General features: G+C 41.1%; 5 protein-coding genes and 1 pseudogene across 5 annotated transcripts in view; 5 read left to right on the forward strand and 1 right to left on the reverse strand.

Moving 5' to 3' along the window:
* Window positions 1-4345: 4345 nt before the first annotated feature.
* On the forward strand, window positions 4346-20648 carry LOC121441586 (melanoma-associated antigen B4-like). The gene is made up of 2 exons (XM_041642803.1): window positions 4346-4383; window positions 19658-20648. The coding sequence occupies exons 1-2, from the start codon at window positions 4346-4348 to the stop codon at window positions 20646-20648; spliced, it is 1029 nt and encodes a 342-aa protein (XP_041498737.1).
* Window positions 20649-37509: 16861 nt separating this feature from the next.
* Window positions 37510-38535, forward strand: LOC121441587 (melanoma-associated antigen B4-like). Its single transcript, XM_041642804.1, has one exon. The coding sequence runs from the start codon at window positions 37510-37512 to the stop codon at window positions 38533-38535; it is 1026 nt and encodes a 341-aa protein (XP_041498738.1).
* A 2349-nt stretch (window positions 38536-40884) lies between these two features.
* On the forward strand, window positions 40885-41373 carry LOC121441614 (60S ribosomal protein L27a-like). The gene has a single exon (XM_041642836.1). It carries the CDS (start codon window positions 40892-40894, stop codon window positions 41336-41338), a length of 447 nt encoding a protein of 148 aa, XP_041498770.1. The 5' UTR covers window positions 40885-40891; the 3' UTR covers window positions 41339-41373.
* A 12061-nt stretch (window positions 41374-53434) lies between these two features.
* On the forward strand, window positions 53435-54451 carry LOC121441588 (melanoma-associated antigen B4-like). Its single transcript, XM_041642805.1, has one exon. It carries the CDS (start codon window positions 53435-53437, stop codon window positions 54449-54451), a length of 1017 nt encoding a protein of 338 aa, XP_041498739.1.
* Window positions 54452-62581: 8130 nt separating this feature from the next.
* LOC121441625 lies at window positions 62582-63751 on the reverse strand (annotated as a pseudogene).
* A 4735-nt stretch (window positions 63752-68486) lies between these two features.
* Window positions 68487-72089, forward strand: part of LOC121441589 (melanoma-associated antigen B2-like) — a 4781-nt gene continuing 1178 nt past the window's right edge. Inside the window, exons 1-2 of the mRNA XM_041642806.1 lie at window positions 68487-68607; window positions 69201-69267. Of these exons, the coding sequence (XP_041498740.1) occupies window positions 68487-68607; window positions 69201-69267 (188 nt within the window). The remainder of the gene's footprint in view (window positions 68608-69200; window positions 69268-72089) is intronic.

Raw genomic sequence — 72089 nt, forward strand, 5'->3', positions numbered from 1 at the left:
ATTTTTTGGATTGATTTGAAATACAGTTTACAATTTGACATGTTCTAAGGATTTGATGATGTTCATAAGATACTATGGAATTACATTAAGAAAATGTTGTACAATATGAAAGAAAAACATTCAAAAGTGTTACGCTTTTCAATGAATATTTTCTTTTATTCCTTGTTTTCTTAGCATTGATGTCAGGGATGTATACTGACTTTTGTTTCTGATATTAAAATATATGTGAGAAATTAGCAGAAAATCAGATCTCTTGTTTTAAAGGTTCATGATTTAACCAAACACACACTGAATATCTACTCTTGCAATGTTATCAACCTGTGTATTTGAAATGTTTGGTAAAAGAAGCAGGAGGTCTGGGATATGCAATGATATTTTCTCTAAGAAGCTCATTATTGGACAGAATGGAATAAGATCTCTACTTCCTAAGGAGACAATACATAGAGTGATGTCTTGTTCAACAGAAAATATTTTTCTATATTCATTACTAGTTATCTTTAGGGATATAAAAGTTCTTGTTTTTCCTTCTTGTTCATGACCTGGAATACAGGACTTTCTGTAGAATCTTTTAGGCAAAATGTTAAGAAAAATAAGGATAAAAATTATTAGATTATAAGTTTGTAAGTGTTATCTAATATACCATAAGTCTACTGGGTTTTAGATATAACCACCTGTGCTTTATATTAAAATCACTTCATTAAATTTGTTTTCTGAACTTTGTAATTGAAATCACAGTGTTAAGATTAAAGTTTGATGTAAAAGATTGTTTATAAATATATTTGTACTAATTTAAAATTATATGTAGTTTAAAAATTTAAATGTTGATTCAATACCCTGGGATATGATGTTTGATTTTCTACAACAATATTTCTTTTCTTTTTTTGTTTTTTTTTCTGTTTTATTTTTGATACACCATTTCCCTGTGTAGCCTGGCTGTCTTGAAACTTTCTCTGTAGACTAAGTTAGGCTTAGACTCACAGAGATCCACCTGTGATCAAGTGCAGTGATTAAAGGTATTCACAACCACTGCCCAATTAACAATATTTTATTAAGTGCTGATGTGTTTTTTTGTTTTGTTTTGTTTTTGTTGTTGCTTTTTTTTTGTTTTGTTTTCCGAGACAGGGTTTCTCTGTAGCTTTGGTGCCTGTCCTGGAACTAGCTCTTGTAGTCCAGGCTGGCCTCAAACTCCCAGAGATCTGCCTCTGCCTCCCGAGTGCTAGGATAAAAGGCATGCACCACCACCGCCCGGCTGATATGTTCTTATTATTATTTTATTAGATCAACATTTAAAACCTAATCTTAAATTTTAATTTTTAAAAATGTTTTCCCATTGCAAAAGCTTTTGCTGTTTGGATTGACAGTCATTGCTTTAATCATAAGTATTTTGTTCAGAGAGTGATAGTTACTTAAAATATGCCTAATAAATTGCATAGTGTTGTAAAACTTGTTCTACTGGACACATATTTCCATGAAGAGAGCTACCTCAAAACCCTCAGCCATGCTTCTTCTGGCTTGAAATTTGAGGGATGGGAAACAGATCTCTATGATGAGACTTCCACTTTGGGTACTGAGGTGAGTGAATTGATGCAAATGGTCCAAAATTGGTAGAAGAGGAGATGCCAGGAACCCCAGAAGTCATGCGGTTGAGCCAGCAGGCAGTGTTTTTCGTGCATCTCATCTCTGCCTTCAGGGTCACTGCAAGCACCCTAATAGGCTTTAAGGGACAGGACCCCAGGTCTGCAAGGTAGAGATCCTGTTCAAAGCCTAAATCAAGCTGAGAGGGCCTCTGTGGATTGAGAGGAATTTTCTCCTAAGAGAAAGTATGGGTTCAGAACCCTGACCCTGCTGTCAGGCCCAAGAAACTCAAACCTTGAGAACCATGTGAGGAAGTTTGCCCAGATCATCTTTTCTGGGACTCAGAAAGGTGTGGCTTCCTACGGAGACTGGACGTGAACCTGAGGCATTACTTGGCTGTGGAAAAGAGTGGGACACAGCACTCTGAGATCCAGGACAAAGCTGTCAACCTGTGTAGTAAATCTAGACTTCCACGTAAAGGACTGAGGCAAGGAAGGGTTATGTGTGTAGCTGGCAGACTTGGATGCATACTGGGCAGGAGCTTGAGCTTCACTCTACCTAGTTGAAACTTGCTAGACAAATGTTGTGCCCTTGTGTCCTTTATTAGACCCCTCAACCCCATGGTGGTGGGGTTCCTGAAAGTAGAGAAGTGTATGTAAATGCTGAGAATTAAGCTGTAAATAGAAAAAGACTTTCATGCAACCTGGGGCAGGACATGTAAAATGGGGGAGAGGAGGAGGAAGGTTCAGGTAGTTTATGGTGGAGATGGATGCATTGCGGGGTGGATGGTGTTATTCTTTTGGTCTCTGGTCCCTTTAAGGGACAAGCCACAACCATTCCCAGTGACCTCTGACCCCTGTCCCACCATCTTGAATCTTTCTCGCTGTCCCGCCTTGGCGTATGCACACTTTTCTCTCTCTCTCTCTCTCTCTCTCTCTCTCTCTCTCTCTCTCTCTCTCTCTCTCTCTCTCTCTCTCTCCGTCTCTTTCTGTCTCTCTCTCTCTCCTCTAAATAATAAATGTTCAGCTTATGCCTATTTTCTGTGTCTATGTGCCTTTTACCCGTTGCTTGTTCACACCTGCCCACCTTCTGGGGATCCGCCGAGGCTAGCGGCTGCTCTGAGAACCCGTTGGGGGCACTCTGGGATTTTTAAAAAATCATAAACTTGGTGCTGTGACTCGAATATCCTGAACCAGGTTCTTTTTTTACTCCCACCACCAGCTTTCCAGATGGCTTCAATTGGTGAGTGTCTTCCCGTTCTGCTAAGGTTGCTCTTGTTCTGCTATGGTTGCTTTCCTTTACCAGAGTCGTGTTTGGATCAGTCCTGGGGGTCGGTCCACCGCATTAGCACTACACACTTCCCATGCAGTACATTTGACCAGGGTCCCTCATTTTCTTTGTCTTTTTTCATTTTTTCTCTTTCCTTTTTCTCTTCTTTGGTCAGTTAACTGCCATTCTGAATGGCCCTGGCCTCTCTGGGTTCTGGGTCACCAGAATCCAGCTAGGCTATAACACTCCACTCACGGTCCTCGTCCATGAGTCCTGAATGTTCACGCTGATTTGCATCACACCTATATCTCTTGGAAGACGTTCCAATATAGGCTTTGGATGCTATTTTTGCCGGTTTTCACAATTTTTGGCTCTGGATAGCAACCAGCTCCCTGGCTTTTAAAATTCCAGCCATCTTTTCAATTCCAGCCATGGCATGGTGTAGTTTTTTCAGTTCCAGCCTTTTGCCCCTCCCCTCTGTGGCTTCTGTTATGTCATGGCAGCTCAGCAACAGATCAGATCACGCCTTTAGGTCCCTCTCATTAAGCTTAAAATCATTACAGCTCAAAAATTATGACTTTTTTCATACAACACGTGGCTGTCGCCATCTTGGCCGAGGGCCAGGTGGGTCAGGTGACTTTATCATCATCTTGGCTGAGAGCCAGGTCAGGTGACCAAGCTCTCCCAGTTCTACTACTGCATACCCTGCATTTTGACCCAGTTTTCACTAAACTCCTCATGTTAACTCTCTAACATGTATCTAACATGTGTTTTGCGCCATGGCATGCCTTTGATAGGGCCCATCAAAGGCATCCACGTTGCCCAATTCCTGTTCACTCTTTCTGTGTATAATAATTGTTCATTACATCTCATTTCAGATTATAAAATCATAAGTCTCATATTTTAAACGGTATGTACTTTTAAGTCTCTTACAAAAATGCCTTATATTTGATATTAAGCTGTTCTCTACCATTGTCAGTTCTGCCATTATCCTTATATTACAAACAGTTTTTCTTCTTCTTTCTGTCTTTTTATGAGTGTAAATCTTACCTGTTAAGAACCAGAACAGTCAAGTTCAAACCCAACCTTCCAGGCAGATTCTATACTGCAGCTATACATAATAAATAGCCTCAACTGCTCAGAGGTCTGGGGAATGTGATATTTAAATATTTAATTATTAAAAAACTTTTCATAGCAAAAAACAGACAGGTTGGCTCCTTAGCAGCAACACTCTGCTTCCTCCAAAGAAGACAGACGACAAATGGGCACACAGAACAACACCCTTCTGCAGTTTGCTTTGACTGCCGAGAGCTGACCATTGGGAAAAAACTGCCTTTAGTCTAAAGACCTCTAGACGTGGATGGAATCGCTGGAATCGACAGCCTAGCTGCTCAGGTCAAGGTAGGCCTGTCTTCCTACAGATTTCTTAGCCCACAGGGTCTTCTGGAGCCTGGCAGGCCTGGTGCTAACCAGCAAAGGTCAAATGCTACCTTCAGCGACCATGGAGGACCCAAAAGAGGAGGTCTGGGTGCCAACCAAGTAAGTTCTCTGTCATTTTTCAATCGGTAACTCAAGTAAAATCTTATCCTTCTCAAAGATCTCTGACAGTTTGATAGCTGAGAGGTTTTGCAAGGTTACCTCACCAAATAAATTTCAAATCAAATTTATCTCTTATGCTGCCTTCCATAGTATTAAAAAACACTTTTCATTGTACGAAAATATGTCACAGTCATAAGTCATTATATATACTCTCTCTCTATATATGTGTGTGTATATATACATATATACATATGTGTATACACACACATACACACAATACATACATATATATATATATATATATATATATATATATATATATATATATATATATGTCTAAAACTTCTGTTTCACAAAACCAAGGAGTTCTTGTGAGTTCCCAGGAGCCGAATTAAGGAATCCATCTTAAACAGGTCAGATACCCCCTCAATTCCCTGGTCCAAATTTTTTTTCCTTAATTTATCTTTGTTCTTTGTTCTGCCAATACCTTAAACAGGATAAGGGACACCAGACATATCCATGCCACAGACACAGGTCAGAAGCAAAGAGACCAGCTATGCCAGGATGTGGCCAGCACACAGCCTTTCCATGTTTCCTCCTGCAAAGACAATGCCCACAATCAGCCAGAAGCAGTTTTGAGAATCAGCAGCCCCAATTCCTTCAAACTGTGGTGTCTAATCTCCTGCTTTTTATTGTAAGGAAGACATGGGAATGTTATTCTTTTGGTCTCTGGTCCCATTAAGGGACAAGCCACACCCACTCCCAGTGACCTCTGACCCCTGCCCTGCCATTTTGAATATTTCTGGCTGTCCCCTCTTGGCGTGCACACATGTCTCTCTGTCTCTCTCTCTCTCTGTCTCTCTCTCTCGCCTCTAAATAATAAATGTTCAGCTTTATGCCTATATTCTGTGTCTATGTGCCTTTCACCTGCCACCTGCTCACACCTTCCAGCCCTGCTGGGGATCTGCCAAAAGGGGTTAGTGGCTTCTCTCCAAGCCAGCCGGGGGCACACCAGGATTTTTAAAAAATCATAAAAGATGGGGCATGAGTTAAGTGGGGGCATCCGAGGCTCAGGTTTTAAGTACTGCATGAAATAGCCAAAGAAAAGTGTAGGCAGTGGGAAGGATTCGTCTCTTAGGGAAGTACAGTAAGGAAACCAGACTCTCCTCTAAATTTCCTCCACAGCAGTCTGGTTCCATAGTAACCTGTCCCTGCTGTCACTCTTCAGAACCCACCCCTAACGGGATATGGTTTACCTCACTTCCTGTGAAGGGGGAGGAGTTGTGTCTTAGTGCCCCTGGCAAGGAAGCCGCCTCTGCTGCTCAGGCCCCTCTGCTGGTGAGTTCTGAGAGAGGTCTGCAGTCAAGGTAGGGACCCTGAATGTGTACCATGGAACACATAGTAACCATTAACAACCCCACGGACAGGACTTGGTAGAACTTGTAAATCAACAGGCTTGTCCTGTGAAGATGTAAGTCACAAACAATCCCACACCAGTTTGGAATTATGATTAATAGCATGGTTATTTGTTTAAAGGGGAAAAAACTTACAGATCACCGTCCCAGACAACAGCCCTCTGCGCAATCAGGAAGCGAGTCTAGTTGCCAGATGCGGAGCAGGAAGCAAGAGAGAGAGGAGAGGGAAGTCGCTGCTTTTTTAAAGGGAAAGAGACCACACCCCAATGGGCTGGTATCTCAGCGGCTATTGGCTGAAGGAGCGGAAAGAGCTCCCGCAGCAGCTCCCCCTTTTGTTTAAGTAAGAGGATTCTAAACCTACTATGACATTATATACAATAAATACAAATATCCTATTCTAACTAGCTCAAGTCTTATCTAATAAATAGTTTGACCAAGCCATGAGAGAAAGTAACTACATTTATATAGTCTTCAACCGCATTCAAGATCTCAGAAGGGAAATAATGTTACCTGAGTAATTAGGAAGTTCAGTAAAACAACTTCCAAAACATGCAACAAATCACAGAGACTACTAGCTACCTAGGCAATCACCCAAAGTCACGTTAACAGCGTTGAAGCAACCAACTTTGGCTAAGGCCTAACATAACTGACATACCATTTTCAAAGGCAAGAAACTTGTCAAAACTATCTTACCCTGTCTTGGCAGGATATGATGGTCCTGTTTTTCCATTCACGGATACTCTGTATCTCTGTCAGTGGTTGAGGTATGGGCATTTCTTTGCCCAAAGGCCAGTTCAGCCAAGAAGAAAGGCTCCAGGTGGAGTGTCTTTGGTGCTCAACATTCTCTCGGGAATAGATTGGTGTTGCCAGGAGCAATTGTATCTCACTACCACGAAACTCTGAGTTAGATTAAAGGCCATTTTCTACAGCTCTTTGAAGAGGTTGAAGATTATCTATAGGTACTGATTTATAATCTCTATGTATCTAAAGAACCTGATTAGTCTAATTAGAATACTATTAATCTATATAATTCTCAATACCTATCTAACTTAAAGACTAAGACAATGAACAACTGTGAAACAAATGAGGATAATGACCTCCAAATATAAACAATGTACAAATATACATTGCAGTATGGTAAATATATATCAATACACAAACATTATATAAGTATCTTAATCGGAGGTAGAAATGTACAATGCAATATGGTAAATATACAATATCAATACAATGTATATATCAATACATAAAAAACATTTTAAACAGAGGTAGAAGCATGCATGCATACAATAGTCAATATAATTTAACTTTGTATCAATATATAAGAATCATAAAACCTGAGGGGACTTAAAAAGGAGAGAGAGATAATTTAAGACAGCTTTTTGCTGTTTGTGGGTTGCGTGCCACAAAGAAATTTTCCTGACTCAGCAGCAGGAAAAAACTGGCTGTTTTAAAATGCTGGCTTTCTGGGCTGTGCCGCCATCGCGATCTCTGTCTGGCTCCTGCAGGAGACAGAGCTTTTGAATGGAGCTTTTGGAGTAAAGCGCTACAGCTTGCTTGATGGCATTGTGGACCGCTGTGTGCTTGGAACTGTGAGTGGCTCAGGGGCACCAAATGGCTCTGAGGCTGGAGTGGCTCAGCTCTGCCATGCTGAACTGTGCTGGTCTCAGGCAGGAACTACCGTAATTACCATAAAAACAGCGCAGTTAAGGTTCAGACTGGGCAGGACACAGGCGGTATCGTATTACCTGTACATGGTGCAACTTAAGTTTTTAAGAAGTGCTTAACATTTTAAGAAATGCTCCTAGAGAGTAAAGAAATTGTAGATTCACAGTAGGACAGATTCAGACCATTAAATGGATCACAATGTTGGATGAGTGTACATAGGCTTGAGAGAGAGAAAAAATATATATAGAGAGAATAAAGTTAATGCCCTTAAAAAAAGGGGGTAAAGTCTTTAAAGAGACAGAGTACAGATAGTTATAGATTAAAATAAATAAAATAAATAAGCCACATAAAAATGGAAAATTCACAGAGAGTCTGGATTATGTACATTGTGTTTTCTCTAAAATTTTTGACTATGAAGGAGCTAAGTACAGAGAGACATTTCATTATATGGGCTGCCAAGCTAAACCAGAATGGATATCATAAGGCTATGACTTCAAAATTTGGGTCTAAAAATATGATGCTTTGGAGAGGGTCTTCTTTTGTTTTCACAGAGGATGAGACCCTGTGTATTGTGTCTATCCCAATATGGTATGATAGACCACGCCCTCCTGAAAGGTTGCTATGAACACCCTCAAAAAATCGCTTCGCTCAACTGCCAACTGAGATGAACATAGCAAACAGGTTATCCCATAAAAGACCTAATTAACGATGCCCCCATTCAGCAGGAAGCAGTTTGGAGAGAAATAACTGTGCCCATATTCCCAAATATTGTTGATAAATGTTCTTTTACATTTAAAGGGGGATATGATATAGATATGAATAATTTGCTTTGGTATGGATTTTAAGGTCAATTTTGTTATATGTATATGTATGTCTGATCTTGATTAAGGTATTGTGATTGTGTAGTTCATTTAAAATGTAATTTATAATTAGTAAATATAGGTTGTTAATGGATATTCAACAATAATAGTCAAGTTTATAGTCATGTTAGTTAGATTTTCTAGCTATATATAGATATATTTCAGTTAGATAGACATTCCTCATATCTCTCAAAGACTGTAGAATATGGCATTTAAAATATTTTAATAACTTAGGTTTTTCATGGCAATGAGACACGTCTGCTCCTGGCAGCCCCAGCTACTTCAAGAGAAAGATGGGCATTGAAGAGGCTCCTTATGGAGTTTGACAGCCATTTGGGCAAAAAACTGTTCTTGCCTGGACTGTTGCATAAACTGGACAGAAAGAACTCGCAGACAGAGGACTGCTGAACTTGCCTAAAGGTGAGATGATCTTTCGGGGTTCCTGACTCATGAAAGAGTCTGTGAGACATTCTGCAGGACACAGATAGTGACTGAACTGTCTTTGAAATTTTCTGCTTCATAGAAATGTCTGCTGGATACTATGGCCTGTAGGCTGAATATGGATGCCCCAATGGTACAGAGGAACTTTGGGTAACTGTCCAGGCAGCGAGATGTCTCTGTCATTTTTAGAGTTTTGGATTTCTTATTTGTTTAGGTAATATTATATCCTTCTGGAGTCTTTGACAGAGTTGAAGAATGGATAGTTATAGTTTTCCTTAGTTATGATAAAAGATGAAGTAGATATAAATATTGTAGCTGTAATTCTTGCTTGATAACTATTTTGTTATATGTAATTTTACTATGTTAAAGTGAACGCCTTTCTTTTTTGTTTAAACAGAAAAAGAGGAAATGATGGAGGTGGGTCTTGTATCTATCTGTTGCTTTCATTGGTTAATTAATAAAGAAACTGGTTGGCCTTTGATAGGACAGAAAATTAGGTTGGTGAAAAAAAAACAGAACAGAATGCTGGGAGAAAGAAGCTGAGTCAGGCAGTCGCCATGATTCTCCCACTCCAGACAGACGCAGGTTAAGATCTTTCCTGGGAAGCCAGCTCGTGGTGTTACACAGAATATTAGAAATGGGTTAGATCAATAAGTAAGAGCTAGCCAGTAAAGGGCTAGAGCTAATGGGCCAAGCAGTGATTAAAAGAATACAGTTTCCATGTAATTATTTCTGGGCATAAGCTAGCTGGCGGCCAGGAGCTGGGTGGCAGGAACGGGGCCCACAGCTCCTTCAACAGTCCTGGGAAAGTATGTGCTACAATTTAGTTTGCTATCTCAGAGAGAAGAGGGTACTATTTTCTTACAATGGAGCCCTGATTCTGAAGATGTCAGCATCATAGTCTACACTTAATTAAAACATTGGTTCCTCAGTGAAAATAATCAGAATTACAGCCAAATGTGTATCCATACCAAGCAGACAAGGCACGACACTCTAGAAAGTCCCAGGCAATGTATGCAAGCAAACCTGGGGAGACCTAACTTCATCCCTAGGAAATTAATTCATCAGCAGAGAGACTTAATATCGAGGTATGGAAACCTTTTACATAGGACCTAAATTAATATCCTTGAATCCATGTAAATCTGGATATAAGTATGTCTGTAATCCCAGTACTCCTATAAGTAGATGGCAGGTAGAAATAGGAAAATCCATAGAAGCCAGTGGGTGAAGTTACTCGTGGTGCAAATTCATTAACACACTCTCTCTCTCTCTCTCTCTCTCTCTCTCTCTCTCTCTCTCTCTCTCTCTCTCTCTCACACACACACACACACACACACACACACACACACACAAATACACTGTCTTAGTTAGGATTATTATTGTTGTTATGAAACACAGTAACCTCTGAAATTTTTATAAAGGAAAGTATTTAACTGGGGCTTGCTTACAGGTTCAGAAATTTAGTCCAATGCTGTCATGGTAGAGAACATTTTGGCATTTAGGCAGATATGATGTTGAAAAAGTAATTGAAAGTTCTACATCCAGATTGGCAGGCAACATGAAGAGAGAGACACCAGACTGTATTAAGAGGCCGCTAGTTAGTTCCTTGCTGCTCTGCCCCAAAATAATCAGACAGAAACCATATTATTTGCAATACTCTTTGGCTAATAGCTTAAGCATCTATCTGGCTAACACTTATACCCTAAACTAACCCATCTCCATTAACTTGTGTATTGCCACATGGCTGTGGCTTAAAAGCGTAGTTTCGGCATATCTGTCTCTGGTAGTGGCTCCATGGCTTCTCCCCAACTCCTCCTTTTTGTTTCTCCCAGCATTCAGTTTAGTTTTCCCCACCTAGCTCTGTTCTGCCCTTCTCTGCTATAGGCTCAAAACAGTTTCTTTATTCACCAATGGTATTCACAGCATACAGAGGGGAATCCCACATCACCAGGCCAGGCTTCAGCATTTAAAATTCCAAAGACAAGCCCCAGTGACACATTTTCTCCAACAAAGCCACACCTCTTTTATAGTGCCACTCTCTAATGACCAAGCATTCAAATACACGAGCCTATAGGGATCATTCCTATTCAAAACATTGCACACACTGTGGTTCAGAGATATAAAAACACATACACAAGCATGCACAGAGGGAGAGGGAAAGGGAGAGGTGATAGTAGGGATAGAAAAGTACCCTGCTCTGCCTATGAGGCTCTTCTATTATCTTTATATGAGATTTAAGGGAGGAAAGAATTTTTGACTGGAAGATACAGCCATCAAAAAGTCCTAGCATATGCTAGTTACTATACCAGTTACATTATTTCATTGCATGCTTTCCACAAGTTGTAGATAATAACTTGCTAAATTATGACATGATTGCATGTCATAGATTTGTAATCTCAAATTCAGAGAGTTTAATAACTTACACAGTGTGCAGTTGGATAAGTGACTGCACTGACCTATCATCCATATTGTGAAATAATCGAATGCCTCAATTTTCTACTATTCTCGACCTGAGACTTACCAATTAGCCCTTTTCATTTTTGTAAATGCATTATAATAGATAAGACTCCCATAGTAAAAATACTGTATATACTATGTGGTGAGAGCAATAAAACCACCAAAATTACTGTTACATAATATTATTTGTTTGTTTTCAACACTGGACATTAAACTATAGTCCAGGCCACTCTGTAATTCACCATGTAACTGAGGCTGGTCTTTGAGTCTTGGCAATCCTTATACCTTATTTGAGGCATAACTATGCTGAGTGCAGAGATTATTGTTGTGAACCGAATCTTCTGGATAAATTAAGGACAGAAGAAAGAAAACAAAAAAGAACATACATACACACCAAAAGAAACCCATTGAAACATTAGGGGATAAAAGAATCTGACTAAGGCATCCTTTCCATTTTGTAATTAATTAGTATTTGAAATGCAACCTGTTAAACCAGGCTGGAGAAAACTGAAGATATAAGTAGAGTTTCACTTAGATCTTACTTGTTCCCCCTCTGTCAATTCTTCCCAGACCCTCCTTACTTCCAAATCCACCAAAATCCACACTCTTTCTCTGTTTCTCTAACTAGAAAACCAATAGGCATCTAAGAATTTAATAAGATAAAATAAAAACAAACAAACCAGTGTAGGCCAAAACCAATGGGAGGAAAAAAGCCAAAGAAATAACATAAGAAACACATACAAATATTGAGACTGTGTGTGTGTGTGTGTGTGTGTGTGTGTGTGTGTATACATTATATATATATTATATATTTAATTTGGTGCTTTGGTTTAGACAGGGTGTCACTCTATATAGTTTTTGCGATTATAATATAATTACACCATTTCTTGCTTTCCTCTTCTCCTTCCAACCCCTCCATATACTCCTCCTTGTTCTTTTTCTGATTCATAGCCTCCTATTTCATTAATTGTTATTACATACATACATACACACACGTAGATACATATATGTTACTTGTATGTATGTTTTGACTACTGAACACTTGCTATTGGATAGCAATTGGTGTGTTCTTCCCTGAAGAAGACTTGTTTCCTACTTTCAGTATTTTTCAATTGCCTGTAATGCTTTGTTTAGGTTGAGGCCCCATGAAGTTTTCCTTCTCTTCTTTGGCATATCTATTGGTATCATTCTCTTGTTCAGTTTATGTTTAGGCAGACATATTGATGAGATTTTATGTGTGTAGCCTCTGACATCGCTAGGAGAAATAGTCTCACAGCAAACGCCTTGTTCCTTTTGTTCTTATAATATTTCTCTCCCCCATCTTCCACAATTGTCCCTGAGCCTTAGGTTCAGAACTTACATTGTAGATGTATCCACTGGGACTGGGCTCCATGCCTCTGTATTTTGATCAGTTGTGGTTTTCTGTAATGTTCTCCTTCTGCGGCAAAGATAAGTTTCCTTGATGTGGAAACTTGTCTTATATGTGGGTACAAGGGTAACTGTTTAGAATACAGTTAGGGATCATACTAGTTTGGTAAAGTGACAGGTGGAGTAGGTTCTTATGCTGGCAGTTTTATGTCAACTTAACACAAAGCTACTTATCTGAAAGGACAGAACTTGAATTGAGAAAATGCCTCCATAAGATTTTGCTGGAAGGTTATGAGTTTTTTTGCTGGAAGGTTGAGAGTTCTCCCCTCTACTCATCTTTTTTTTTTTCTTGATTGCTTCTCATCTTTCATGTGACACTATGGGCAAGGGAGAGATACCATCACCATCTCCTCATCAGTGCTTGAGGCAGGTGGGAGAGCTGGCACTGAGGTTAGGAGGGCCAGAGACCTGCCCCTGTCCACCACCAGCTGCAATACTCGGGAGACCAAGCCCGAAACCTGCCTGGGCAGCACAATAGAGCCCACCCCATTGGGAAAGATGAGGATAAGCCAGCCCTGTTGTTGAAAGCATGGGAGAACTGTCCCCGTTACTTACCTGTCAATGTCTGTGGCAGGTGGGAGAGCTGCCTCTGAGGTCAGCAATGGCGATGGGTTTCTGATCCTACTGCACACACTGACTTTGTGGGAGCCTAGGCAGTTTGGATACTCAACTTACTAGACCTGGATGGAGGTGGGGGTTCCTTGGACTTCCCACAGGACAGGGAACCCTGATTGCTTTTCGGGCCGAGGGGGGGGGGACTTAATTGGGGGAGGGGGAGGGAAATGGGAGGTGGTGGCGGGGAAGAGACAGAAATCTTTAATAAATAAATAAATTAAAAAAATTAAAAAAAAAGAAAGGCAGAAGAGCAGCCCTTCCCCACCACCAGCTGCAACACTCAGGAGAGCAGACTCTCCACCTTGCATGGGCAGCACAATAGAGTCAACCGCATTGGTAGAAGTGTGGGTGAGCCATCCCCAAAGTTATGAGCATGAGAGAGCTGTCCTACTACCCATCTGTCATATGGTGGCATGGGTGAGGGGCAGATGCCCTCCCACCCCATGTCCATTAACACCAGAGGCAGATGGGAGAGCTGACCCTGAAGTCATAAGAGGAGAACAGGCTTTGCCCCTCATGAGCTACATCACTTGGGAGACTGACCCATATTCCATACCTGGGCAACACAAGTAGAGCTGGCCCTGAAAGAGTAGGTATGCAAGATCTGACCCGAGGACATGAAAGCGGCCCTGCCACTTGCTCGCCACTGCAAGTGGTGAACTTGCCAGGGCAGTGCAGGAGAGCTCGCCTGGGTTGAGAGGACAAGGAAGGGCTAGGGGACTGACCAATCCTGTAACTATCCAGGCCCAGAACCAGGCTTATATGTTGCCCCATCCCATCTATGCTCTGCTGGACCATGTGAGGGGACTGGTCCTGCAGACTCAAAGCTGCAGGATCTCCACAACAGCAGGATAACCAAAAGGGGTTCCAATGAGGGCCCAAAATCAATAGTGTAGCAGAATCCAGAGGCCTTGAATCAGACCAATGACTCTGCAATGAACACTTGCAAGTACAAATTTATGGATTTTAAAAAAATCTGTCTGGAAGGCATTTTCTTAATTAGTGACTGGTGGGGAACAGCACGTCCTGTTTTAGGTGATGTCGTCCCTGGGCTGGTGGTTCTGGCTTCTATAAGAAAGCAGGCTGTGTAAGTCATCAGAAGCAAGCCAGTAAACTGCACCCCTCCATGGCTTCTGCATCAGCTCCTGTCTCTGGGTTCCTGCCCCCAGGTTCCTGCTCTGTTTGAATTCCTGTCCTGGCGTCCTTTGATAATGCCTGTTATATGAACTGTGAGTATAATAAACCCTTTCCTCTTCAAGTTGATTTTGGTCATGGTGACCCAAACTAATACAGTTTTCTTTTAAGAGCCGTGACTTTAAAGCTTGCAGAAGAGAGTTCCTTATCTACAGTGGCCACCATGACTGCCATGATTACATGGAATCGATATTATTTCTATGTCAGTTGGGGGGGCTGAGGAAGATACTTTACTGTGATTGCCAGATGTTCACTTTCTAAGTAACGAGGGCCTAATTTGATCAAGAGAATAACATTCTGATTTTTTCATTTTACTGAAATAGCTAGACTTTTCTCTTTAAAGTATAGTCAACTTATATAGAATTGTTTATTGAATTAGTAATTAAAATAGAATTAATTACTGAAGTATTTTTGATTTTTTTGGAGTATGGGTCATGTTTTGACTATTTTCTATTTACGATGTAATGTTATTATTTGCCTCCACAAACTGAGACTCTTTGGATATCTTTTTGTAGCCAAAAAAGAAAAACATTCTGTGAATAATTGTATTACTTCATGAGGGTGGGTGGGGATCACTCAGCAGGTGGGAGCACCTACTTCCAAGCCTGATAATCAGTTTGATCCCAAACATCTGTATGGGGTGTGTGTCATAAGTCTTATTGGTCATGCTCTGACCTCCAGAGGCCTACTACTGTACATGCAATAAGTAAATACATATTTACTAAATTTTTTATTTGTATTTAAGAAATATATTTTTAAATATTTAGTAAAAAACTAACTTAAAATTGGTAAAAAAAATTTAAAGAGTACTTCTGAGATGAACTCACTGGCCTCCCAAGCCTAGTAACCTGAATTCAAGCAGCAGAATCAATGAAAAGATGAAAATGGAGAGCTGACTGAAACGTTGTTCTGATTTCTATATTTGTGCGTGGCACATAGATGCACACACACACACACACACACACACATCATGCATCCACACATACTACATACATACACCATCAAAAATGAAAAAGAATAGGACTTGTAATTCGTAAATTTATTGTGTGTAGAATCATATTTTCGATAAATATATAGATAATAAAGGATTTCTATGGGTCAGCCACTTAAGGTATACATTTTTTACTTTTTTATGTGATTTTTTTGTGGTAAAAGCACACTAAAAATCTATTCTGTTAAGTGATACCCTGTACAAACTGCAAAATTATTAATAATAAAATGATCTTGATTCTTTAGAATCAGCAGGCTTGCTCCTAACTGGAGTAAACTGAGAAGAGCTGTCAGTACTCACTAAAGAATGAGTGCTGAAGAGAATAGCTCGTCAACACACACACAAGTGCACACACACACACCAAAAAAACTCACAATAAAACAAAAAGAAAAGCATGTTTCTTGTAAGGATCCCAAATTGATACTAAGAGAACAGTTGGACTGAGAACAGTGAGGGTGTGTTTATAACAGATAAGAACGGGTTCCGATCAGTGGAAGGAAGGATCTCGATACCCAAGAAGTCATTTTGTTAAGCCAGCAAACAAAGAGGTTGGGTTGCTCTCAGGTTCTGTCTGAAAAGGAACAGCAAGAAGCACAATAGACTGTAATAGGTGGAAATCCAGTTGTATTAGTGAAGGTCCTAATTCAAAAGGAGAGAGACCTGTGTGGGGATAGGAGGAATTGTCCCCCAAACAGGAAGGCTCACAGAGTCCTGGCCCTCCTGTCAGGCCTGAAATGTCAAGCTCTGAGGAACAAGTGAGGTTAGCTCATATTACCTCCCCTGGGACTATGATGCCTGTGGGAGTTTTATCAAAATCAGGAAGAGTCATTTTGCTTTATGAGTCCATTCTTGAAAAGATAGGAACATTAGAAGATCCAATGCAATTTCCAGCCATCTGAGGGCTAAGAGAAAACTGTCACAATGTATTGTAAATGTAGACTTCCTCTCCAAGGACTAATGAAGAAGTGGTTATGTTTATGGCTGTTACACATGTATTCTTAGAAGAAGGGATGCTAGGATACATAGAAACAATCCCTAGCTATGGGGGATCAGAGGAACCATTAAGACTGTGAAACCCTTGTTTTGCCCTGGAGAGTCTACGAGACCAGAATCCTACATCTGAAAGTTGATAGTTAAGCTTCAAAGTGTCTGGTGAGTATGTGTGGGGCGGAGGGCATGCATGCAACACCAGGGATGTGGTATACAAAATGAGAGGATGTGAGAGAGTGATAGGCAAATGGCAGGGTGGGCAGGGCCATACTGTCAGTCTTGAGAGGCTCCAACTGTGCAGTGGACTGAGGGAGGAGTTGCAATTGGGTAGGATAGGAAGATTTATACGAGTACAGTGAGGAGTTTGAGATTTTTCACTGTATTGGGCCCACAGCATTGGGATTCCATTAGCAGCGTGGCCCTGCTGTCAATCGTATGAGCCTGTGCACACCCCGGATGTCATTTATTCTTTCTTCCTGTGGAAAGAGGGGCAGGAGTTAGTACGCTCAAATAGATCAGCAGGCAGATTCCTCTAAAAGAGATTGGCTGTCAAGGTAAGGACCCGGGGTAAGAACATTCTAAGACCTGTAGAAAAGAACACTGATTAAAAAGATGGCAGAGCCCTAGACCACGAGTCAAAGTTTGGACTCAGAATTCAGCAGAGAACTTCTCACTAAATGGGCATCCATAGTGAGCCCTCGCAGAACCCTGGGCTCGAGTATTTCTTCAGGCTAAGAACATAAGGACAATTGAGGACCCAATTCATTCCTAGGGAAGCGGAGTTAAAGGGTCATAAAGACAGAGAAATAAAAATTAAAAAATGTGCCAGAAAAGTCAGAAAAAGGTCTCACTTGGCCAGCCCTTAGCCATGCCCTCCAATGACTCATGACAGGGCCCCACAGAGAACCTGCCTCAGAATTGGAACTAAAGGCACATTATACTGCAAAATTTGGGCGCCATCTTTCAAAAAAAAAAAAAGGAACCGGCGCCATCATTAAAAAGAAAGAAAAAAAGCTAAACAGTGGTGGCACCTGCCTTTAATCCAAGAACTCTGGGGAGGCAGAGGCAGGTGGATCTCTGTAAGGTTACAGTCAACCTGGTCTACAAAGCAAGTTCTAGGAGAAGCTCCAAAGCTACACTGAGAATCCCTGTCTTGAAAAATCAAAAAGGAAAAAAAAGGTTTCAGCACATTGTCTTGCAAAATACTACTACTAATAATAATAATTTATAAAATATTATATTTATATAATTTATAGTTATAATAATAATTTATATCATTATACTTTAATATAATAATTGATAATATAATATGTAGTTTACAAAATATAATAATTTATTATCATTATAAATAGGGTAGAGGCTGAAAAATTACCACAGTGATTGCTTAGCATTCCTGAAGACCTAGGTAAAGTGGCAAAGACTACAAAAGCAAACATCATTAAATAAATAAAATGAAAGAGTTAAAGCCTCCTGTCAATACTCTCCTGTACTATTAGGGAAAAGTAAGGAATACTGAGAATTCAAGAACAATTGCAGTGGGTTTTTGACCCTACTGCACGTACTGGCTTTGTGGGAGCCTAGGCAGTTTGAATGCACACCTTACGAGACCTGGATAGAGGTGGGCAGTCCTTGGGCTTCCCACAGGTCAGGGAACCCTGATTGCTCTTCGAGCAGATGAGGGAGGGGGACTTGATCGGGGGAGGGGGAGGGAAATGGGAAGCGGTTGTGGGGACGAGGCAGAAATCCTTAATAAATAAATAAATTTAAAAAAAAAGAAAAGAAAAGTAAGAAGATAATGAGAAATTGACCAGGATGAGCAGTAAAGAAAGCAAGGAAATACAGCAGTGGTTGAGGGAAGCAGGGAAGACTATGATACGAGGTGTGCATGTCAGGAACTTTACAGCAGTTTCCATAACTTCACCAAATGAGTGCAGACAAAAAAACAGGGTCAGCTTCAAATGTCTGAGCAGGATACCAACATGCTGGCTGAATGAAAACTGAAAACTAACACATAGCACAGGTATATTTAAAATGTCCTGAATTTGGAGCTGGTAGTGTGACAGCCCTTTGTGCTCCTTTGAGCCTGTTCTCTGAGAAGGGGCAGCCTTGGTCTCCTGTAGGCCCACTTTAGCCTTGGTCTCCAGTACCTAACATCAGTGAAGTTATATGGAGGTGAGGGAATCACTTCCAAAATAATGGGGCCACTGCAAGTCAGGCTCTATAGTGTGACTTGGACATGTACACCTGTCATAACTAGCCACTGGCTCTGTTCCCAGGGCACTGTCAGCACAAGAGGGCAAAGGTTAGCCTTGTGAGATTCAGCATCTCCATCACATCTTGTGTATATGTTTTCTCCCAGTACGCATCATGATTTTTGGTCTTTCTCTTTATTGAAAATTCAGTTTATTTTATATATAGCTAGAATTTCCCCAGAACTCACATTGTAGACAAGATGACTTTTGACTTCTGGAAGTCCTACTGCCTGTACCTCCTGAGTGCTGTGATTATTTTTGTTTTGAATTTTTATTTAATTTATGTGCACTATATTTATATCTTTTTCCTTCTCTTCTCTCCATCCCTACCCATTCCTCTCCATGTCATCTCAAATCCACAGACCATTTTATAATGATTATTGTTACATATGTGACAATCTATAAATATATACAGACATTATATATATTGTTTTATGTAACAATAATATCAATAGTGTAAGTAATAATAACAAAAAACACATGCATTCTTTACATAAAGATGTAAATAAAGCCTTATATGTCCATTTAGTGTTGCTTACATATGGTTTTACTACTGAACGATTATGCCTACAGGAGACTGAATCTCCCTTTTGTAACAGCCACTGTCTGTAATACTTCATTTAGGGGTATGGCCTCGTGAGACTTCACCATTCATGTTATGTGAATTGGTGTTGTCATTCAAGTTCAAGTCTCCTTTGGGCTTCCTTACTCATGGGTTCTGTGAAACATTACAGCAGCCTAGTACTAGATGTGAGTAGAATTGAGAGTGTTCAAACACCAGAGAAAGGCAGCCATCCTTTACCTCACAGTATATATAAGGTGACCAGAGGTGAGGAATACAGTGAGTGCTTAGAACACTGATGTCATTATACTGTGTGAGACAAGGAGGGGAAAGAATTGTTGAAAGCCTGAGTGTTCTCAACATGCTCAAAGTGCTCAAAGTACGTTATTTTCCTGATTCAGGTATCTCAGTTCCCTGTTCTACTACCAAGACTCTGTCCTGCTGTCCCTGACGCCAGCCATCATGCCAAGGGGACAGAAGAGTAAGGCCCGTGATCGAGAGAAACGGCGGGCACTCAAGGATGCTCAAGCAAAGGAGGCAGAGAAAGCAGAGTCACCTGCTGGCTCTGATCAAGCTTCAGGAGATGCTAAGCCAAGCACTTCTACTGCTGACTTCCCACATCAATCTGAAAGCTCAGCACCCAGCAGCACTGCCAGCCAGGGCGGGAGCCATGGAAGGTCTGATAAGGGTGACCAGGGCCAAGGGGATGGAAATGAGCATTCCTTCAGGGCTCTACTCTCCACTAGAAGCATGCAGATGGATCTTATGACAAGGAAGACAGGAATGCTGATGGAGTACATGCTCTACAAATACAAAGTGCAGCAGCCCCTGAAGAGGGGAGAGATGCTCAAAGTTATCAACAAAAGGTTCAAGAAACACTTCCCTGAGATCCTCAGGAAAGCCTCCCATCGGTTGTATGTGGTGTTTGGCCTTGAACTGAAAGAAATCCTACCACATGGTCAAGCATATGAGCTTGTGAGCAAGTTAGATTTCGAGGATGATGGAAGTAGGAGCAATGAGCTAGGTGTTCCTACTAGGGGCATTCTGATTGCTCTCCTCAGTGTAATCTACCTAAATAAGTACTGTGCTGCCGAGGAGGATGTCTGGTATTTCCTGAATGCCTTAGGATTCTATGATGCGATCATACACGTCTTCTTTGGGGATATCAGGAAGCTCATCACTGAGCAGCTAGTGTGGGAAGAATACCTAGAATACCGTCAGGTTCCTAACAGTGATCCTCCATCCTATCAGTTCCTGTGGGGCCGGAGAGCCTATGCTGAAACCACCAAGATGAAAGTGATGGACTTTTTAGCCATGATCAGTGAAGCCTTGCTTGGGGTTTGCTTATATCGTTCTGATCAGGCTTTGATTGAAGAGGAAGAGGAAGCCTAAGCTGCAGCTGCAGCCAAGTCTGGCACTAAAGGCAAGGCCAATGGACGTACGTTAAGTTGTCCTACTCACAAGTGAGATATAAGATAGCCTGTGATCTATTGTTGAGAAGGTCTTTTCGTCTTTTTGCAAATAAGCTGTTGATAATCTTTTGGGGGATTTTTAGCAAAGTTTTGACTTGGGGTTAGAATGTACACAGATAAATTTTGTAGCCTGTCTTTTCACTGTTGTTTACCAAGTTGGGAGCTCAAATTTTTTGGATTGATTTAAAATACAGTTTACAATTTGAAATGTTCTAAGGATTTGATGATGTTCATAAGATACTATGGAATTAGATTAAGAAAATGGTGTGTGAAATATTAAAGAAAAATATTCAAAAGTGTTAGGCTCTTCAGTGAATATTTTCTTTTAGTCCTTTTCCTGGCATTGATGTCAGGTATACATACTGACTTTTGTTTCCGACATTAAAATATGTGTGAGAAATTAGCAGATAATCAGATCTCTTGTTTTAAAGGTTCGTGCTTTAACCAAACACACTGCACATCTACACTTGCAAAGCTGTCTCCCTGTGTACTGGAAATGTTCGATAATAGAAGCAGGAGGTCTGGAATATGCAATGATATTTTCTCTAAGAAACTCTCATTATTGGACAGAATAGAATAAGACCTCTACTTTCTAAAGAAACAATAAGTGAGGTGATGTTGTTCAACAGAATATATCTATCTATATTCATTACAAGTTATCTTCAGGGAAGAAGGCCTTGTTTTACCTTTTTTTTCAGGGCTTGGCATACAGGACTTTGTAAAATTTTTAGGCAAACTGTTAAGAAAAATAAGGAAAATAATAAATTAGATTCAAATGCTCCCATTAATAAATGACATTTTCTGATAAGTCAGTACAATGGGTATTCAAGCACAGATCCTTTGCACTATACACATGTATCCCCATTATACAAGAAAGAACTTGTCAAAATCACTTCTCAATGGATAGCAAGACTTACAAATCTACTTCTTCCCATGTTTACATGGCTAGTTAAGTGAAAGAATTTAGATTAAGCATGTGATTTAGAGACAACACTGCTCTATTTCTCTTATGTTTTAGCGCACTGTGATTTTTATATCAGTTTTATTTTAAATATTATTAAACAATTTTTAATTGCTCATACTGCCTCCAGCTCTAGGAGATCTATGCCCTCTTCTGGTCTGTACAAGCACCTACACCTACAAGGCTTACTCTTAATCCCACAGAAATCCCAAGGGATATCAGAGTCCCAGGTGCTGTGGGATGATGCTCTTGTACCCACTAAAGATTTGTCACTTGCACTGGCTTCATAAAATGACGATTGGCCAGTAGCCAAGTGGGTAGTATAGGCAGGGTGAGCAGACTAGGAGAATTCTGGGAAGAGAAAAGGCCCGTTCTACAGTTCCACCCAGATGAAGAGGAAACAAGATGAAATGCTGCGTTAGATTAGGTATCAAGCCACGTGGCTGAACATAGAGAAGAATTGTGGGTTAATTTAAGTTAGAAGAGTTAGTTAAAAATAAAACTTGGGCTAATTCGGCCAAACAGTTTATAATTGATATAAACCTCTCTGTTTTGTTGGGACTTAGCAGCTGGGGACCGGGCACGACAATCTTCTTTCCACAAATGGTAAGCGTATGCATGCGGGGCTGGGGGCAAGCCACAGGACAGCAGGATCCACAGGAAACTGCAGGAGGACCACGGTAACCCCTTTGGGTGCCTGAGGGGTTCATAAAGATGGGCACATCAGGAGAGCAAGCTAGGCAAGCAAGGGCAGATGGGGCCTGGAAATCCTAGTGCTTCCTCTGAGTTCCTAGAGCTGGAATTCCAATCCAAATTCTTTCCTGGCATGGTGACTAAAAGTTTCAGGAAAATGGCTTGTTTGTCAATTACTGCCCCAAAAGTTGGGCACCAAATAAAGATTGTATAATTAAAGCTCAGAGGGAGACATTAGGGTTCAACCTGAACACCCAAAAGGAAAGCAGTCATCCACTAACTGTTAACATTGACCTCAGTCTGAAATGGCAATCCTGCCTCTAGGAATCTCAGAATGAGATGTAACTGAGAGCTGTCTCCACATTCTAGAATCCTCTCTAGTTCTGGGATGGAAGGTGTGAACCTCTGAGATTAAAGTCATGCACCACCCAGTTCCTATGGCAGCAAGAGTGGGATTAAAGTGTTATTGTGGCCTGGCCTGTAAGACTGGCAAGTGTGACTGTTTTACTCTCTGAACTTCAGGCACCTTAATTTATTAAAATACAAATGAAATGCTGCTACACCCAGGAGCAGCTTTCTCAGGTCAGGTAAGAAAGGAGTGGTGAATTCTGATAAGCACAAGATAATAAACTGAATGAGGATCATGCAAGACAGAAATGCTCAGAAAAGTCACATTCTGGACCTAAAGATAAACACACATGGAACGTAATCCAAGGAAAACCCTCATCGCTCAATCTCAGAGAGGCCATGAGAAATGTCAGGTTGAACTTATTCCTCTGTGTAGTAGAAGTTTTTCTCAGTGGTAGGATGTCCTTGGATTAATAGGGATGGGCTCAATTGAACAGACTGTGTGTGTGTTTGTGTGTAATATTGTCTTATTGAAAAGAGTGTGTTTGTGTGTGTGTGTGTGTGTATGTGTGAGTGTGCTCACATGTCTGTTATAATTCCTAATGGAACAGTGTGTTTCTGTGTGTATGTGTGTATAATACTGCCTATCTGAACAATGTGTGTGTGTGTGTGTGTGTGTGTGTGTGTGTGTGTGTGTGTGTGTATGTGTGTTTGTCTGGGCACGCCAGTAACTCTTGTCTGCCTAACAAGAGTCAACCTGATCCCAATTGAAAATGAGGGGAATAACAGAAAGAATTGTGAGAGTCATAAATATCATAACAGTGAATCATGCTCACTTCAGTCTGGAACATCACAAGACCTTAAAGAACAACGAAAACGTGTTCTGTCTCAGGTTAACAGAGGCTAGCTTTCCACTTTATACCAAAAACCTGACCACTCCACACACACACACATATTTCTTTCACTATGACTCACCTTGTGAAGTGTATCATAGTCAACAACAAGAAGGCAAATTTCACTTCTAACTAGAGATTATCTTAGACTTGAGGCTGTTGGAATGAGAATAAAGGTCTAAAATGAAGTCGGGATAGCAGACTATTATTAGAAGTCATTTCATTGATTTGTTTCCGGTGATGTTTGGTTATCTCCTAGGTCTCTGAGCTGTCCAGTTTCCAGTTCCTAGCCATACAGGTTCCCTCTCATAGTGTGTGCCTCAAGCTAAACCAAATATTAGTTGGTCACCAATGCCCAAGCACAACTTGCAGGCAGGATAGAGTGAAGGTCAAGGATTTTGTTGCTGGGTTTATGGCCAGGATTCTCTTTCTTTAACCTGCGGAGTAACTTCTCATGCCACTAACATGTCCAGAATCATCAGAGAGAATCAACAGATGGAAGCAGGTTAAGAGACCCACAGCCAGTTATTCTGCAGGGAGATTCTAATTTGCATAACGAAGCCTTTTCAACTTAAAGAAATAGAATAATCTTTGTAATATTTTTTGTGACTGGGTGCACCTAATTTCATATACTTGTGTCATATGCGATGATATTTGTTTTGTATATTTTTGGTTGTTTTCATATATTGTTGTGTCCAAGGTTTTAACACCCTCTGGTGACTTCAGTTCTCTTTTTAAATTAGGATTTGTTATGTGATAAAACTATCATTTTGGCATGTACATTTATAACACATAAGCAGATTCAAATTTAATTATTTTGATTATGTCTTAAGGTCTGATAAAGGCGTACAATCTTATAAATTTGAATACTCTAACATCTTATCACCTATGAAAATTATATCTTTGAGAATATTCAATGTTTCATAATCCTTTAATAATATATAGAGATTTTGATGAGGATTTCCCTCCAACACAAATTTCAATTATATAATAGGTAACATAAAATTCATTTGATTTCTTCAAAATAAAAATATAAAAATGCAAAGGGTAAGATTTTTATTAAGATTGGATGATATTAACTAATAGATTTATAAGTTTACTAAAGATATCTATATTAAGTTCCTTTTCACAGTGGTGATTATAGACAATATCACCCAAAGACTAATGCTCAAAATCTTGGTTTATTAAAATAAATTTTATGTTTTATTATGTATATTAACTGACTTTGTGTGGTTATGGTTTATTTTTACATAGTATAAATGCTTATGTAAACTAAAATTGTTAACTAGGTTTGTGACAGGGCAAGAGAGTGCAGAGTTTCTTCCATCTTGTATTCTTGCTGAAGCCTTTTTAGGTTTAAGGAGAACTCAGTTTCCTTGTTAAAGAATCCCATGGAAAATGTCCCAACTCTATTCTAGGACCCCAGCTAACTTACTGTAGCTTCTGCTAAACTGCCCGCTTGTGAGAACATCCTTCTCTAGCTAACAGCCTATCTTGGCTTCTGTTAAACTGCTCATTCTTTCAAAGCTTCCCCCGCAGCTGCACAACAAGATCCCAAGATGTGGGGTTTTCCCTTAAAAGCCTCTTGCATTAACTGTTCAGTTATACTTGGGTGTTGAATATCTGAATGTAGTCTGAGACAGTTGGAATACAGATTTTGAATTGGTTGTAAACTATGTCTGGGAGATCGTCCTTGGTATGCTTCCCCATATTATTTTGGAGAGTCCCAGTGAGATCCCGAGAGAGTGGACTTAGATATATAGGGGGTCTCAGGCTCCTCAGGAGTGGAAAACAGTGTACTGGCTGGAGAGGAATTTTAGTGGGTGTGCATCTTAAGATCTTATAGGGCTTCTCTCATGTGCCACTAAGAAGAGCTATGGATATTTCATATTGTTTGTATGGTTATCACAGACACACGCACACGCGCGCGCGCGCACACACACACACACACACACACACACACACATATATAGCGATATATATCATATTCCCCCCTACTATTATTCTATCAACTGAGCACCCATATATATGTGGATGGTAAGGAAGATTGTATCCACTTAAATATGTAATTCAGAAACATATAAATAATATTAGGATTTTTTATTATTCAGACAGACATATGAAAATAACAATATTTTCAGTCACAAAGATAGCTAATTTTAGACTTCAGAATAATTTCAAAACAAACTGGTTACCCCTAGAGACAAGTACACTGAAACAATTCCCCAAGTTTTTATTGGTGATTCAAGGTAAGGCACAGAACAACTTAGTAGAGATAACTTTTCAGCAATGGACTTTCTGCACATCCTCCCAATGTCGTTTAGCCAGCTATCTGCTTATTGTTTAACTACTGAATTTTACTGTTGCTTTCTGTCTTGGAACCGTGACCACTCAGAACTCCCTGATTACTTTACTCACCATGGCTCTTCTGTGAAACCAGACTAGCATGAGAGAAACTGTGTTATCAGTAGGACTCTGTTTCTTAATGTTTACTAAAGAAGGGCTGTGTGACCTGAAAATGTGATTCATACTTGTCCAAAGGTGGGAGAGAAATGTGAGGAGTGTTTGTGTGTGTGTGTGTGTGTGTGTGTGTGTGTGTCTGTGTCTGTGTCTGTGTCTGTGTATGTGTGTATGTGCTGAAAGGGAGCTGAATGTGCAGATAGAGAGAAGTGAGAAGAGATATATATATATAGCTGAGTGGGTAGAGCGATAGAAGATGTAGCTAAATAGAAGAGAGATGTGTATGTAGGAAGTGTAAAAGAACATGCACATGGGTGTATGCAGAATGTAACTGTAGAGAGAGGGATGTGGCTGTGTAAAGAAGTGTGAAAGTAGGTAGCTGTGTTGAGAAAATATGGAGACTATGTGGAGAATGTAACTGTGAAAATAGATAAAACTATGTATAGAGGTGCATGGCTGTGTTAAAGGGAGATGTATGTGTGTAAAGAGAAATGTAACTGTATGTAAGGAGACATAACTGTGCAGAGAGATTTTCAAGATTGAGAGATTCCTCAGGATGAAGTAAAAGAGAAGGTTACCATCAGCAAAGCATGTGCTTGTTACTTTGTTTCTTAAGTTACCATTAGAAATCAGGTGTATTTCTGTATTACACCTCAGACAGAAAAATGTAGCCCAAAGATAGAGAAGGAATTTTCTTAAGTCCAAACTGCTCTGAAGGCTTCCTTTTTTTCCAGCCCTGGGTGAAGTCACAGGGGCTGGCATCCCTGGCTGTGGTACCTATTACAAGCTATTTGCTTACCTAAGAAGGTAGCCATTGTTCATTGCAGAAGACATCCAAAAAGGGATTTCTTAGGAGTCAAAGGAAACTTAAAAGCTGAATTAATTGATCCCTTGAAAAATGGCTCTAGAATAAGTAAGGCCCTTTCCAAGTCTTGAAATCTCTGCCCCATTTATGGGCCACCCGAGAATGCAGGAATGTACCCTGGGGCAAGATTGACAGTAGAAAACAAAAAGTGGCTAACCTGGAGAGGGGTGGTGGATGGCAGGCAGCTGGTTATTAATCTCTACATAGCTGCCCACATTGGGGCCAGGAGGACTCTTGAATTTCTCAGACCTAGGTATTATGTTTCAAATATGGAAAGCTTGATTAATGATACCGCTTTTTGATGTGGCACTTGTGCTCAGGAAAATCCCAAAATGGGAAGGAAGACCCACCGGAGATTTCCACCCAAGGAAATGGGTCTGAGGCACATAAATAGAGTTGGACTTGCATGAAATCTGGCCTTCTATTCTTGACTATAAATATTTGCTGGAGTTTGGAAATGTCCTTTCAGGGCTGGTGGAAGCCTACTCCATTGGAACAGACTATTCCAATACTTACTCAGAAACTTTTTCAGGAAATGATTCTAGGTTTACACTTCCCTAGATTTAGAGTCTTACATGACCCAGCCTTCACTACCAAAGGTTATCAAAATCTGACAAATACATTAAAAGTTCATTAGAAAGTATATGTATAGACCACAGAGCTCAGATAAGGCAGAAAGGGTGACTAGAATTCTTAAGGAAATTTTGACCAATTTGGTCAGGGAAACTTGGACCAACTTCCTCCCATTTTCCCTGCTCAGGGCCTGATATAGTCTTTACCAAGAGTGACTTCATCTTTTAGAAGTTATGTTTGGAATACTACCTTCCATCCTTCCAAAACACCAAGGTATTCCCCACACAGAAATGTCTTAATCACTTTGTTCTCAAGTCTGTGCAGGCTTTGAAGGAAGGGTGCAAGGCTGTTGACAGGACAGTGAATGAATTCCTGCCATCTCCAATCTCAGAACCAGCCCTAATCAGGAGACAGACTTACTTAGTTTGGATAAAGAAGATCCCTGCCCAGATGAAAGGGACCCCACCCAGTCATCCTCTCCTCCCCAACTGCTGTCAAAGTAACTGGTGTTATCCCTTGAAAAGATGTCACTGAGGATGGTATCAGATGCACTGTCATATGGATCCCTTAGAGATAAGACTGACCAAAGTTTCCTAACCTAGGATATACAGTGTCCATCAACCCCAAACCTGGATGTGAGAAATTAGCCTGGAGAATCAGTTTGACTCACTCAGAGTGGTAGTCCTACAGAAATGAAAGAGGGTAGGCTTCCTTTTGTAAAAAAATGAAGATGCCTGAAGAGAAACTTGATATTTCTATGTCAACTAATTTGTGCTGATTAGGGAAAACATTGTCATGGTCAGAAAACTCCTCAAAGTAAGAAAAGAAATATTACAATGATAGGAGTAAATGGCTAACTTTATCAAGCTCTACATGCCTCATCTGACTTTTTGTGTTTCATAAACACCAGTAAAAATAAATGCTTTTCATCAAAAAAAGATTCAAGGTACCTGCTACAGTAACTTAAAACTTTAATAAGTAATTAAAAATGAAATAAGAAAACAAAATCTAGCAATGCACTTTGTAATGGCCTGCTGTGTCTCTCTAAAAGACAAGCCATGCCCAGTCCCTCCCCAATCTCCTGAGGCAAGCTGATCTTCAGCTTCCAGCCTGAGTCCTTTCCTTTTCCATTTCCCTCTCCAAGAGGCAGGTTCTGTCTCTCCCTTCTCCCCACTTCTCCACTTCCCACATTCTGTTTCTCTCTTTCTTACTCTCACTCTCCCTCTCTCTCTGCCTCTCTCCCTGCTCTTCTCCCCTTCTCCTCTTCTTCTCTATAACCTACTAAATAAATATCCAAACTTACTCCGCATGGCATGCCTGTCTGTCTCTTGCCTCTCGCTGGCTGCCTGTCCAGGATCAGCACCTTCAGAGGCTGTGGCATGGTTTCATGGTATGCCCATCTGTCTGTCTTACCTTGTGGCTTCCCTGTTGAGTTCTCTCACCCACCTTGTGGCTCCATACATGGGACTCGCTACCCCTCATGTCCCACTGCAGCCACTTGGGGACCTGCAGCATTTTTACATAAACCATAACAATAGTGATGTGACTTGGCCAGCTTCTTATTCTCTATGTTTCGTCCTGCCTGCGGGTGGCCAAGCTGAGGATTCATGGAACCCTGGGCTCGGGAACCAGTTTCTTTACCACAGCACTCCATTTCATCTGCTTAAACAAAATTACTACACACACCAAAGGCTTCACTTGGTACCTTTACCCATTCTGTTCACCGAACCTGAAAAATTGAACATTGAACTTCTGGCAGTCGTCTGGTGTTCCTAGAAACTGGGGTGGGGGACAGCTCGCAACAATGGTCTTTACAGCTATGGTTGAGCCCTTTGCTGACATTCATCTCTGGATCATATTTGGACGACCAGGGATCAGTCCTCCTGTGCTATCACTGCACATGCTGTGTGGTGCCTTTGCCTAGGGGCCCAGGGTCCCTCGGATTTTTCTTTTTCTTTTTCTTTTCCTTTTCGTTTCCCCTTTTCTTTTTCTTTTTTGTTTCTTTTCTTGCCCTGCTGCAAAAAGCCACTCGGAGTGGCCTCTGGCCTCTGTGGTTGCTGAGTCACCCTGATCAGAGCCAGGCAGTCTTGAAAACTGTGTCTATGGACAGAGGACACTCTCCTACAAGCCCTGTGCTGTTCATCATTGATTCACTACTCTCTTTTAGAGGGGAGACATTTTCCTATAGGATATAGGGTTTCCTCAAACTGTCTCTACCACTGCTACTGATGCCAACAAGATTGGTAAGATCTACAAGGCAGATTTTTTCAATTCTAGCCTTTTGCTCCCACTGCTACTTGTGGTATGGTGGCTCAGAGACAGGGTGGATCATGCATCTAAGTCTCTCTTATTATTAAACATAAAATCCCTGCATCTCGGAAATCTTGGCCTTTCTATACAACATGTGACCACTGCCATTTTGACTAAGATCAGGTAACCTTCCCATCATCTTAACTGAGGTCAGGTGACTTACTGCCATCTTAACTGAGTGACTTTTCCATACAACATATGACTGCTGCCATTTTGACTGAAATCAGGTGACCTTACCACCATCTTAACTGAGGGCAGGTGACTCACTGCCATCTTAACTGAGAGCTATGTCAATTGACCAGTTAGGCCATCTTTACTGATGTATTCCCTCTCTGCTTCCCTAGTGCTGACTCTGTAGCCTGTGTGTTTTGTGCATTGGCATGCCTTTGGTAGGGCCCACCAAGAGCATCTACTTCACACAATTAATGTTCACTCTATGTGTGTGTTTGAACATGTAACTTAAGTGCACCTCTGTTTACTGTTAAATGTTATAATAGTCTGTTCATTGCATCTCATTTCAGACAATAATAAGTCACATTTTTTAAACTGGTATGTACTTCTATGTCTCTTACAGAAATACTTTATATTTAATTGATCCCTCATTTAAAATATATTAAGATATTCTCTACTATTGTCAGTTCTGCCATTAACCTAATGCAAGCAGTTTTTTCTTCTTTCTGTCTTTTTTATGAGTGTAAATCTTACCTGTTAACTGAAGAGGCAGTGCAGTCAAGCTCAGACCCAGCTTTCCAGGCAGATTCTACAATGTAGTTAAACCTGATAAACAACCTTCAACTGCTGAGAGATCTGGGAACTATGACATTAAATATTTAATTATTAAAAAAATTTTCATAACAGAAAGAGACGGTTGTCCCCTAGTAGTAGCACTCTACTTTCTTCCAAGAAGACAGAAGACAAATGGCCAAAGAACAATGTCCATCTGAAATTTGCTTCAACTGCCACGTACTGACCACTGGGAGAAACTGCCTTTCAACTAAACGAAAATCTCCACATAGTGGACAAAATCATTAGAATCCGCAGCCAAGCTGCTCGGGTCAAGTTAGGCTTGTCTCCCTACAGATTTCTTAGCCCACAGGAATTTCTGGAGTTTGGCAGGCCCTGCACTAAACAGCAAATGTCAAATACTATGTTCAGTGACCATGGAGGATCCTGAGGAGTAGCCGTAGGTGCCAACCAAGTAAGTTCTCTAGCGTTTTTTTTTTTAATCAATTACTCAAGTAAAATTTCATCCTTCTCAAAGATCTCTGATGCAGTTTGACAGCTGAGAGGTTTTGTCAGTTTCAAAGGACAACTTCACCAAGAAAATTTCTGTAAAATACAAATACAAGTTATTAAGGAGTGTACCTGGAAGTTATAAAGGTGAGAGGACAAACACAAGTTATGAAATTTCTCTATCATGTTGCCTTCCATAGTCTTAAAAATATTTCTCATTGTGTGAAAATATCTGTCACAGTCATCTTGACATAAATGTGGTACTGTTTATACTATGTATATATCTAAAACTTCAAAGGCAGAGAATTCCTGTGAGTCCAGGGAACTGAATTGAAGGATCCACCTTAAGCAGTTCAGATAAAACTCTCTCAATTCCATGGTCCTGAATTTTGTTTTCTAAACTTAACTTTGTCCTCTGTTCTAACAATATTTTAAACAGGTGTAAGAAACAACAGACATTTCCATACCACATACACTGTACAGGAACAAAAGACCAGCTATGCCAGGATGTGACCAGTACCCACCATTCTCAGGTTCCCCCTTCAACAATGCCAACAAATAAGCAGAAAGCCATCTTGAGAATCCGCTGCCCAAATTTCTTTAATTTGTTGTTCCTAAACTCCTGCCTTCTTATTATAAAAAGATGGGAATGTAATGGTCTGCTCTGTCCATAAGAGACCAGCCATGCCCACATCCTTCCCTGTCCACCAAGGCAAACTGATCTTCAACTTCCAGGCTAAGTCTGTCCCTTTCGCTCTCTCTATCTCTACCTCTACTTCCATCTGTCCCTCCCTCCCTCACATACTCTCTCTTTCTTTCTCTTTCTCTCTATGTCGAAGGCAGCTTCTGTCTTTCTGTTCTTCCCTCTCCCATTATCCTGTTTCTCTCTCTCTCTCTCTCTCTCTCTCTCTCTCTCTCTCTCTCTCTCTCTCTCTCCCTCTCTCTCTCTCTCTCTGACTCTCTCTGCTCTTTTCCCCTACTCCCCTTTCCCTTCCATATCCGACTAAATAAATATACAACCTCACTCTACAAAGCATGCCTATTCATGTCTCTTTCTTCTGCCCACCATTTGGCTCCCTGCCAGCTGCCTGCTGTCACTTGGGGACCTGCAGTATGGTCTAGGGACCCATGGCCCACTACAACAACGTGGGGAATCATGGCAATTTACTTAATCCATATCACAATTTACCTAAGTTTATAAGTATTATCTAAGGTACCATATGTGTATTGTGTTTTAGATATAACCAACTGAGCTTTCTGTTACAATCACCTCATTAAGGTTGTTTCTGAACTTTGTAATAGCAATCATAATGTTAAGATTAAAGAATGATGTAAAAGTTGTTTACATATATATTTGTAACTAATTTAAAATTTTATGGGGGTTAAAAAATTTAACTGTTGATTCAATACCCTGAGATATAATGCTTGATTTTTCTACAATAATATTTCTTTTCTTTTTTTTTTTTGTTTTTGAACAGGATTTGTCTGTGTAGGGTGGTCGACCTGAAACTCACTCTATAGACTAGCTTAGGCTCAGACTCACAGAGATCCACGACCCTCTGCCTCTCAAGTGCGATAACTAAAGGTATGCACCACCACTTCTCAGTTCACAATATTTTATTAAGTATTAATATGTTCATAATATTCTTTCAATAGATCAACATTTAAAACCTATTATTACATTTTAATTTAAAAAAATGTTTTCCTATCGAAAAGCTTTTGCTGTTTGGATTGACAAACATATCTTTAATCATAAAAAGTATTCTCTTCAGAGAGTAACTGTCACTTAAAATATGCCTAATAAAGTGAATAGTTGTTGTAAAACTTGTAATACTGGGCAAATATTTCCACAATGAGAGCTACCTCAAAACCTGCAGCCATGCTTCTGGCTGGAAATTTGAGGGATGGGAAACAGATCCTGAAGGGGGCATGATGAGACTTCCACTTTGGGTACTGAGGGGAGTGAATTGATGAAAGTGGTTTAAAATCGGTAGAAAAGAAGATGCCAGGAACCCCGGAAGTCAGGCGGTTGAGCCAGCAGACAGTGTTTTTGGTGCATCTCATCTCTGCCTACAGGGTCACTGCAAGCACCCTAATAGGCTTTAAGGGACAGGACCCCAGGTCTGCAAGGTTGAATTCCTGTTCAAAGCAAAAATCAATCTGAAAGAGACTCTGTGGATTGAAAGGAATTTTCTCCTAAGAGAAAGTATGGGTTCAGAACCCTGACCCTGCTGTCAGGCCCAAGAAACATAAGCCTTGAGAACCATGTGAGAGTTTGCCCAGATCGTCTCCTCTGAGACTCAGAAAGGTGTGAATTCCTACGGAGACTGGACCTGAACCTGAGGCATTATTTGGCTGTGGAAAAGAGTGGGACACAGCACTCTGAGATCCAGGACAAAGCTGTCAACCTGTGTAGTAAATCTAGACTTCCACGTAAAGGACTGAGGCAAGGGAGGGTTATGTGTGTAGCTGGCAGTCATGGGTGCATATGGGGCAGGAGCTCGAGCTTCACTGTACCTAGCAGACTCTCCTCTAAATTTCCTCCACAGCAGTCAGCTTCCATAGTAACCTGTCCCTGCTGTCACTCTTCAGAGCCCGCCCCTGACCGGATATCGTTTACCCTCATTTCCTGTAAGGAGGGGAGGAGCTGGGTCTTAGTGCCCCTGGCACAGAAGCCTCTTCTGCTGCTCAGGCCGAACTGCTGCAAGTTCTGAGAGAGGTCTGCAGTCAAGGTAAGGACTCTGAATGTGTACCATGGGAGAATTATGTCTGGAATAATCACAGGAGCTGTGCTAGCTCTCACTTAATCTTGCCCTGGGAAAATATGAGGCGTCTTGTAACTTTGTATGTTTCTGGGACGAAATGGTACTTCCACTCTTAGAAGGTAACTCTTATTCTGAAAATGGTAGCTTCGTAGGTCACAATTAAAGGCAGCCTTTGACTTCTAAATGGTAAGGCAAGAATCTTGAATTCAATAATCATCCACCATGAGCTGTTCTGGCCCTGGGCTCTTAAAGTGCCCCATGGCGCAATACAGAAGCAATGGAAATCTATTGGACTTCATCACCAGGAAAATTGGTAGTTAGTGTTCACTGGAATGAAGAACCAACTCCTGTAACCTCTGTACTTATTCTTCTTTTTTTTCACCTTATAGACAGGGTTTCTCTGAAGCTTTGGAGGCTGTCCTGGATCTAGCTCTTGTAGACCACTTTGGCCTCTAACACACAGAGATCTGCCTGTACCTGCCACCCAATTGCTAGGATGAAATGCCTGCTACATTACCTCTAGGCTCTCTACTTAAACTTAAATGCCTGAGGTAGTGCTTAAACCCTTGTCTCAAAAAAAAAAAAAAACACGCGAAAGGCATGGGCTTGGTCCTGCCAAACACGGGAAGTAGGAGGTCTCAAGGAGCCAAAAGAGATTCATTGAGGTTTAAGATAGCTACGCCCATCTCGGGGTGGTCATAGGAAGTGTCATTGGCAGAAGATACTCAGAGGCTTTGGTTAGCCACTCCCATCCCGTGGGAGTCAGAGAAAAGCCTAACTCTTGTAGTTACTCCCATCCTTTGGGAGTCAGAGGAAAGTCTAATCTGGTAGCCACTCACATCCCATGGGTATCAGAAGAAAGAGTAACTCTGGTAACCATTCCCATCCCATGGGAATCAGAGGAAAGTCTGTCTCTGGTAGCCAAGACTCCCATCCCATAGGAGTCAGAGGAACTCCTAACTAGGCTAGGAATGCCCACCCTTGGTACTCAGGGGGAAGCCTAACTTGGGTGAGCAAGCACATCCCCTGGGAGTCAGAGGAATCCTAACCTGTGCAGTCATGCATAGTATATGGCAGTTATAAGGAACACTATACCAGAGATAACTAGAGGATATTTTTTCCTTTGGTTTTTTGAGATAGGTTTTCTCTGTAGCTTTGAAACCTCTCCTGGAACTCACTTTGTTTTCCACCCAGGACTGGAACACAGAGAGATCCAAGTGCCACTTTCTCCAGGGAGCTGGGAGACACCAAAGGGTGCTCAGCCACCACCCAGCTACCTGGTTCTTTCTAGACAAGGTTTCTCTAGTTAGCAGCCCTACCTGTCCTGAAACAAGCTGTTGTAGAGCAGGCTGACCTCGAATTCACAGAGATACACCTCAATTTTGTATTCTCCCAAACTACTCTTCAGAACCAGAAGTGAAGCCCAGCAGTGATGGCACAAATCCCGGCATTTAGAAGGCAGAGGCAGAGGCATCTCTGTGAGTTCAAAGCCAGCCTCGTTCTACAAAGCATGTTCCAGGTTCCAGGAGTACTAGGGCTATTACATGGAGAAACCCTGTCTTTTTTTAAAAAAGGAAAACATCAGAAATGGAAGGATAGACAGAGAGCACAGCTGGTGTATAGTGTTTGCTTAGCATTCGTGAGACCCTAGGTAAAGTGGCAAAGAGGGCAAAAGCAGACGTTATTAAATATAAATTGCATTGAAGAGTTAAAGCCTCCTGCAATACTCTCCTGTACTGTTAGGAAGAAGTAAGAGGATAATGGGAAATTGACAAGGATGAGCAGTAAGGAAGAGAGGAAATACAGCAGTGGTTGCGGGAAGCTGGGAAGAGTATGATCCGTTTTCAAGGTGTGCATGTCGGGAAATTTACAGCAGTTCCCATAACTGCACCAAATGAGTGCACACAAAGAAATAGGGTCAGCTTCAAATGTCTGGGCAGGATGCTAACATTCTGGCTGAATAAAAACTGAAAACTAACATATAGCACAGGTATATTTAAAATGTCCTGAATTAGGAGCTAGAAGTGTGACAGCCCTCTGTGCTCCTCTGAGCATGTTCTCTGAGAAGCTAGAGCCTTGGTCTCCTATAGGCCCACTTTAGCCTTGGTCTCCAGTACCTAACATCAGTGAAAATATATGGAGGTGAGGGAATCACTTCCAAAATAATGGGGCCACTGAAACATAGGTGCTAAAGTGTGACTTGGACATGTACACCTGTCTTAACTAGCCATGGGCTCTGTTCCCAGGGCATTGTAAGCACAAGAGGGCAAAGGTTAGCCTTATGAGATTCAGCATCTTCATCACATCTTGTGTGTGTGTGTGTTTTCTCTCAGTGCGTATCATGCTTTCTTGACTTTTTCTTTATTTAAAGTGAGGGTTTTTTTTTTTGTATCTAGCACTGGTTTCCTCAGAATTCACAATGTAGACCAGGATGACTTTTAACTTATTGAAGTCCTCCTGCCTGTCACTCTGAAATGCAGTGATTCTTTTTGCTTTTTACTTTTTATTGAATTTGTGTATACTATTATAAAACATTTCCTGTCTTCTCTCTCCATCCCCGATCATTCCTCTCCATGTAGAAGGAGCTGCAGGCTGTGTTCCTGCCACCCGGCTGACTGGCTAGCTTATGCCCCAAAATAACAACACACAAACTGTATTCATTTAAACACTGCTTGGCCCATTAGCTCTAGCACTTACTGGCTAATTCTAGTATCCTGATCAACCCATCTCTAACAATCTGTGTGGCAGAAGTCTTACCGGGAAAGATTCAGCATGTCTGACCTGGCGGCTTGCTTCATCGCATCTGCCCTGGAGAGAGGCATGGCGTCTTACCTCACTTCCTCTTCCTCCCAGCATTCTGTTCTGTTTACTCCAAACACCTATGGTATAACTTATGAGGCTAAGCAGTTTCTTTAATAATTAACCAATGACCTTCCCATATCATCTCCATGTCGCCTCAAATCCACAGCCCATTTTATAATAATTACTGTTACATATGTGACAATATATAAATACATATATGTATTTGATATATTGATTTATGTAACAATAGTATCCATAGTATAAGTAATAAATATAATAAACATGTGTATTTATTATATAAAGGTGTAAATACAGCCTAATATGTCCATTTAGTGTTGCTTATATGTATATGGTTTTAGGACTGAGCAATTATGGCTACAGAAGGCTAAATCTCCCTCTTGTAACAGCCGATGTCAACAGTGCTTCATCTAGAGGTATGGCCATGTGAGACATCACCATTCATGTTGTGTGAATTGGTGGTGTCATTCAAGTTTAAGTCTCCTTTGGGCTTCCTTACTCCTGGATTCTGTAAAACATTACAGAAGCCTAGTACTAGATGTGAGTAGAATTGAGTGTGTTAAAACACCAGAGAAAAGCAGCCATTCTTTACCTCACAATATATATATATATATATATATATATATATATATATATATATATATATATATATGAGATGACCAGAGGTGAGGAATACAGGGAGTGCTTACAACACTGATGTCATTATACTGTGTGAGACAAGGAGGGGAAAGAATTGTTGAAAGCCTGAGTGTTCTCAACATGCTCAAAGTGCTCATAGTACGTTATTTTCCTGATTCAGGTATCTCAGTTCCCTGTTCTACTACCAAGACTCTGTCCTGCTGTCCCTGACGCCAGCCATCATGCCAAGGGGACAGAAGAGTAAGGCCGGTGCTCGAGAGAAACAGCGGGCACTCAAGGATGCTCAATCAAAGGAGGCAGAGAAAGCAGAGTCACCTGCTGGCTCTGATCAAGCTTCGGGAGATGCTAAGCCAAGCACTTCTACTGCTGACTTCCCACAGCAATCTGAAATCTCAGCACCCAGCAGCACTGCCAGCCAGGGAGTGACCCATGGAAGGTCTGATAATGGTGACCAGGGCCACGGGGATGGAAATGAGCATTCCTCCAGGGTTCTACTTTCCACCAGAAGCATGCAGATGGATCTTATGACAAGGAAGACAGGAATGCTGATGGAGTACATGCTCCTCAAATACAAAATGCAGCAGTCCATGAGGAGGGGAGAGATGCTCAAAGTTATCCATAAAAGGTTCAAGGAACACTTCCCCGAGATCCTCAAGAAAGCCTCCTATCGATTGGATGTGGTGTTTGGCCTTGAGCTGAAAGAAATACTGCCACATGGTCAAGCATGTGAGCTTGTGAGTAAGCTAGATTTCGAGGATGATGGAAGTAGGATCAATGAGCTAGGTGTTCCTACCAGGGGCATTCTAATTGCTCTCCTCAGTGTGATCTACCTAAATAAGTACTGTGCTGCCGAGGAGGATGTCTGGTATTTCCTGAATGCATTAGGAGTCTATGATGGGGTCCCACATCTCGTCTTTGGAGATGTCAGGAAGCTCATCACTGAAGATCTGGTACAGGAAAAGTACCTGGTATACCGTCAGGTTCCTAACAGTGATCCTCCGTCCTATCAGTTCCTGTGGGGCCCGAGAGCCTATGGTGAAACCAGCAAGATGAAAGTGATAGAATTTTTAGCCAAGATCAATGAAGTCATTCCTGAGGATTTCTCATCTCATTATGAGCGGGCTTTGATTGAAGAGGAAGAGAAAGCCCAAGCTGCAGCTGCAGCCAAGTCTGGCACTAAAGGCAAGGGCAAGGGACGTACTAAGACCAAGTTAAGTCATCCTACTCACAAGGGAGGTATAAGGTAGCCTCTGTTTTATGATTGAAAAGGTCTGTTAATATTTTTGCAGATAAGCTGTTCATAATCTTTTGGAGGACTTTTAGCATGGTTTTAACTTGAGGTTAAATGTACTCAAATAAATTTTGAAGCCCGTTCCTTCACTGCTGTTTACCAAGTTGGGAGCTTAAATTTTTTGGATTGATTTAAAATACAGTTTGCAAATTGAAATGTTCTAAGGATTTGATGATGTTCATATGATAATATGGAATTAGATTAAGAAAATGTGAAGTATGAAAGAAAAATATTTAAAAGTGTTAGGTTTTTCAGTGAAATTTTCTTTTAGTCCTCGTTTTCTTGGCATTGATGTCAGGTAAACATACTGATTTTTTGATATTAAAATATGTGTGAGAAATCAGCCGAGAAGCAGATCTTTTTTTTACAAGGTTCATGCTTTAACCAAACACGCACTTCACATCTACACTTGCAGAGTTGTTTCCCTGTGTACTGGGCATGTTTGATAATAGAAGCAGGAGGTCTGGAATATGCAGTGATATTTTCTCTAAGAAACTTTCATCATTGGACAGAATGGAATAAGATCTCTACTTCCTAAAGACACAATAAATGGGTGATGTCTTCTTCAACAAAACATATTTTTTATATACATTCTTAGTAATTTTGAGGGATGAAAGTATTGTTTTTCCTTCTTGTTCATGGCCTGGCATACAACACTTTCTGTAGAATCTTTTAGGGAAAACGTTAAGAGAAATAAGGATAATAATGAATTAGATTAAAATGTTCACATTAATAAATGACACTTTCTGATATGTAAATATAAGGGTTATTTATGCACAGATTCTTTTTACCATATACATGCATCCCCATTATATGAGAAAGAACTTGTCAAAATCACTTCTCAATGGTTACCAAGACTTACAAATCTACCTGTTCCCATATTTACATGGAAGTAAGAGAAAGAATTTAGATTAAGCATGAGATTTAGAGACCAACACTTCTGCATTCCTCTTATGTATAAGCACAATGTGACTCATATCAGTTTTATTTTAATATTATTAAATGTGTCTTAATTGGTTGCACTGCCTACAGCTCTAGGAGATCTATGTCCTTTTCTGGCCTGTTCAAGCACCTTCGCACACAAGGCATACACGTATACCCACACAAATCACATGGAAAATTAGAGCCCATGTACTGTGGGATATAGTTCTTCTGTCCACTAAAGATTTGTTACTTGCACAGGTTTAATAAATCGCTGATTGGCCAGTAGCCAGGGGACAGCGTGAGCAAACAAGAATTATTCTGGGAAGAGAAAAGGTCTCCTCTGCATTTCCACCCAGATGGAGAGGAAGCATGATGAAATGTTGCATTGGAAATGGTACCAAGCCATGTCCCTTAATAAGAATTATAGATTAATTTAAGGTATAAGAGCTAATTAGAAACAAGACTGAGCTAATGAGGCCAAATAGTTTACACCTGACATGAGCTCGGTGTTTTGTTGGGACTGAGCAGCTATGGGAACTGGTAAGAGAGAAACTACTGTCTATGAAAGGTAGCCTTAAGCATGCAGGGCTAAGGGCAAGACACAGGTCTTTAGGACCCACAGGAAACTTCAGGAGGAACAGGGGAACGCCTGTGCGTTCCTGAGAGTGGCATAAAAGATGTGATTTGCAGGAGCAGAGGCTAAGCCAACTCAGATGGGACCTGAAAATTCTGTTGCTTCCTCTGAATTCCTAGAGCTGGAATTCCAATCCAAGCTCTGTCCTGGCATGGGGGCTACAAGTCTCAGGCAAATGTCTTGTTTGTGAATTCATGCCCCCAAAAGTTGAGCACCAAATAAAGCATGTATAATTAAAGCTCAGAGGGAGACATTAGGGTTCAACCTGAACACCCAAAAGGAAAGCAGTCATCCCCTGATTCTTACCGTCACATCAGTCTGAAATGACAATCCTGCCTCTAGGAATCTCAGAATGAGATGTAACTGAGAGCTGTCTCCACATTCTAGAATCCTCTCTAGTTCTGGGATGGAAGATGTGAACCTCTGGGATTAAAGTCATGCACCACCCAGTTCCTATGGCAGCAAGAGTGGGATTAAAGTGTTATTGTGGCCTGGTCTGTAAGACTGGCCAGTGTGATCGTTTTACTCTCTGAACTTCAGGCACCTTAATTTATTAAAATACAAATGAAAAGCTGCTACACCCAGGAGCAGCTTTCTCAGGTCAGGTAAGAAAGGAGTGGTTAATTCTGATAAGAAGAAGATAATAAACTGAGAGAGGATCATGCAAGACAAAAATGCTCAGAAAAGACACATTCTGGACCTAAAGGTAAACACAGATGGAAAGTATTCTATAAAAAACCCTTCTGCCACCGCCATGCCATCCAGACTGAGGAAGACCCGGAAACTCCGGGGCCACGTGAGCCACGGCCATGGCCGCATCGGTAAACACCGCAAGCATCCGGGAGGACGCGGGAACGCTGGAGGCATGCATCATCACAGGATCAACTTCGACAAATATCATCCAGGTTACTTCGGGAAAGTTGGGATGAGGCATTACCACTTAAAGAGGAACCAGAGCTTCTGCCCGACTGTCAACCTGGATAAACTGTGGACGCTGGTCAGTGAGCAGACCCGGGTCAACGCTGCCAAGAACAAGACTGGAGTTGCTCCCATCATTGATGTCGTGCGATTGGGCTACTACAAAGTTCTGGGGAAGGGAAAGCTCCCTAAGCAGCCTGTCATCGTGAAAGCTAAATTTTTCAGCAGAAGAGCTGAAGAGAAGATAAAGGGTGTTGGAGGTGCCTGTGTTCTGGTGGCTTGAAGCCACTCAGGGAGGCCAATTAAATGCTAACACTTAAAAAAAAAAAACCCTCATCTCTCAATCTCAGAGAAGCCATGAGAAATGTCAGGTTGAACTTATTCTTCTGTATAGAAGTTTTTTTACCTCACTCAGGATAGTGTTTTCTATTTCCATCCATTTGTATGCAAAATTCAAGAAGTCCTTGTTTTTTACTGCTGAGTAATACTCTAATATGTATATATTCCATACTTTCTTCATCCATTCTTCCGTTGAAGGGCATCTAGGTTGTTTCCAGGTTCTGGCTATTACAAACAATGCTGCCATGAACATAGTTGAGCATATGCTTTTGCTGTATGATAGGGCCTCTCTTGGGTATATTCCCAAGAGTGGTATTGCTGGATCCAGGGGTAGGTTGATCCCGAATTTCCTGAGAAACCGAAACACTGCTTTCCAGAGTGGTTGCACAAGTTTGCATTCCCACCAGCAATGAAAACACTATCCTGAGTGAGGTAAGCCAGACCCAAAAAGAGGAACATGGGATGTACTCACTCATATTTGGTTTCTAGCCATAAATAAAGGACATTGAGCTTATAATTCATGTTCCTAGAGAAACTAAATAAGAAGGTGAATCCAAAGACAAACACATAGGCATCCTCATGAATATTAACCTTCATCAGGCGATGAAAGGAGACAGAGACAGAGACCCACATGGGAGCACCGGACAGAAATCTCAAGGTCCAAATCAGGAGCAGAAGGAGACGGAGCACGAGCAAGGAACTCAGGACCACGAGGGGTGCACCCACACACTAAGACAATGGGGATGTTCTATTGGGAACTCAACAAGGCCAGCTGGCCTAGGTCTGAAAAAGCATGGGATAAATCCGGACTAGCTGAACATAGCGGACAATGAGGAATACTGAGAATTCAAGAACAATTGCAGTGGGTTTTTGATCCTACTGCACGTACTGGCTTTGTGGGAGCCTAGGCAGTTTGGATGCTCACCTTACTAGACCTGGATAGAGGTGTGCAGTCCTTGGGCTTCCCACAGGTCAGGGAACCCTGATTGCTCTTCGAGCAGATGAGGGAGGGGGACTTGATCGGGGGAGGGGGAGGGAAATGGGAAGCGGTTGCGGGGACGAGGCAGAAATCCTTAATAAATAAATAAATTTAAAAAAAAAGAAGTTTTTTTAGTGGTAGGATCTTCCTGGATTGATAGGAATTGGCTCAATTGAGTAAACTGTCTGTGTGTCTGTACGTGTGTGTGTTTGTGTGGTGTATGTTGTATATGCATGATGTGTGTGTAATACTACCTTATTGAACAGAGTGTGTTTGTGTGTGTCTGTACATAAAACTGCCTAACTGACCAGAGTGTGTTTGTGAGTATATATACTGCCTAACTGAACCGTGTGTATATGTTTATGTGTGTGTGGGTGAGCACACCTGTAGTACTGCCTAAAAAGAGTCAACAAGTGTAAATGACGAGTCTCAAGTCTCAAGTGTAAATGAGGGGAATAACGGAAAGAATTGTGAGAGTCATAACATGGTAATAGTGAATCATGTTCACTTCAGACTGGAGCATCACAAGGCCTTGAGGAACACCGGGAACATGTTCTGACTCAGGTTCACATGGGCTAGCTTTCTACTTTATACCAGAAATCTGAAAACTCCCACCCACATACTTCTTCCACTAAATCTCACCCTGGGAACTCTTGGCAGGTGAACTACAACAAGGCAAATTTCACTTCTAACTAGAGAGTTTCTTAGATTTGAGGCTGTTGCAATGACACCAAAGGTCTCAGATAAAGTCAGGGTATAGAAGAATATTATTAGAAATCATTTCATTGTGTTTTGTTTCAGTCATGTTTCATTCTACCACAGGTCTCTGGGCTGTCCAGTTTCCAGTTCCTACCCATACAGGCTCCACTCATAGTGTGTGCCTCATGCTAAACCAAAGAGTAGTTGGCCACCATTGCCCAAGCACAACTTGCAGACAGGGATAGAGTGTAGGTCTGGGATTTGTGTCTGGGTTGATGGCCAGGTTTCTATTTCTGGAGCCTGCGGAGTAAAGTCTCATACCACTTTCATGTCCAGTATCATCAGAGAGGACTCCTTTGTCACCAGATGGGAGCAGGTTCAGAGACCCACAGCCAGATATTTGCAGAATGACTAATTTAGAGGTCTGTGTAGTAATTGGGGCGGCGGGGCTGCATTCCCAGCACCCCGGCCACCTGCTCGGCTAGCTTATGCCCCAAAATAATTACACAGACACTGTATTCTTTTAAGCACTGCTTGGCCCTTTAGCTCTAACACTTACAGGCTAATTCTCACATCCCGATCAACCCATCTCTAATAATCTGTGAGAACCGGTCTTACAGGGAAGATTCTAGCCTAGTCCATCCTGGGTTGGAGCTTAATGCCGTGTGTCTGCCCGGGAGCGGGGCATGGCGTCTCTCTCAGGCGTCTGCTCCGGAGAGGAGAGATGTCGAGACTCTGACCTCACTTCCTCTTCCTCCCAGCATTTTGTTCTGTTTACTCCACCCACAGGGCCAAGCAGTTTCTTTATTGGTCAATGACCTTCCTCCATCAGGTCTGCATAGGGTTTCACCCCTAAGAGACTGGGGAACTCCGGGAATTGGAGGAAAGATTATAGCATTCAAAGAGGATGGAGGACAACAGGAGAACATGACCCAGCAAATCAGCTAAGCAGGGCTCATATGGGCCAACAAAGACTGGAGTAGCAAGCACAGAATCTGTATAGATATGTGTGACGTCCTTTGCATATATGTAATGACTGTTTGCTTGATGTTATTATATCCTGTTTTGTCCTTTTTGGCTGTCATCCCTTGGAATCCGTCTCTTTTCTGAAGAGGAAACAGAGGGGAGTGGATCTGTGGGAGAATGGAGGATACAGCTGGGAGGAGTGAAGGGAAGGAAAACTGTAGTCAGGATGTATTGTATGAGAGAAGAATATTTTTAGTAAATGAAAGAGACGGGGGAGCTTCCAATACAGTTGTGCCAGAATTTTCTTCCAAGGAAAAAATAGAAGAGAATAATTGAGCAAATAAATTAGTATACAAATCCCTTGTAAGCACAAATAAGAATGGAGATATGTAAAGATACTTCATATGAAAAGAAAAAGGGAAGCTTGCCAGATTATGTCAGCGATTGCGTTGGTAAAAAGAAAGAGTGAACATGTATCTGATATTGGTGAGTGAAACACCGAATCCTCTCTGTTGTCACCATCTGGGACACACAGGTTGTTTCAGGAAGAGATCTCAGTCAGTTTCCACTTTAGGTGAACTGCACAGTTCAAGGCTTGGTTCTAGGCTTGCATGTCATGGCAACACAATTAAGAATGCCGATTCTTTTAATGGAGAACTTTCCTTTCTTTCCTGTCATGAACAACCAATTGTGAAGTCTTGATTTTTTTCACAGATTTATTTCTGGTATGTAGCCAGGAAATACCTTTTCTTCCTTTTTCCTAGTGAGTGTGTGGGAGACACAAGGCTCATGCAGAGGATGTACCTTAGCATAAGGATGGGACCATGGCTACTGAGATGTCTTAGTTAGTACATATCATGTGGCCCAAGAATGAGGACCTGATTTCAATCCATAAGCAGTATTAAAATCCAGGTGCTGCAATAGAATCTTGAAGCTCAATGCTTCATAGTTGTGGGATATGCTTTTGTAAGTTGAATATGTTTTGTTACCTTTATTTAGGAAATGGACTGACTGACCAATATCCTGACAAAATAGAGCCAGGCAGGAAATCCAAGCAATTAGACAGAAAGAAGGAAGATGGAGTTAGGAGGGCACCAACAGCACTGGACAAGCAAGATGTGAGGTAATGAACCACAATACTTTTGTTAAAATATCAAATAGTAGAAATGGGTTCATTTCTAAGTAAGAACTAGTTTGTAATAAGCCTGGGACACAGGGCAAAGTTTTATAATTACTGTAAGTCTTTGAGTGTTTGTTTGGGAACTGGTGGGCAGAAGAGAAATCTCCATTGACACATACCCTTTGGCTTAGCTGGCCATCCTGACTAACCAAACTAGTGAGAGATAACATAGTGGTATACTCTGTCTCAACAAAGAAGCTAGGAAGTACTTATTAAGGCATCAAGTTCAAGTCTATCCTCTACACATGTGTATGAAGACAGTCAAGCATCCTTAACATTTAACATACACTCAAAGAAGAAAGAAGTAGAGTTTCACCAGGAGGCAAGTCAGGGATACCTGGGCAGGGCCTGAAAGGACAATAACATTTAGTATCACAGGGACAGAAAAGTCTATCTGTTTTTCATTATCCAAGCATGAAACTGTAGAGCACAGGAGTCAAATGTCTCTTGTCTTATCTTCTTTATGTCTAGAACAAGGACATAAAAATACTGATTGTAAATGGCAGCCATGAGACAGCAGAAGGGGAATATCTTATATACATGGCAGTCAGAGTTTCAGGTTCTCTCCATTCATTACACAACCTCTGTCACTTGAGGAGAACAGGGCTGGAGAAACCAAGTGTAAATGTAGAGACTGCAGTCCAGACAGTTGGGAAACTTGTGCATGTGGGGGACGCTGTTGCTACCTGAGAGAGCAGACAATACTTCATAGTGTGAGGTAATCTGAAGCCATAGTATTCCAGTCCAGCTGTAGACTTACTCCATGTCCATTTCCAGTTTATTTTAAATCATTCCTGTGACCATACCAAGCCTTTAGCTTAGGAATTTTAGGAGCATCTGATGATTAAAACACTAAAGAGAAAAGAGATTTGTTTTCTCCCTCCCATCCAAATGAACAGAGGTAAAACATCACACACTGTGCAATGGCTGCACAGATAATCCAAACATACCCCATTACTGGGTCAGAAGGAACATTATTGGCTTGCCCAGGAATGCATATTTGAAGAATTGGTCACCAGTGTCTTAGGGCCCCTCATGTTTAGGTAAGCAAACAGGATAATCCCAAATCCCAGTGAGAAAAGGAGATTGCAACATAAGATCTGACAAAGTTAATTCAACAAGCAGCACACAAAACTGACCCCCAAAACATTCCTTAGCTGTTATGTACAGGTAACTTTTCTGGTTAGAAGCAAAATATGCATGCATATGTTCATACATATATGTATACATACATGCATGTGTATATGAACCAAATGTCCAAAAATGGGGAAGTGTTTGGATGTTTGAAGACAAATTCCCACCAGAATCTAGGATAGTTTTAAGCGTTATAATTATTAACATGCAGGTATTTGTGGGGATGAAAGATATAAAATAACTATCTATAAAGGGGTTTAATCGTGCACACTTTGGAAAGGCCTAGGCAAAGGATTAAAAAATAAATTACAAAGAACACCCTGCTTTAATTAAAGTGTGAAATATCTGTTCACAAATTAACTAATAAAATGTTTAATTTATTCTAAAAATGAGTCCTTTAACACACATAAAAATATATGTGTTAAATGATAATGCTAAAATAAATAGATAAATAAAATCTTATCAATTTGATACACTAAGGATAAATTGTGAAATACCTCCTTACTCATCTCTTTCTCTTTCCTTGTTTCTTTATGTCTCTTGTGTCTTACTGTTTCCCTTGAGCAACTTTTTTCTTTTTTTACCTCTCTTACATATATTACAGTGTCTTTACAATTCAACCAGTCCTAAATTTATTTTCTGCCTTAAAGAACCAAATCTGTTTGGCCTGAGTCAAAGCTTAGGAGGATACTTCAAACTATGAAAGATAGCCAAGTGAATCTAGGTCTGTGTCCCCACCACATCATTCCTGAGGATTTATGCCGAAACCCATCTTCAAGCATTGCTGGGTAGTTTCCCTTTCTGCCATTTGAAGGAACAATCCTTCTAGGCTTCAGTTCTATTTTCCTTTGCTCTGTCATTTGAGGGACCAATCCTTCTAGACCTCAGTTCTATTTTCCTTTGATTCTGCTTTTCCGAACACAAAACACATTGAATGTCTTTGTGTCACTAATATCAAAATAGACGTTACCTAGATCCATTCATGGTCTACTACTCGATATGTGTATTAGCACACTGCTTTTCTGGGGAATATCTTCATAAAACCTAATTCCCGCTGCCTCATGTAACAGGTCTGGCAGATATAAAAATTCCTAAAAGGTATATACAAAATTGGTCTATAAGGCTAATGGGGTTTTTCCAAGTATTCCATTCTGGGGAAAGGAAGGGAACCAGTCAGAGGGGTTATTTTCCCTCCGTGAAAGAGATTTCAAACAGTTCTAGCAACTACTTCTCAAGACACCTTACATAGTTAGATTAAAACCCAGATACACTGTGACGCATTTAGAGGTCTTTTGTGTCTGAATCTCTCCTATTGTGAATCTGTAATTCTTTACTGCCGAGGAGCTCTTCTTAAAATGCTGAGCACTTCTTAAAAACTTTAGCTTGTGCCACATAGGGGTAATATGGTACCACCTATTTGCTGCCCAGTCTAAACCTTAACTGTGCTGTTGTTATGGTAATTACGATAGATCCTGCCTGAGATCAGCACAGTTAAGCATAGTGGAACCAGAGGAGTGCCCTCAGAACAATTTGGTGCTCCTGAGCTGCACTTAGTTCCAGGCACACATCAGTACACATTGCCATCGAGCAAGCCATATCGCTTTAATCACAACCCCATTCAAAAGCTCTGTCTCACGCAGGAGTCAAACAGAGATCGCAATCCCAGGACAGGGAAGAAAGCTGGCATTTTAAAACGGCCAGTTTTAGCTGGGCGGTGGTGGCGCACGCCTTTAATCCCAGCACTCGGGAGGCAGAGGCAGGTGGGTCTCTGTGAGTTCGAGGCCAGCCTGGTCTACAAAAGCTAGTTCCAGGACAGGAACCAAAAGCTACGGAGAAACCCTGTCTCGAAAAATAAAAAAAATAAAATAAATAAAAAAAAAAAAACGGCCAGTTTTTTCCTGCTGCTGAGTCAGGAAAATTTCTTTGTGGCATGCCACCCACAAACAGCAAAAAGCTGTGTTAAATTCTCTTTTCCTTTTAAGCCCTCTCAGGTTTTTAAGTGCCGTTAGTTACCGCATTGAGCAGCCTCTCTGTTGTAATGGGAGTGGCGGGCTGCTTGTCGTCCTGTCCACCCAGCTAGCTTATGCCTTAAATAATCACACAGAGATCTGTATTAATTAAATTTCTGCCTGGTCTGTTAGTTCTAGCCTCTTATTGGCTAACTCTCACATATTAGATTAACCCATGACCATTAATGTGTATCATCACTTGACTGTGGCTTACCGGCACATGGCTCTCGGTCTATCTCGGAGAAGTGAGCCATGGTGTCTGCCTCACTCTGCTTTCTTTCTCCCGCCATTCTGTTCAGTCTACTTCACCTGTCTAAATTCTGCCCTATCAAAAAGCCAAAGCAGTTTCTTTATTTAACCAATGAAAGTAACACATAGACAGATGACCCTGGTACACCAGGTAAGGGTGGGGTGGAGTTCCCGGAGAGCAGAGGAGTGTGGCTGAAAACTGAGAATTGAGCTCTAAATAGAAGAAGACTTTCGTACAACCAGGGGCAGGACATGTAAAATGGGGAAGAGGAGAAGGTGGGTTCAGGTAGTGTGTGGCAGAGATGGAAAGCCTGGCAAGGGGAATGGGGCATAAGTTAAGTGGGGCTTCTGAGGTTCAGATTTTAAGCTCTCCACGAAATAGCCCAAGAAAAGTGTAGGCAGTGGGAAGGCTTAGTGTCTTAGGAAGTACAGAAAGGAAATCAGACTTTCCTCTAAATTTCCTCCACAGCAGTCTGGTTCCACATTAACCCGTCCCTGCTGTCACTCTTCAGAGCCCGCCCCTGACCGGATATGGTTTACCTCACTTCCTGTGAGGAGGGGAGGAGCTGGGTCTTAGTGTCCCTGGCACGGAGGCCACTTCTGCTGCTCAGGCCTTGCTGCCGGAGATTTCTCAGAGAGGTCTGCAGTCAAGGTGAGGACCCTGAATATGTACCAAGGGGGAATATGTCTGGGATAATCACAGGAGCTGTGCTAGCGCTCAATCGAGCTTGCCCTGGGAAAATATGAGGCGTCTTATAGCTTTGTATGTTTCTGGGAGGAAACGGGGACTTCCCCTATTAGAAGGTAACTCTGATTCTGAAAATGGTGGCTTCGTAGGTCACAATTAAAGCCAGCGTTTGACTTCTAAATGGTAAGGCAAAACGCTTGAAATGAATTTTAGTCCACCATGAGTTGTTTTGTCCTTGGGCTCTAAAGTGCCCCGTGGCGGAGTACAGAAGCAAAGGAATTCTATCTGACTTCATCACCAGCAAAATCAGTAGGTAATGTTCAGTGGAATGAAGAACCAACTCCTGCGAGCTGTGTACTTTTTCTTTTTTTGCCCTTAGAGCCAGTGTTTCTCTGTAGCTTTGGAGGGTGATTCTGGAACGAGATCTTGTAGACCAGGCTGGTCTCAAACTCACGGAGATCTGCCTGCCCCTGCCTCCTGAGTGCTGGAATTAACGGCTTGCAACATCACTGCCTGGCTCTCTACTAATTTTAAATGCTAGAGGTAGCTCTTAAAAACACATATCTCCGAAAACCACGCAAAACTCACGGGATTGGTCATGCCCAACACGGGCTGGTAGGAGGTCTCCAGTAGCCAAAAGAAAGAGACACATTGAGGTTTCAGATAGCCACGCCCATCTCGGGGTGTTGTGAGGAAGTGCCATGTTCAGAAGATATCCAGAGGCTTTGGTTAGGCACTCCCATCCCGCGAGAGTCAGAGAACAGTCTAACTGTGGTAACCATTCCCATCCCATGGGAGGCAGAGAAAAACCAAACTCTGGTAGCTAAGCCCATCCTGTGAGAGTCAAAGGAAAGCATAACTCTGGTAGCCCCCCCCCCCCATCCAGAGGGTATCAGAGAAAAGTCCATCTCTGATAGCCACTCCCACCCAATGGGAATCAGGGAAAAGGCTAAATCTGGTAGCCTCTCCCATCCCGTGGGAGTCAGAATAGGGCATAAGTCTGGTAGAACTTCCATACCATCAAGTCAGAGGAAAGCCTAACTCTGGTAGCCACTCCCATCCTGTGGAGCCAAAGAAGCCCTTTGTCTGGTAGGCACTCTCATCCCCTGGAGTGAGAGAAAAGCCTAAGTCTGGTAACCACTCCCATCCAGTGGAGGCAGAGGAAAGTCTAATTCTGGTACCCAATCCCAACCTGTGGAATCAGAGAAAAGCTAACTCCAGTAGCCACTCTCATCCTCTGGGTGTCAGAAGAAATCCTATGGCAGGTAACCACTCTCATCCTGTGGGAGTCAGAAGAAATCTTACCCTTGGTAGCCACTCCCATCCTGTGGGAGTCAGAAGAAATCTTACCCTTGGTAGCCACTCCCATCCTGTGGGAGTCAGAAGAAATCTAACCCTTGGTAGCCACTCCCATCCTGTGGGAGTCAGAAGAAATCCTACCCTTGGTAGCCACTCCCATCCTGTGGGAGTCAGAAGAAATCTTACCCTTGGTAGTCACTCCCATCCTGTGGGAGTCAGAAGAAATCCTACCCTTGGTAGCCACTCCCATCCTGTGGGAGTCAGAAGAAATCTTACCCTTGGTAGCCACTCCCATCCTGTGGGAGTCAGAAGAAATCCTACCCTTGGTAGCCACTCCCATCCTGTGGGAGTCAGAAGAAATCTTACCCTTGGTAGCCACTCCCATCCTGTGGGAGTCAGAAGAAATCCTACCTCTGGTAGCCACTCCAATCCAGAGGGTATCAGAGAAAATTCTACCTCTAGTAGCCACTCCCATCCCACAGGATTCAGAGGAAAGTCTGTCCCTGGTAGCCACTCCCATCCCATGGGAGTCAGAGGAACTCCTAACTATGCTAGGCATGCCCATCCCTTGGTACTCAGGGGGAAGCCTAACTTGGGTTAGTAAGCACATCCCCTGGGTGTCAGAGGAATCCTAACCTGGGCAGTCATGCCAAGTGTATGACAGTCATAAGGAACACTATACCAAAGATAACTAGATGCTTTTTTTTTTCTTTCGTTTTTTGAGATAGGTTTTCTCTGTAGCTTTGAAGCCACATATGAAACTCACTCTGTTGTCCACACAAGACTGGAACACACAGAGATCCGTGTGCCTCTGCCTCCAGACAGCTGGGATGGACCAAAGGTGCATAGCCACCTCCCAGCTATCTGGAAGCCTTTTCTATTTTAGGATCTTTCTAGACAAAGTTTCTCTGGTTAACAGTCCTAGCTTTTCCTGCTGGAACTAGCTCTTGTAGAGCAGGATGACCTCGAACTCACAGAGATCCAGGTCCCTTTTATATTGCCCCAAACTACTCTTAAGAACCAGAAATGGAGCACAGCAGTGATGGCACAAATCCCAGCATTTAGAAGTCAGAGGCAGGCAGATCTTTGTGAGTTTGAAGCCAACCTGGTTCTTTAAAACAGTACTAGTGATATTACACAGAGATACCCTGTCTTTTTAAAAGAGGAAAACATCAGAAATGGAAGGATAGACAGAGAGCACAGCTGCTGTACAGTGTTTGCTTAGAATTCCTGAAAGCATAGGTAACGTGACAAATACGGCTAAAGCAGATGTTATTAAACATAAATAAATAATGTGGAAGTGTTAAAGTCTCCTGCCAATACTCTCCTGTACTGTTAGCGAGAAGTAAGAGGGTAATAGGAAATTGACCAGGATGAGCAAAATAGGAAGACAGGAAATACAGCAGTGGTTGAGGGAAGCGGGGAAGAGTATGATACTAGGTGTGCATGTCAGGAACTTTTACAACAGTACCCATAACTTCACCAAATTAGTGCGGACAAAGAAACAGGGTCAGTTTCGAATGTCTGGGGAGGATACTAACATTCTGCCTGAATGAAAACTGAAAGTTAACACATAGCAAAGGGATATTTAAAATGTCCTGAATTTGGAGCTGATGGTGTGACAGCCCTCTGTGCTCCTCTGAGCCTGTTCTCTGAGAAGGGGCAGCCTTGGTCTCCTGTAGGCCCACTTTAGCCTTGTTCTCCAGTACCTAATATCAGTGAAGATATATGGAGGTGAGGGAATCACTTCCAAAACAATGGGGCCACTGCAAGTCAGGCTCTATAGTGTGACTTGGACATGACACCTGTCATAACTAGCCACAGTTTCTGTTCCCAGGGCATTGTCAGCACAAGAGGGCAAAGGTTAGCATTGTTATTTTCTACATCTACATCGTATCTTGTGTATGCGTATTCTCCCAGTGCCTATCATGCTTTTTTGTCTTTCTCTTATTTTTTAAAGTCAGTTTATTTGTATATACCTCTGGTTTTCCCAGAATTCACAATGTAGACCAGGATGACTTTGAACTCCCGAAGTTTTCCTGCCTGCCACTCTGCAATACTTTTATTCTTTTTGTTTTTGATGTTTTATTTAATTTGTGTGTACTGTATTAAATCATTTCCTGTCTTCTCTCTCCATCCCGAGTCATTCCTCACCATGTGGTCTCAAATCCACAGCCCAATTTATAATTATTACTGTTACATATGTGACAATATATCAATACATACATGTATTTTATATATTTTTTCATGTAACAATAATATTAATAATGTAAGAAATAATATAAACGCATGCATTTATTATATAAAGCCGTAAATACAGACTAATATGTCCATTTAGTGTTGCTTACATGTATATGGTTTTAGGACTGAGCGATTATGCCTACAGAAGACTGAATCACCCTCTTTAAACAGCCGATGTCTACAGTGCTTCATCTAAGGGTATGGCCTTGTGAGACTTCACCATTCATGTTATGTGAATTGGTGTTGTCATTCAAGTTCAAGTCTCCTTTGGGCTTCCTTACTCCTGGGTTCTGTGAAACATTGCCACAGCCTAGTACTAGATGTGAGTAGAATTGAGAGTGTTCAAACACCAGAGAAAGGCAGCCATCCTTTACCTCACAGTATATATAAGGTGACCAGAGGTGAGGAATACAGGGAGTGCTTAGAACACTGATGTCATTATAATGTGTGAGACAAGGAGGGGAAAGAATTGCTGAAAGCCTGAGTGTTCTCAACATGCTCAAAGTGCTCATAGCACGTTATTTTCCTGATTCAGGTATCTCAGTTCCCTGTTCTACTACCAAGACTCTGTCCTGCTGTCCCTGACGCCAGCCATCATGCCAAGGGGACAGAAGAGTAAGGCCCGTGCTCGAGAGAAAAGGCGCCAGGGGCTCAGGGATGCTCAAGCAAAGGAGGCAGAGAAAGCAGAGTCACCGGCTGGCTCTGATCAAGCTTCAGGAGATGCTAAGCCAAGCACTTCTACTGCTGACTTCCCACAGCAGTCTGAAAGCTCAGCACCCAGCAGCACTGCCAGCCAGGGAAGGAGCCATGGAAGGTCTGATAAGGGTGACCAGGGCCACGGGGATGGAAATGAGCGTCCCTCCGGGGCTCTACTCTCCACTAGAAGCATGCAGATGGATCTTATGACAAGGAAGACGGGAATGCTGATGGAGTACATGCTCCTCAAATACAAAATACAGCAGCCCATGAGGAGGGGAGAGATGCTCAAAGTTATCCATAAAAGGTTCAAGGAACACTTCCCCGAGATCCTCAAGAAAGCCTCCTATCGATTGGATGTGGTGTTTGGCCTTGAGCTGAAAGAAATACTGCCACGTGGTCAAGCATATGAACTTGTGAGCAAGTTAGATTTCGAGGATGATGGAAGTAGGATCAATGAGCTAGGTGTTCCTACCAGGGGCATTCTGATTGCTCTCCTCAGTGTGATCTACCTAAATAATTACTGTGCTGCCGAGGAAGATGTCTGGCATTTCCTGAATGCATTAGGAGTCTATGATGGGGTCCCACATCTCATCTTTGGAGATGTCAGGAAGCTCATCACTGAAGATCTGGTACAGGAAAAGTACCTGGTATACCGTCAGGTTCCTAACAGTGATCCTCCATCCTATCAGTTCCTGTGGGGCCCGAGAGCCTATGGTGAAACCAACAAGATAAAGGTGATGGACTTTTTAGCCAAGATGAGTGAAACCACGACTGAGGATTACTCATCTCGTTATGAGCAGGCTTTGATTGAAGAGGAAGAGGAAGCCCAAGCTGCAGCTGCAGCCAAGTCTGGCACTAAAGGCAAGGGCAAGGGACGTACTAAGACCAAGTTAAGTCATCCTACTCACAAGTGAGGTATAAGGTAGCCTCTGTTTTATGATTGAAAAGGTCTGTTAATATTTTTGCAGATAAGCTGTTCATAATCTTTTGGAGGACTTTTAGCATAGTTTTAACTTGGGGTTAAATGTACTCAGAAAAATTTTGAAGCCCGTTCCTTCACTACTGTTTACCAAGTTGGGAGCTCATTTTTTTTGGATTGATTTAAAATACAGTTTGCAAATCGAAATGTTCTAAGGATTTGATGATATTCATATGATACTATTGAATTAGATTAAGAAAATGTTGTGAAATATGAGAGAAAAATATTTAAAAGTGTTAGGTTTTTCAGTGAAATTTTCTTTTAGTCCTCGTTTTCTTGGCATTGATGTCAGGTAAATATACTGATTTTTTGATATTAAAATATATGTGAGAAATCAGCCGAGAAGCAGATCTTTTTTTACAATGTTCATGCTTTAACCAAACATGCTCTGCACATCTATACTTGCAGAGCTGTTTCCCTGTGTACTGGGCATGTTTGATCAAATAGAAGCAGGAGATCTGGAATATGCAATGATATTTTCTCTAAGAAACTTTCATTATTGGACAGAATGGAATAAGATCTCTACTTCCTAAAGAAACAATAAATGGGTTATATCTTCTTCCACAAATATATTTTTCTATATCCATTACAAGTTATTTTAAGGGATGAAGGTCTTGTATTTCCTTCTTGTTCATGGCCTGGCATACAACACTTTCTGTAGAATCTTTTAGGGAACATGTTAAGAGTAATAAGGATAATAATGAATTAGATTAAAATGTTCACATTAATAAATGACATTTTCTGATAAGTAAATATAAGGGCTATTTAAGAACGGATTCTTTGTACCATACACATGCATCCTTATTATAAGAGAAAGAACTTGTTAAAATCACTTCTCAGTGGTTACCAAGAGTTAAAAATCTACCTGTTCCCATATTTACATGACAAGTAAGTGAAAGAATTTAGATTAAGGATGAGATTTGGAGACAACACTTCTGCATTCCTCTTATGTTTAAGCACAATGTGACTCTTATATCAGTTTTATTTTAAATATTATTAAATGTGTCTTAATTGGTTGCACTGCCTCCACCTCTAGGAGATCTGTGTCCTTTTCTGGCCTCTTCAAGCACCTACACACACAAGGCATACACCTATACCCACACAAATCCCAAGGGATATTAGAGCCCCATGTGCTGTGGGATAAAGTTCTTCTACCCACTAAAGATTTTTTACTTGCACAGGTTTAATAAATTGCTCATTGGCCAGTAGCCAGGGGGGAATTATAGGCAGTGTGAGTAAACAATTATTCTGGGAAGAGAAAAGGACTCCTCTGCATATCCACCCAGATGGGGAGGAAGCATGATGAAATGTTGCATTGGAAAAGGTACCAAGCCATGTCGCTTAACATAGATAAGAATTATAGGTTAATTTAAGGTATAAGAGCTAATTAGAAATAAAACTGAGCTAATGGGGCCAAACAGTTTACACCTGACATAAGCCTCTGTGTTTTGTTGGGACTGAGCAGCTATGGGAACTGGTAAGAGAGAAACTACTGTCTATGAAAGGTAGCCTTAAGCATGCAGGGCTAAGGGCAAGATGCAGGTCTGTAGGACCCACAGGAAACCAGAAGGAATAGGGGAACACCTGTGTGTGCCTGAGCGGTGGCATAAAAGATGTGATTTGCAGGAGAGGAGTATAAGCCAACTCAGATGGGACCTGAAAATTCTAGAGCTTCCTCTGAATTCCTAGAGCTGGAATTCCAACCCAAGCTCTGTCCTGGCATGGGAGCTAAAACTCTCAGGTAAATGTCTTGTTTGTCAATTCATGCCTCCAAAAGTTGGGCACCAAATAAAGATTGTATAATTAAAGCCCAGAGGGAGACATTAGGGTTCAACTTGAAGACCCAAAAGGAATGCAGACATCCACTGACTGTTAACATTGACCTCAGTCTGAAATGGCAATCCTGCCTCTAGGAATCTCAGAATGAGATGTAACTGGGAGCTGTCTCCACATTCTAGAATCCTCTCTAGTTCTGGGATGGAAGATGTGAACCACTGGAATTAAAGTCATGCACCACCCAGTTCCTATGGCAGCAAGAGTGGGATTAAAGTGTTACTGTGGCCTGGTCTGTAAGACTGGCCAGTGTGACCGTTTTACTCTATGAACTTCAGGCACCTTAATTTATTAAAATACAAATGAAAAGCTGCTACACCCAGGAGCAGCTTTCTCAGGTCAGGTAAGAAAGGAATAGTGAGGTCTGATAAGTACAAGAAAATAAGTTGAGAGAGGATCATGCAAGACAAAAATGCTCAGAAAAGACACATTCTGGACCTAAAAGTAAACACACATGGAAGGTCATCTAAGAAAAACCTCATCTTCAATCTGAGAGAGGCCTTTAGAACTGTCAGAACTTCTTTTAGTGGTAGGATCTTCTTGGATTGACAGTGATCGGCTCAACTGAGTAGACTGTCTGTGTGTCTCTAAGTGTGTTTGTGTGGTATGTGTTGTGTATGCTTGGTGTGTGTGTAATACTACCTTATTGAACAGAGTGTGTTTGTGTTTGTCTGTGTATAAAACTGCCTAACTGAACAGAGTATGATTGTGAGTGTATATACTGCCTAACAGAACAGTGTGTGTTTGTGTGTGTGTGTGTGTGTGTGTGTGTGTGTGTGTATGCGTGGTCACGCCTATACTACTGCCTAACGAGTGAACAAGTGTAAATGACAAGTCTCAAGTGTAAATGAGGGGAATAGCAGAAAGAATTGTAAAATCATATATATGGTAATAGTGAATCATGTTCACTTCAGTCTGGGACATCACAAGGTTTTGAGGAACACCAGAAACGTGTTCTGTCTCAGGTTCACATGGGCTAGCTTTCTACTTTATATCAGAAACCTGAAAATTTCCCACCCACATACTTCTTCCACTATAACTCACCCTGGGAACTCTTGGCAGGTGAACTACAACAAGGCAAATTTCACTTCTAACTAGAGATTGTATGCTCTAACTAGAGATTTGAGGCTGTTGGAATGACACCAAAGGTCTCAGATAAAGTCAGGGTATAGAAGAATATTATTAGAAATCATTTCATTGTGTTTTGTTTCAGTCATGTTTCATTCTACCACAGGTCTCTGGGCTGTCCAGTTTCCAGTTCCTACCCATACAGGCTCCACTCATAGTGTGTGCCTCATGCTAAACCAAAGAGTAGTTGGCCACCATTGCCCAAGCACAACTTGCAGACAGGATAGAGTGTAGGTCTGGGATTTGTGTCTGGGTTGATGGCCAGGTTTCTATTTCTGGAGCCTGTGGAGCAAAGTCTCATGCCACTTTCATGTCCAGTATCATCAGAGAGGACTCCTTTGTCACCAGATGGGAGCAGGTTCAGAGACCCACAGCCTGATATTTGCAGAGTGACTAATTTAGAGGTTTGCATAGGTTTCACCCCTTGAGAAACTGGGGAACTCTGGGAATTGGAGGAAAGATAGCATTCAAAGAGAATGGAGGACAATAGGAGAACATGACCCAGCAAATCAGCTAAGCAGGGCTCATATGGGCCAACAGAGACTGGAGTAGTAAGCACAGAATCTGTATAGATATGTGCGAGGTCCTTTGCATATATGTAATGACTGTTTGTTTGATGTTATTATATCCTGTTTTGTTCTATTTGGATGTCATCCCTTGGAATTCTTCTTTTTTTTCTCAAAAGGAAACAGAGGGGAGTGGATCTGTGGGAGATTGGAGGAGACAGCTGGGAGGAGTGAAGGGAAGGAAAACTGTAGTCAGGACATATTGTATGAGAGAAGAATATTTTCAATAAATGAAAGGTGGGGTCTTCCAATACAGTTGTGCCAGAATTTTCTTCGAAGGAAAAGAATAGAAGAGAATAAATGAGCAAATAAATTAGTATACAAATCCCTTATGAGCACAAATAAGAATGGAGATATGTAAAGACACTTCATTTGAAAAGAGGAAGCCTGCCAGATTATGTCTAGGTTTGCTTTGGTAAAAAAGAGTAAACATGCATTCCATATTGGTGAGTGACAGACCTAATCCTCTCTGTTGTCACCATCTAGGACACAAGGTAATGTCAGGCAGAGATCTCAGTCAGTTTCCCGTTTAGGTGAACTGCACAGCTCAAGGCTTGGTTCTAGGCTTGTGTCTCATGCCACCTCAATTAAATTTATTAGGACAGCCGATTCTTTTAATGGCGAACATTCTTTTGCTTTCCTGTCGTGAACAACCAATTGTAAAGCCTTAATTTTTTCATAAATTTATTTCTGGTATATAGACAGGATATACCTTTTCTACCTTCTGCCTAGTGTGAGTGCAGGAGACACAAGGCTCATGAAGAGAGCATACCTTACAATAAGCATGGGACCTTCACTACTGTGATGACTTAGATGGTACATATCACGTGACCCAAGAATGAGCACCTGAATTCAGTCAATAAGCACATAAAAACCAGGTCCTGCGATGGGATCTTGAAGCTCAGTGCTTCGTAGGTGTGGGATGCCCTTCTGAAAGTTATGAATATGTTTTATTACCTTTCTTTAGTAAATGTGCTGACTGACCAATATCCAGACAGAATAGAGCCAGGCAGGAAATCCAAGCAATTAGACAGAGAGGAAGGTGGAATCAGGAGGGCACCAGCAGCACTATTGACAAGCAACATGTAAGATAATGAACCACAAGACTTTTGATATCAAATAGTAGAAATGGGTTCATTTCTAAGTAAGAACTAGTTTGTAATAAGCCTTAGCCACAGGGCAAAATTTTTTTTTTTTTTTTTGGTTTTTCGAGACAGGGTTTCTCTGTGGTTTTGGAGCCTGTCCTGGAACTAGCTCTTGTAGACCAGGCTGGTCTCGAACTCACAGAGATCCGCCTGCCTCTGCCTCCCGAGTGCTGGGATTAAAGGCGTGCGCCACCACGGCCCGGCCACAGGGCAAAATTTTATAATTACTGTAAGTCTTTGAGTGTTTGTTCGGGAACTGGTGGGCAGGAGAGAAATCTCCATTGACACATACCCTTTGGCTTAGCTGGCCATCCTGACTAACCAAACTAGTGACATCTTAGTTAGTGAGAAACTCTGTCTCAACAAAAAAGCTAGGAAGTTATTATTAAGGCATCAAGTTCACTTCTATCATCTACACATGTGTATGAAGACAGTCAAGCATCCTTAACATTTAACATACACTCAAAGAGGGAAGAAGTAGAGTTTCACCAGGAGGCAAGTCAGGGATACCTGGGCAGGGCCTGAAAGGACAAAAACATTTAGTATCACAGGGACAGAAAAGTCTATCTGTTTTTGATTATCCCAGCATGAAACTGTAGAGCAGAGTTGTCAAAAGTCTCTTGTTATATCTTCTTTATGTCTAGAACAAGGACATAAAATTACTGATTGAAAATGGCAGCCATGAGACAGCAGAAGGGGAATATTTATATACATGGCAGTCAGAGTTTCAAGTTATCTCCATTCATTACACAACCTCTGTCTTTGAGGAGAACAGGGCTGGAGAAACCAAGTGTAAATGTAGAGACTGCAGTCCAGACAGTTTGAGAGCTTGTGCATGTGGGGGACACTGTTGGTAGCTGAGAGAGCAGACAATACTTCATAGTGTGAGGTAATCTGAAGCCACAGTATTCCAGTCCAGCTGCAGACTTACCCCATGTCCATTTCCAGTTTATTTTAAATCATTCCTGTGACCATTTACTTAGTTTGAATAAAGAGGATCCCTGCCCATATGAAAGGGAGCCCACCCAGTCATCCTGTCCACCCCAACTGCTGTCAAAGTAACTGGTGTTATCCCTTGATAAGCTGTCACTGAGGATGGTATCAGATGAACTGTCATATGGACCCCTTAAAGATGAGACTGACCAAAGTTTCCTAACCCAGGATACACAATCCCCATCATCCCCAAAACCTGGATGTGAGAATTTAGAAAAACCAAAGATGGGAGACTCAATCTTCCAGGTGGATCTCTGCTCCCTTATGTCCCTTCCAGGGATGGAATAAGATCAGCCTAGGGCAGAAACAGAGGGGTCTATAAGTCACGTTGTGGAGAAGTCTGATTAGTAAAAGGCCTTTAGGGATTATAATTTTATGCACACTCTACCAAGGACAAGGTACCTACATCATATGCTCAAACTATATGACTAGTTGTACTAATGGTCTCACTAAATGTGCCTCCTACAACTCACTGGAAATTTACAGCTCGATTCTATATATACTGCTTTCTATTATCCCTCAGGCATATGCTTATAATAGAGAAGAGAGGAGAGCTCAAGTGGGCTTTGAGTCAATGTTAACATAATCAAATGGGCGCCGATTCTGTTCCCAATCCTAGTAAGTGTGGAAATAGCTGCTACAACTCCAGTAGGCACCTCGGCCTTGATTGTTTGGTACTGCACTTTAGGTAACTCAGTTTCTGGATAGACATAGACCTAGACCACTTGGGTAATTCTATTTCAAGCCTGGAGAATCAGTTTGACATATTCAAGATGGTAGTCCTACATAAAGAGGCTAGATTTCCTTTTTTTGAGAGAATGAAGAACCTGCATGGCCTGAGGAGAAACTTGCTGTTTCTATGTCAACTAATTATTGCTGATTAAGGAAAACTTTGTCATGGTCAGAAAAATCTTCAAGGAAAGAAAAGAAATATCAAATAATTAGTGTATCAATCTCTGTTTAAATGGTCGCCATGCCTGACCACGTTACTGCCACCAATGTCCAGATCTGGCAAATGATGAGACTCCTGCATCTTCAACTGCATGTTCAGTTAAGCAAGCAGTCCACAGGATCAATTATGGTCTCCTACAAAAGGACAAATCACCAATTTGACTCATGCTCAAAGAACCAGAGTGGAATGTAACTGGGCAAGACAATGCAGAGGTCCCTCTCTCTTGTATTCTAGATGAGAACACTTCAGACATAACCAGAATTTGATCTCCTTGGTGTAGAATACCTTGCAAATATATCAAATGTATTCTAGGTCCTGAGGCCAAATTGCCCCAGCTAACATCTTAGCACTTTTAAATTTGTTGCTTTTGCAGAACCCTAACTCTTCCAGTAGCAGCTTTTGTTAAATTGCTTGCAATCTATTCCTAAAGCTGCAGAGCAAAATCCCAGCATATAGGTTTTGGTTTTAAAAGCCGCTTACTCTAAATTGGTGGTTTTCAACCTTCCCGATGCTGTGAACCTTTAAATCAGTTCCTTATGTCACAGTGATTCCCAATAATAAAATTATTTCTGTTGCTACTTTATAACTAGAATTTTGCTACTGCTATACATAGTTATGAAGTATCTGTGTTTTCTGTGGGTCTTCAGTGACCCTTGTGAAAAAGTTACTCAATCCTAAAGGGGTTGTGACCCAGACAGAGGTTGAGAACCACTGCTCTAAGTCCTTGGGACTAAACTTAGTTCCCAAATAATTGAGTATAGTCCCAACCTGCTAGAATAAACACTCTGAAATGACTCTTAATTGTATGTGAGTTGTCATTCCAGTGGGCTCCCATAACAGGTTCACCTTTATTTTCGCTCATAGCAAGCTGAAACTCTAAGAAACAAAATAAGGATAAAAGATAAAACGTATGTTTAATCAATGTGACCACATAGGTAAAACAAATAGAGATTAGTAATGGTTCCAAATCTTTCTTTCAGAAAACTCACATGAATTTTTCTTTTGTGTGTGTGTGTGTGTGTGTGTGTGTGTGTGTGTGTGTGTGTGTGTGTGTGCAAAGTGCTAGTTTTATTTACAAACTTAAGTAAACGCTAGAGTCCACGGGAAGCAGTGAATGAGGCTCACATCTTTTAAACTGTCTTATGGCAACAAATGCTGAATCCTGCTTGCTGGAGGGTCACCTCTCATAGAGCCTGGGTCTGTTGGTGCTTGGGGCCAAAGGCTATCACACACTACTCCCAGAAGCCAAGGGCAGAATCTCCCCTAAGAATCTGAGTACCTTTAACATCCTTCCTCTAGTGACACAACTAGCAAAAAGGGACCAACTGAGGTAGCTACCCAGTTCTTAGATACCGGTTAACAAATTCACGGTGTAGCCAATTGATTGCTTTTGCTGATTTTTTTATGACAAGGGGAGAACAATAATCAGCAAAGAGCAGGCAGTTTACTCAGAAGTCAGCATTCAAGGTGAAAGAATTCTCTGCTGAATTTGACATCACCCCCCATCCTCTGATACTCGCCCACTCGCTTCTCAAAGAAGTTTGTCTTCCCTTCTAGTGAAATATTTTCCATGAAGTCAAACGGATTTTCTACTTTGAAAATCTTGCTGAACCCCAGCTCCAGCATAAGCCTGTCCGTCACGAATTCGATGTACTGTTTCATCAGGGCGCAATTCATCCTGATGAGCTTCACAGGCAGGGCCTCCGTGAGAAACTCCTGCTCTATCCTCACTGCGTTGATGATCATTTCTTGTACTCTTTGCTCCAACGGCTTTTGTACCAGGTGCCTGAATATCAGGCAGGCAAAGTCACAGTGTAAACCCTCATCTCTGCTAATAAACTCGTTGGAAAACGTAAGGCCAAGGCATCAGTCCCCGTTTCTTGAGCCAGAATATTGACGCAAAAGAGCCAGGGAAGAAGATCCCTTCCACAGCAGCAAAGGCCACAACTCGTTCTCCATAGGTAGCTTCTTTGTCCCCAATCCAACGCAGGGCCCAGTCGGCCTTCTTTTTCACACAAGGCATTGTCTCAATAGCATTGAAAAGATATTCCCTCTCTTTGGAATCTTTAACGTAAGTGTCGATGAGGAGACTGTACATTTCAGAATGTAGGTTTTCCATGGCAATTTGGAAGCCATAGAAACAGCGGGCCTCTGTAAACCTGAACTTCTTGGCTAAAGCGCTCCACCAGGTTTTCATTGACTATGCCATCACTCGCCATAAAGAAAGCCAGGACGTGAGATATAAAATGTCTCTCGTTGGGTTTCAGCGCTTCCCAGTGTTGAATATCCTTGGAGAGGTCGACCTCCTCAGCTGTCCAGAAGGAGGCCTCGGCTTTCTTGTACCAGATATCATGGTATTCGATGGGAAAGACCACGAAGCGGCGGCGATTTTCTCTCAGTAAGGGCTCATCCTCAACGCTGGGCTTAGTAGATTCTTTACTTTCCAGTTAGGCCGGGTCCAGCAAGATTCTCCTCACAGCCTTGCTCGCCAGGATGCGGGTCCCGCTGAGACTCGGGGGCGTGTTCTCCTTCTCGGACAGGTGGAGTCGCTTCAGCAGCGACACCCTCAGCTGCTGCTGGTCGGTGATGGTGGCGAGCGGGACGCGGGCAGAGAGCATGGCGAGCGAGGGCAGCGGCCAAGGCGACAGTGTGGGTGGCGGAGTGGCTAGAACCCGGAGCACCTCACATGAATTTTTCTAATCTAAAAAATTAAACCTGCTTTTAAGGCCAAGATGTCCATAATGATATAGTACTGGTCAATATGTAATCTCTTAAATCCTTATCCTGATTCCGGTTCTACACCATGGACTCTTTTGCTTGAGGGTATAAGTTAACTTTAAGATATGATTACTCTTACTCCTGGGAAAGTTTTTCCTATCAGACCATTGCCTTCCTTTGAGATACTAAACTCTTGATTCCAAAGATTAAAAAAATATTTAACTTAATGTATATATGAACATTAACATTTTAAATATTTTAAGGATTCTAATAAAATCCCTACCGCCTCTTGAAAAACAAACAAATAAACAAGTTTTTCAAGAGTCATATTTTACTGAGGCCTATGGAAGAGAAAGCCCTAAATAAATTTAAATTTTATTTTAAAACCTACTTTGAGGCTTTCATAGTCATCTTATCTTAGAGTTTACAGATCATTTTAATGTGTTACTCCATAGTTATGTATTTCTTAATCATTAATCTTTTTCTTAGTTAAATATTATAATGATAGGAATAAATAGCTAACTCTATCCAGCTCTACATGCCTTATCTGACCTTTGATGTTTTATAAACAGTTGTAAAAAAGTAAATGCTTTTTATAAAATATTCAGAGTATATACTATAGAAACTTAAATTTGTATTAAGTAATTTAAAATTGGCTAAGTAAACAAAATCTGTTAATACACTTTACCTAAGTTTGTAAGTGTTACCTAAGATACCATATGTCTACTGTGTTTTAGATGTAATCAATTGAGCTTTCAATTAAAATCACCACATTAAAGTTGTTTTCTAATCATTGTAATAGCAGTTAAAATGTTACGGTTAAAGTATGTTGTAAAAAGGTTTTTTCAATTATAGCTGTAACTAATTTAAAAATATATGTAGGTTAAAACTTTAAATGTCAATACCCTATATATAATGCTTGATTTTCTACAACATTACTTTTTTTTTTTTTGTTTTTAAGACAGGCTTTCTCTGTGTAGCCTGGCTGTCCTGAAACTCGCTAGATTATGCTAAGCTCAAATTCACAATGATCCACCTGCCTTGCCTCCCTAGTACCAGGATTAAAGGTGTGCACTGCCACTGCCCAGTTAACAATATTTTCTTAAGTATTGATCTGTTCTTAATGTTCTTTCAGTAAATGAACATTTAAAACCTCTTATCAAATTTTAATTTTTAAAAATATTTTCCTATTGGACAAAGCTTTTGCTGTTTGGATTGACAGTCATTTCTTTGATCATAAAACATAGTCTGTTTAGAGAGCGATAGTTACTTAAAATATGCCTAATAAATTGCATAATGATTGTAAAACTTGTTCTACTGGACAAATATTTGCAAAAAAATTGGTCTTTTAGATAAACAACACACAGTATCATAAAAGACTTTTAACCATGATAGTGAAAGTTCAAAGTTAGTTATAGAGTTTCTTCAAAGGAGAACAGAAGATGATCTCGTCAACTAAAAGGGAAAAACGGGATATCACATCAAAGTCCCCATTCTGATTTAAGGGCCAGGATTGTCTCCAAGTACTTCTTCATTCTTAGGAGGTGGTGAACTTTCTCATATCATCTAGGAGCACATTCATGTGGACACGGAAAATGCTCGATACGCATCTTCAACACCACTGACAGTTGTGAACCTATTTCTCAGCTTTTATAGTTATTGAATAAATTTGTAATTAGATTTTTAAAAATATTTATAATATTTTAGAGTAATAATTTACTCTGTATATTTATAGATGATAAAATAATAAAAGTCTTGATTTTAATGAGTTATAAATGAAAGTATCATGAAGTTTCGTTTGATCAAATCTTTCTTTGTTATAACTGTTTGCTTACCCTAAACTCCTACCTTATAAAAAGCAAATGTTTGAAATATGCAAGTTTATCATTGTCTTTATAAATGTATGCATATAATATATATTCTTATTATTCAGTATAATTTAGATGAAAGAAAAATTTCAAATTTTCAAATTAAACTTTAAATATATTTTCTCTAACTAGAGTTACTCAAAGATTTTGGTTAATTCTTATTTATACATTATAAATAGGATTCTACAAATTATATAAAAGACCTCAATGTCTAATTCCACAATATTTATGATGTTTAATATCTTAAACACTAATGATTCTATATTTGATTAGTATATAAAATTCTCTGTGGTACAATGAACCATGATTTAAAAATTAATTAAGCTATTTTTTATTTTATTTTTTTGGTATTTTTGAGACAGGATTTCTCTGTGTAGCTTTTGAGTCTGTTCTGGCATTTGCTCTGTACACTAGCCTGACCTTCAACTCGTGGAGATCCATTTGCCTTTACATCCTAAATGCTGGGATTAAAGGCAGGCACCACCACCACTTGCCTGAAAGTTGATTTCTACCATGTAAATGTAAAGAAGAAAGTTCATTGAATAGAAATAACTATAAATACAAAGAGAACTCTGTAGTTAATCATTTAAAATATATGTAAATGTTAGTTTATTTAGATATTGTGTTCATCTGTTAACTTTCACTTCATTCAGATAAACTGTGTTCTTTATTACTTAATTTTAAGTGTAGTGATTTTATGTTACATGCAAATGTTACATCAGATACAGAGGATGTAAAAATAATTCAGATATGTTACATAATGGATAATGGTTTTGATATGTTCCAAGACTTTCTTCCTTAAAGGCCTATACCAGCTAGACCTCTCTCCTGGAGCCTGTTTTCCAGTCCTCTACTCAACTTCAACTACACCACATCCTAGGAATCAGCCTTCCTAGCTACATGAGACCTTATAATATTTAATAAACTACATGTGGCCCCGGAATGCACAAATCATGTTCCTAGAGCTATAGGGAGAACCAGGAATGAAAATTGAAATGAAAGAGTATCTGACTGGAAAAGATTAATTCACAAATAAAATTGCCTGTGGAGAATGATTAGCTGATTAAAATTTCAGTACTCTGGAATGTTGCAGGGCCAGAGGCTAACTACCTTTTCGTGGACAAGTTTCTTTCTCCTGAGCAGCCATTCCTTGCCACTGTCTGTATCTGAACTTGCATCTTGTGACTGATTGAAACCTTTTCAAATTTATTAACTAACAGACCACCAGATTTCACTAAGCCAAATCTAAGAATGTTATCAGATAGCATCCTGAGACCCTGGGGAAGCCTCTCCCATCTGTTTGCGTCTGCCTATATGATATTTTCTGTAATGCATTTTAAACTTGCCTTGATTTGTGACTTTCTTTGTTCTATAAAAACTTAGTATACCTCTTCCACACTGGAACATGGAATTTGGGGTAACCCAAGTCTGTATTCTCAGGCCATGGACACTCAAAATGGATCCAGAATAAACAATCTTATTCCCTCGACAATGTATTCTATTTTTTAATTTTTACATGTACAAGTATTTTGCCTGCATATGTGTTAAATGCACTGTGTGCATGCAGTGCCCTTGGAGGTCAGAAGAGGGTCTCAGATTCCCCTAAAGGTATGTCGCATGTGGATACTGGGAACTAAACCCAGATCTTCTGAAGAACAGAAAATGCATCTTAATTGTTGAAATATCTCTCTGGTCCTTCAGCTTTCTAATTTTTTATTTAATGTAATTTTAATTGTTTAGGGGTTTGATCTAGATAAGGTGATCTCAAATGAGCTGATATTGAAAATATTGTATAGTTTAGGCTTGAACTAAACTTTCCATTCTCTTGGCTTAATGGAAACAAGCTGTCCTGTCTATCGGTCATTTTCCTTAAACATAAAAATGTGCTTTGCAGGCCATGTCTTAATTTTAAACCCCTACCTTATGATGCCCATTTCCCAATGAATTTAAGACGTAAGAGAAAAATGTTGTCTTTGCATGAATTATTACTGAAAATATATAATCAACATGAAATATTTCAAACACCTGCCCCCAATTAATATCATACCTAGGAGTCCGCAGAGGATAGAGATGTGCCATATAGCCTCTCTTGAACCTACTGAGAACATTTGTGATAAGAGAGGGACAGAAATATGAAGAAATAAAAGAAAAATTATTCTTAGATTTAATAGTTACATTGTACTCATGATTAGGAATTAAAGGAAAATACAGTTTTGTTCTGTAGAATTCTTACTCTGATGCTTTGTTTTTTTTAAATTCCAAATGCCCCAAAACTAATATAGCTAACAAGAACTTATAGAAGAAGCACGAGCTTCACTGTACCTAGGTGAGACTGGCTAGACAGAAGTTGTGCCCTTGTGTCCTTTATTACCCCCACCCACCAGAATGGTGGTGGTGGAGTGGAGTTCCTGGAAAGCACGAGAGTGTGGCTGAAAGCTGAGAATTGAGCTCTAAATAGAAGAAGATTTGATTGCAACCTGGGCAGGACTCACAATATGAGAGAGAGAGGGAGGCAGGTTAAGGTGGTATATGGCCAGATGGAATCATGGTGAGGTGGGTGGAGCATGAATTAAGTAGGGTCTTCAGATGTTCAGGTTTTAAACTCTGCACGAAATAGCCCAAGAAAAGTGTAGGCAGAAGGAAGGCTAAGTGTCTTAGGGAAGTACAGTAAGGAAACCAGATTCTCCACTAAATTTTCTCCACAGCAGTCGGCTTCCATAGTAACTCCTCCCTGCTGTCACTCTTCAGAGCCCGCCCCTGACCGGATATGGTTTACCTCACTTCCTGTGAAGAGGGGAGGAGCTGGGTCTTAGTGCCCCCAGCACCGAAGCTGCCTCTGCTGCTCAGGCCGCACTGCCGGAGATTTCTCAGAGAGGTCTGCAGTCAAGGTAAGGACCATGAATGTGTACCAAGGGGGAATGTGTCTGGAATAATCACAGGAGCTGTGTTAGCTCTCACTCAGGCTTGCCCTGGGAAAATATGAGGTGTCTTGTAGCTTTGTATGTTTCTGAGAGGAAACGGGGACACCCCCCCCACCCCTGCTCTTAGAAGGTAACTCCGATTCTGAAAATGGTGGCTTCGTAGGTTACAATTAAAGCGAGCTTTTGAATTCTAAATGGTAAGGCAAAACCCTTGAAATGAATTCTAGTCCACCATGAGCTGTCCCAGTCCTGGGCTCTAAAGTGCCCCATTGTAAAGGAAGTCTATCTGACTTCATCACCAGGAAAATCGGTAGTTAGTGTTCAGTGGAATGAAGAACCAACTCCGCTATCGCTATCTCTGTACTGTTGTGGGTTTTTTTTTTTTTTTCTTAGAGACAGTGTTTCTCTGTAGCTTTGGAGGCTGTCCTGGAACCAGCTCTCGGAGACCAAGCTTGCCTCGTACTCACAGAGATTTGCCTGCCTGTGCCTCCCAAGTGCTAGGATTAAACTTTTGGGAAATCACCTCTAGGCTCTCTACTTATTCTTAAATGCTGTGATAGCGCTTAAAACCCATGTCTCGGAAAAACACGCGAAAGGCATGGGGTTGGTCATGTCCAACATGGGAAGGTAGGAGGTATCAGGGAGCCAAAAGTAAGAGCTACATTGAGGTTTAAGATAGCCATGCCTTCCTGGGGCTGGTCAGAGGAAGTGCCATGTGCAAAAGATACCCAGAGTCTTTGGTTAGCCACTCCCATCCCGTGGGAGTCAGAGGCACTCCTAACTCTGCTAGGCATGCCCATCCCTTGGTACTCAGGGGGAAGCCTAACTTGGGTTAGCAAGAACATCCCCTGGGAGACAGAGGAATCCTAACCTGGGCAGTCATGCCTAGTGTATGGCAGTAAGAAGGAACTCTATTCCAGAGATAACTAGAGGATTTCTTTCTTTCTTTCTTTCTTTCTTTCTTTCTTTCTTTCTTTCTTTCTTTCTTTCTTTCTTTCTTTCTTTCTTTTTGAGATAGGATTTCTCTGTAGCTTTGAAGCCTCTCCTGAAACTCACTCTGTTATCGAGGTGGAACTGGAATGCACAGAGACTCACCTGCCTGTGCCTCCAGACAGCTGGGAGGGACCAAAGGGTGCGCAGTAACCACCCACCTATCTGAACGCTTTTTTTCTTTGTTTTTTTCAAGGGAACGTTTCTCTGTTTAGCAGTCCTAGCTGTCCTGAAACTAGCTCGCTGACCTTGAACTCACAGAGATGCACCTCACTTTTTTTTCACAAACTATGACAGCTTTATTTCCCAAGTGTTCCCGATTTCCCTTGATAGCCAGCCGAGGGAAACCAAGTCTTTTTAATTCCAATCTTAACCCCTAATAATAACTATAAGATCACTCAGTAACTCTATATCAACATACATATGTACTTAATTTTTATCAGTCAATATTCTCATAGTCCATCTGAAAGTAATCACAGTTTGATAATTTAAGGCCAAAATATAGGGAAACTATTATCAGAGTAAAAGAGAAGGAAACAGTTGTTCACAGAGGTTAAGATGCTAATGCACCTCACTTTTATATTCTCCCAAACTACTCTTAAAAATCAGAAGTGAAGCCCAGAGGTGATGGCACAAATTCCAGCATTTGGGAGACAGCAGCAGCGGGATATCTGTGAGTTTGAAGCCAACCTGGTTCTACAAAGCATGTTCCAGGTTCCAGGACTACTAGGGCTATTACACAGAGAAAGCCAGTTTGGATGCTCACCTTCCTAGACCTGGATGGATGGGGGAGGACCTTGGACTTCCCACAGGGCAGGGAACCCTGACTGCTCTTAGGACTGGAGAGGGAGGGGGAAAGGAGGAGGGAGGGGGAGAGGAGTGTAGGGACTAGGAGGGAAATGGGAGGATGGGAGGAGGCAGAAATCCTTTCAAAAAAAAGAAGGAAAGGATCAGAAATGAAAGAATAGACAGAGAGCACAGCTAATGTATGGGGTTTGTATAGCATTCCTGAAGACCTAGGTAAAGTGGAAAAGCCTGCAAAAGCAGACAACATTAAATAAATGAAATGAAGCAGTTAAAGTCTCCTGTCAATACTCTCCTGTACTGTTAGGGAGAAGTAAGAAGATAATGAGAAATTGACAAGGATGAGCAGTAAAGGAAGAGAGGAAATACAGCAGTGGTTGAGGGAAGCTGGAAAGAGTATGATCCGCTTTCAAGGTGTGCATGTCGGGAAATTTACAGCAGTTCCCATAACTGCACCAAATGAGTGCGGACAAAGAAACAGGGTCAGCTTCAAATGTCTAGCAGGATACTCACTTCCTAGCTGAAGGAAAACTGAAAGCTAACACATAGCACAGGGATATTTAAAATGTCCTGAATTAGGAGCTGGAAGTGTGACAGCCCTCTGTGCTCCGCTGAGCCTGTTCTCGGAGAAGGGACAGGCTTGGTCTCCTATAGGCCCACTTTAGCCTTGGTTTCCAGTACCTAACATCAGTGAAGTTATATGGAAGTGAGCGAATCACTTCCAAAATAATGGGGCCACTGTAAGTCAGGCTCTATAGTGTGACTTGGACATGTACACCAGCCGTAACTAGCCACAGGCTCTGTTCCCAGGACATTGTCAGCACAAGACAGTAAAGGTTAGCATTGTGAATTTCAGCATAAACATTACATCTTGTGTATGTGTTTTCTCCCAGGGCACATCATGCTTTTTGGTCTTTCTCCTTTTTTTAAAGTCAGGTTTTTTTTTTTATATATATATATACCACTGGTTTCTCCAGAATTCAAAATTTAGACCAGGATGCCTTTTACATGATGAAAGTCCTCCTACCCGTACTTCCTGAGTACTGTGATTATTTTTGCATTGACTTTTTATTTAACTTGTGTGCACTATATTTATTCAGTTCCCGTCTTCTCTCTCCATCCCAATCCATTCTTCTCCTTGTTGTCTCAAATCCACGGTCCATTTTATAATTAATATTGTTACATATGTGACAATATATAAATACATATATTTTATATATTGTTTTATTTAAAAATATCAATAGTGTAAGTAATAAATAATATAAACACATACACTTATTATATAAAGACGTAAATATAGCCTAATATATCCATTTAGTGTTGCTTATATGTATATGGTTTTAGGACTGAGCGATTATGCCTACAGAAGACTGAATCTCCCTCTTGTAACAGCCAGTGTCTACAGTGCTTCATGTAAGGGTATGGCCTCGTGAGATTTCACCTTCATGTTATGTGAATTGGTGTTGTCAATAAAGTTCAAGTCTCCTTTGGGATTCCTCACTCCTGGATTCTGTGAAACATTACAGCAGCCTAGTACTTGATGTGAGTAGAATTGAGAGTGTTCAAACACCAGAGAAAGGCAGCTATCCTTTACCTCACAGTATATATAAGGTGACCATAGGTGAGGAATACAGAGAGTGCTTAGAACACTGATG

This window comes from Microtus oregoni, unplaced genomic scaffold (assembly GCF_018167655.1).
Source record: "Microtus oregoni isolate MIOR12 unplaced genomic scaffold, Mior012 000079F_ref0000094, whole genome shotgun sequence".
NCBI classification, from domain to species: domain Eukaryota; kingdom Metazoa; phylum Chordata; class Mammalia; order Rodentia; family Cricetidae; genus Microtus; species Microtus oregoni.

Bases quoted from the DNA above. Each gene is read 5' to 3' on its own strand.
- LOC121441587 (XM_041642804.1), top strand. From the start codon at position 37,510: ATGCCAAGGGGACAGAAGAGTAAGGCCGGTGCTCGAGAGAAACAGCGG.
- LOC121441588 (XM_041642805.1), top strand. From the start codon at position 53,435: ATGCCAAGGGGACAGAAGAGTAAGGCCCGTGCTCGAGAGAAAAGGCGC.
- LOC121441614 (XM_041642836.1), top strand. From the start codon at position 40,892: ATGCCATCCAGACTGAGGAAGACCCGGAAACTCCGGGGCCACGTGAGC.
- LOC121441586 (XM_041642803.1), top strand. From the start codon at position 4,346: ATGGAGGACCCAAAAGAGGAGGTCTGGGTGCCAACCAA. The intron at 4,384-19,657 runs GTAAGTTCTCTG...TTCCTGATTCAG, and splicing joins GAGGTCTGGGTGCCAACCAA to GTATCTCAGTTCCCTGTTCT.